A 72,089-nucleotide genomic window follows, 5' to 3' on the forward strand; every position below is an offset into this window, starting at 1 on the left:
TGGAGCTCACATACCAAACTTACTCCACTAGCAGCTCGACCCTGTTCTGTGTACCCCCATATATCTCCTGTGTACCCACACATATCTCCTGTGTATCCCCCACATATCTCCTGTGTATCCCCCACATATATCCTGTGTATCCCCCACATATATCCTGTGTATCCCCCACATATCTCCTGTGTATCCCCCACATATATCCTGTGTATCCCCACATATCTCCCGTGTATCCCCACATATCTCCTGTGTACCCCCACATATCTCCTGTGTATCCCCCCACATATCTCCTGTGTACCCCCACATATCTCCTGTGTATCCCCCACTTATCTCCTGTGTACCCCCATATATATCCTGTGTATCCCCCACATATCTCCTGTGTACCCCCATATATCTCCTGTGTATCCCCCACATATCTCCTGTGTACCCCACATATCTCCTGTGTATCCCCCACATATATCCTGTGTACCCCCACATATCTCCTGTGTATCCCCCACATATCTCCTGTATACCCCATATATCTCCTGTGTATCCTCCACATATCTCCTGTGTATCCCCCACATATCTCCTGTGTATCCCCCCCACGTATCTCCTGTGTACCCCCACATATCTCCTGTGTATCCTCCACATATCTCCTGTGTATCCCCCATATATCTCCTGTGTATCCTCCACATATCTCCTGTGTATCCCCCATATCTCCTGTGTATCCTCCACATATCTCCTGGGAATCCCCCACATATCTCCTCTGTATTCCCCCACGTATCTCCTGTGTATCCCCCACATATCTCCTGTGTATCCCCCATATATCCCCTGTGTATCTCCCACATATCTCCTGTGTATCCCCCACATATCTCCTGTGTATCCCCCATATATCTCCTGTGTATCCCCCACATATCTCCTGTGTATCCCCCATGTATCTCCTGTGAATCCCCCACATATCTCCTGTGTATCCCCCATATCTCCTGTGAATCCCCCACATATCTCCTGTGTATCCTCCATGTATCTCCTGTGTATCCCCCACATATCTCCTGTGTATCCTCCACATATCTCCTTTGTATCCCCCACATATCTCCTGTGTACCCCCACATATCTCCTGTGTATCCCCCATATCTCCTGTGTATCCCCCATATCTCCTGTGTATCCCCCATATATCTCCTGTGTATCCTCCACATATCTCCTGTGTATCCTCCACATATCTCCTGTCTATCCCCCACATATCTCCTGTGTATCCCCCATATATCTCCTGTGTATCCTCCACATATCTCCTGTGTATCCCCCATATCTCCTGTCTATCCCCCACATATCTCCTGTGTATCCCCCATATCTCCTGTGTATCCCCCATATATCTCCTGTGTACCCCCACATATCTCCTGTGTATCCCCCATATCTCCTGTGTATCCCCCATATCTCCTGTGTATCCCCCATATATCTCCTGTGTATCCTCCACATATCTCCTGTGTATCCTCCACATATCTCCTGTGTATCCCCCACATATCTCCTGTGTATCCCCCATATCTCCTGTGTATCCCCCATATATCTCCTGTGTACCCCCACATATCTCCTGTGTATCCCCCATATCTCCTGTGTATCCCCCATATCTCCTGTGTATCCCACATATCTCCTGTGTATCCCCCCACATATCTCCTGTGTATCCCCCACATATCTCCTGTGTATCCCCACATATCTCCTTTGTACCCCCACATATCTCCTGTGTATCCCCCACATATCTCCTGTGTACCCCTGAATTAGACATTGTACGTCTGCTGAATTTGATGTTATTTCTGTGACCAGCAGTTGTGTCTTTGGACGATCGTTCTGATTTCCTGATCTGGGGGGAAAGACGTGGAATTTCTGCACACCGGATGAGTGAAGTGATCACATCTTCACCTTATTTACTAATCTCTGTACGGGGAACGTTCCACTCCTTTATAAATCCGGAGAGAGGTGGAGAATTGGAAGATACGAGGAATCACAACATAGACACGGATTGTATAGAAGAAGCGGCAGATCGCGATCGCTCTGCGGATAACGTCTCTGCGTTGCAGACTTTGTATCTATATACGATTATTCTATCTACACCGTTATATTTATTTTAATCAGTTTCAGATTTGCAGCTTCCAAAGACTCAGAAATCGATCTCCTGACAATGACGGAGCTTCACGCGCAGGATGTGGAATTCTTCGCTCCGACGCGTGGCGGCCGTCCCTCCTGAAGATTCTGCTGCGTCAGAAACAACAAAATCCTAAAATAATAAACAGAAATCAGAGAAACGATCTCGTGACCTGCCCAATCGGATTCCTCCAGAGACGATCGCTGAGCTCGATGGATTTCTCCCAGTGACGATGTAATGAAGAATTGTCGCCCTGCGGAGGAACTTTTCAGTGATGGGAAGTCGGCGATCGTCGGCTGGAAGTCTCTTGTTCTCTCTCTCCACCCGGAACGGCTCCCATTTGCCTATGAATGGCGTCCCAGCTGTGAATCCATCGCGTCTCGCCGACCTTTCATCTCCCGGACGGATTGTGAGAATGAAAAGGATGTGATGAGGGATAATCCGTCTTTGTACTCAACTAATTGTCTTCTCTTTCAAATCCCCAACAAAACCCGCCGTATAACTCACACGCAGCGACAGCGCTTAGGACCGCAAAACCGCCGACGCCTCAAATCCGCAGGCGACAAGATCGAAAAACGCACAAAACATCCAAATCTTCATGGCAGATGAAGTGACTGCGTGCGATACCCACATAATGTGACCAGCCCGGGAGGGGAATGCTGGGACTTGTAGTCCCACAACATCTGTAATGGAGAGACAACAACTATAATGGGACGGCTTCATAGAGAACGACTTCGCGGGAAAAGTCTCAGGCGTGATCGATACACATTAATAGATAGAAATAAGATTTGTAATGTGGAATATACCAATCTTTAGATTGTAAGCTCCCAGGACCAGGGAACTCCTAAAGTCTTTTTAATTGATTACATTGCAAACTGTTGGTGCTAAAAATCCCAAATAATAAAATAATAATAATATGAATAACAACAAAGTATCAAAGTGTAACTTCATATACATCCTCCTCAGATAACGATACAATCTGATCACATATGATGGCGGAATCGATTTCCAATGAAACTTCTCGGATCCGGCGATGTGATTGGAGAACTCTGGAATGTGTTTTATAAGATCTTCATTATCAGGAGATATCAGAGGGAGATCAATAACATCCATATGGAGAAACATTAATACCGTTCATATTACATTGTCAGGATGAGACGAGACACAAGTCCATCCAAAAAAACACCACAAATAGGAAACCTTCATATACAGAATACAACCCACTGAGGATCCAGAGGAAGGCACCCCCCCCCCCCCCCTCCAAAATAATCATGGTCCATTTCATTGCAGTGGGGGAAAAAAATCCCAGGATGCAATTGGATTTTCCCGGATCAACTCCCCTGATATGATGGCCAGTCCATAATATGAGTACATTGTATATGCCAAACGGAATGTCTACAAATGACCCGTCACATAAAAACCAGACCTTCCACAGGGGGTGACGGGGGTCCTACAAGGGGTCCCACAGGGCATGGCAGGGGTCCCACAGGGGGTGATGGGGGTCCTATTAGGGGGCTCACAGGGGATGGCAGGGGTCCTGTGAGGGGTCCCACAGGGGGTGACAGGGGTCCTATGAGGGGTCCCACAGGGGTCCTATGAGGGGTCCAACAGGGCATGGCAGTGGTCCTATGAGAGGTCCCACAGGGGGTGATGGGGGTCCTACGAGGGGTCCCACAGGGGATGGCAGGGGTCCTATGAAGGGTCCCACATGGGGTGATGGGGGTCCTATGAGGGGTCCTACAGGGGGTGATGGAGGTCCTACGAGGGGTCCCATGGGGATGGTGGGGGTCCTATGAGGGGTCCCACAGGGGGTTACAGGGGTCCTACGAGGGGTCCCAAAGGGGATGGCAGGTGGTCCTATGAGGGGTCCCACAGGGGATGGCAGGGGGCCTTGAAGGGATCCACTAGGGGGTGATGGGGGTTCTACGAGGGGTCCCATGGGGATGACGGGGGTCCTATGAGGGGTCCCACAGGGGGTGACGGGGGTCCTAAGAGGGGTCCCACAGGGGGTGAGGGGGTTCCACAGGTTATGGTGGGCGTTCTACGAGGGGTCCCACAGGGGATGGCGAGGGTCCTATGAGGGGTTCCACAGGGGGTGACGGGTGTCCCACAAGGGATGGTGTGGGTTCTACAAGGGGTCCCACAGGGGATTATGGGGGTCCTATGAGGGGTCCCACAGGGGGTGACGGGGGTCCCTCGAGGGATGGTGGGGGTTCTATGAGGGGTCCCACAGGGAATGGTGGGGGTCCTATGAGGGGTCCCACAGGGAACGGTGGGGGTTCTACGAGTGGTCCCACAGGGGATGGCGGGGGTCCTATGAGAAAATCTAATCCAAGAATATAATAATAATATATGTGACTGATGTCGTCATACAGCTCACAACATCATATAATGTGAATATACACTAGAAAATGCATTTCGTGGAGCACCAAAACTGAATAGCACCAAAACTGCCTCATCATATTGCCCCCATCAAAACTGCCCCATCATATTGCCCCCATCAAAACTGCCCCATCATATTGCCACTATCAAAACTGCCCCATCATATAGCCCCATCAGAACTACCCCACTATATTGCCCCCATCAAAACTGCCCCATCATATTGCCCCCATCAAAACTGCCCCATCAAACTGCCCCATAAAAATTGCCCCCATCAAAACTGCCCATCATATTGCCACCATCAAAACTGCCCCATCATTTTGCCTCCATCAAAACTGACCCCATCAAAACTGCCCCATCATATTTGCACTATCAAAACCGCCTTCCCCCACTGCCCATCACTGTGTATAAGAATCTTTGGTAACCATGGCAACAAAATGAAATTTTCTGAAATGATCACTAAACTTAAACAGCTTTTTCACAAAAACTGTAAAAGATATCAAACTGAAAAGATAGAGCCAGATAGCCGAATATTTTGTGAACATTTTAAAGTGTGTTTGGTGTCTGTAGGTGAAAGTATGAAGGAGCTGAAACTTTTGGCAGCGGAAGAAGATTTTATGGATTTTAAGCATGCTCTCATTGACTTCAATGTTAAAAAAAAAGTGTTAAAAAGTATAATATTTTAAAAAGTATAAATAGTAGAAAAAAAAGTTGAAGTCCCATCATCACCCGAAAGAGCCGAGCATTTTAAAAGTTGAATGTCTTTAATAGCTGAAAGTACCCAGAGCCAAATAACGTACCGAATAATAATAAAAAGATGATTAATAAATAACGAACAATAGTGGGACTGCTGAAGCCTTCCTACTAATTACATAAAATATAAACATTGATACAAAAGTATCAACTTCTCAGTGTCCTTAATCTAAATAATAATCTTGATCGGTGAATAAAGCGATCGGCATTGGTGATTACACTCTGGTGCTCCCCACCCCCCCCAAGGTAATGGCCGCTCACCTCGGAGCGTGGCCCCTCACAATGAAGTGTGGTCAGTAAACACTTCTGTATCATCAGAACGGATTCCGGGTCGGGTTGTGAGGTCCGAACACGGCTCAGAGATCTCCCCTCCTCATATATAGATATCAGAGACTCCGTACAGAAGTGAGATACGGCTCTAAGGACTGGGCGGTGCGGGAGGGAGCTGGCCCGTCATATGGAGTAGGAGAACGCGATCTCATCCATGGCTTGGTGCTAGTAAGGCCTCCTATAGAGCGGGGTGCTAACACACCGGACCCCTGTGAGGACCCTACAATAGAGGTTTGTTTACAGTACATAAAATCTTTTAAAGCCGTATCTCCCTTCTCACTTCTGTACGGAGTCTCTTTGATTTATGAGGAGGGGAGATCTCTGAGCCGTGTTCGGACCTCACAACCCGACCCGGAATCCGTTCTGATGATATAGAAGTGTTTACTGACCACACTTCATTGTGAGGGGCCACGCTCCGAGGTGAGCGGCCATTACCTTGGGGGGGGGGGTGGGGAGCGCCAGAGTGTAATCACCGATGCCGATCGCTTTATTCCCAGATCAAGTCACGTTTATTATCTGAGTCTGTATTAAGGACAAGAAGTGACCTGGGAGGTCCCCGACCTGCACACACCGCACAACTTTATGGATCACATTTGTATCAATGTTTATATTTTATAAAATGTATATTTATATTATATGATGTTGTATGACGACTTCAGTCACTTATATGTTATTATTTCAGCCTTGGATTCGATTTTATAGGCACATCAACACTTTTATTAACAATTTTGTATTTTAGGTTACCAACATTATTTAGCAATCAATCATTATCTATCTATAAATGATTATATATAATTATAATCTATACGTAATATATTATATATAAATATATCATTATATGATCAAGATAATATAATTATGATTATATCATCTATTTATGCTGTATATATATATATATGTATACACACAGACACACACATATATATATAAAATATAATTTATTATTAAAAATGTGAAATGTTAAAGTTTTTCTTTTGAGTAACTTTTCTATTCCTTCAAAAAAAAAAAAGAATTCATAGACTCTCCAGGATATTTTTATTTTTTGATGTGAGGATGCAGCTAACAATGAAAGTGGCCACAACATTTGGTCAGTAGAACAATACAAAATTGTCAGCATGCAGTTTCTCTGGGATATTTTAAATATTAAAAAAGCAATTTCCCGGCAGATCTTCCCGGCAGATCTCGCCCAGAGAAATCATACCAGTATCCTACATATATAGGAACTGGGGTGGGGTGGGGGAGGGGGGGGTGTCAGCACATTGGAAGACCTCAAAAATTTTGGTATTTGTTAGACACTCTCTAAGTTTATAGGACTCTGTGCCCTAAATTAAATGCCCAACTCCCCAACTTTACTTCCCTACTGTGGTCCTGCCCTATGATTGGGTATTTCTGGACCTCCAGGTAGGGTCACCAATGTCTCCCACCATTCCAAGCTCATGTCACTGACCCCAACCCCCAACTCCAACCAACCTAAAATCACATCCACTTAAAATAATTTGTTTAGAAAAACTAAAAAAGTCACATGACTTCTATGAGAACATTTGCTGGGACTTGTGTACCCCAATGTTCTCCTATGTGCCCCAATGTTCTCCTATGTGCCCCAATGTTCTCCTATGTGCCCCAATGTTCTCATAGGTGTCCCAATGTTCTCTTATGCCGCGTACACACGACAGGACTTTTCAACATCAAAAGTCAGACGGAATGATTCCGGCAGACTATTCGAACGTGTGTGGGCTACAGAGGACTTTTGATTTGCAAAAGTCTGACAGACTTTAGAAATGGAACATGTTTCAAATTTTTCCGCCAGAACTCCGCCGGACCCAGTTCCTACCGTGAAATCCACTCGTGTGTATGCTGGTCCGATGGACAAAAGCCGACACGAGGACAGCTATTGGCTACTGGCTATGAACTTCCTTATTCTAGTCCAGTCGTACGTCATCACGTTCGAATCCGTCGGACTTTGGTGTGATTGTGTGTGGCCAAGTCCGTTCATTCGGAAAGTCCGTCAGAACTCCGCTGAAACTCCATCGAAAGTCTGTCGGACCTAGTCCCTCGAAAAGTCTGGTCGTGTGTACGTGGCATTAGGTGTCCCAATGTTCTCTTAGGTGTCCCAATGTTCTCTGAAGCCGCGTACACACGGGCGGACTGTATGGCCAACTTAGTCCGTCAGACAATCCGACGGACAGTCCGTCCTACTTTCGAGTGAACGGACTTGACCACACACGGATGCAAAACAGTCCGTCGAAAGTTTGCGCGATGACGTGTACAGCACGTACGACGGGACTAGAAATACTTAGTCCGTCGAACTAGCCTACTCACGAGTGGATTGTCCGCTGAAACCAAAGTACGACGGACAATATTCCGGAAATTCTGAAATACTTAGTCCGCCAGACTGCACGCTGAAAAAGTCCGCTGAAGCCCACACACGAGCGGATTGTCCGCTGAAATGTGTTTCGACGGACTAAGTTGGCCAGACAGTCCGCCCGTGTGTACGCGGCTTTAGGTGTCCATGCATGTTAGGACATTTAGAGGCAGAAAAAAAACCCTTCTGGTTCACGTTTCTGAGGCAAAAAAAACATAAAACTCTCCTAAACTCATCTAAACTTTGTACAAAAAATGCTCTATAGCGTTTTTTACTCTCGATAGAACAGATGTTTTTTAAAGCCCAATGTGCATGGAGCCTCAATGTTATTCCACAGACATACCTCGTAATCCTTCTTATCTGATATGTAGGATTGTACGGCGTGATGTCCTGTCTGTGATCCGGGAACGTTGGCTGCTGGTTGGTGTATTCCTGAGCAAAACCTTCCCCCGAATTCTCCAATGTTCGTGTTTGATGTCCCCCCTACGCTCCACGATCCGATATGTGACCCTCTGTACCTAGATCTACTTTTATCTGCAGACATCAAACTTCTCTATGACTGACATCCCCCGTTCTTCACAAAATGATACATTGTTTTCTCTGGAAGCAAACAATCTTAGAATATCCCATTCCTCTTGTATCAAATTGTATTGTAACTGTAATAACTGCCTTCATTTTGTAGAGTGCTGTGCAAACGGTTGGTGCTCTATAAATCCTGTATAATAATAATAATAATAATAATAATAATAATAATAATAATATATAAATCCTGTATAATAATAATAATAATAATATATAAATCCTGTATAATAATAATAATAATAATAATATATAAATCCTGTATTATAATAATAATAATATATAAATCCTATATAATAATATTCAGACTCTTTATACTGTATTGTATCATCCCCACACCCTGCAAGAATCTGTGTCATTGGATTATTAGTTTATTATATAAATTATATTAGATAAATGATAAAATATATACTGTATGTCAGAAAAAATAAAATCATTTTATAAAAGAAAAATAATGAAAAAAAATCCTGGATTGTGTGTTGTCTGTGATTTTTTCAGTGTTTTTTTTCTTTCCAATGTCACATTTTTGTGATCATAATGATCTTATCTGGGCCCTGCGTAGCCTTGCTATTTACCTTTGGTTACATTACTTGTTACTTCATACTTCATACTCTTGTACCCCGGATATTGTTTATTTTCCTACTGCTATATGTAACTTTTTTTAACGAACCACTTAAAAAAAACAAAAAAACCCCCAGATTTGAATGTTACATTAATAGGAGATATTTCCTTTTCTGTTCTGATCTCTCTGGCTGGAGCCTAAAATAATTTTAGCTTGTTCAATAAATATATATAATCCGTGTTTATTTGTCAGGTTGATAAAAGTACAACGTGCGATCATTTTATAAATATGTATTTCAACATTGCACAGTATATATTACTATTATATTACTATATTACACTATTACCAATATAATACAGATATACTGTATATATTACCTATGTAATACAGATATAGAGTATATACTGTATATATTACCTATATAATACAGATATATAGTAAATACTGTATATATTACCTATATAATACAGATATATAGTATATACTGTATATATTACCTATATAATACAGATATATAGTAAATACTGTATATATTACCTATATAATACAGATATATAGTAAATACTGTATATATTACCTATATAATGCAGATATATAATATATACTGTATATGTTGAAGAAAACGAACAGCAGGGCGCTGAGGTCTGTATAAAATGAAAGTCACTTTTATTTGATACTTATTTTACATTGAAGTGATCCAACCCCGATCTTCTGTGGGAGCTGCAGAGGTTGCAGTCTTGGTCCCTTCTCCTGCTCATCCATCCATCCATCTACTGATTACCCTTTCATCCATCCAGTTGTCTCATCTCTTCCTCTACCCTGTTGATGGTCTACAGATACAGATGAAAGTTCCAATGGAAGTTCCTCGGCACTTCTCCTCGGAGCGTCGCATGTGACTTGTACACTCTTTGGATTTGCTATACTATATATGGTACCTATATAATACATAATATATACAGTATATACCTATGCCTGCATGCAGTTAAGTGAAATACACATTGAGGTATATATAGAGTGTATGTTTTCCAAGAACTTCATGCTGTACACAAACCAAACAATAAACACAATAGAAAAATAAAATAATAAAATAAAATAAAACAAATTAACATTTTTAAATTGTATTTCCTTCCCGGTTGAACTCGATGGACTATGTAACTATATATATATCATTTGTTTTTTGGGCAATTCATTCTTTCAAAAAACAAATTTATCAGTTTCTGCTACTCAGGTCACATACAGAAGAGTTCCCAACCATGGGAAGATAAAATAATACATACATTATATGTACATACAAAAATAATCGATATATACTTACATAGTTGGTAACGCTGAATAAAGACACAATCCATCCGGTTCAGTCCGTGTTTTTGTGTGTTTATGTCAATAAATAAATTATGTAAATAAATAAAATAAAATAAAAGTGAAATCTTCCTTTCTGGTTGATCTCGATGGACTAGAACTATATATGTATATATTTTTGGGACGATTAATGCCGGCCATACACGGTTCGAATTTTGAAAGAATTTTCTTTCGAAAATCCTATCTAAGAATTTTCGTATGAATTTCGCAATATTAGTGGGGCGGCAGCAACAGCCGATTTTCATGCGGAAATAAAATTTGAGGAATCGGACATGTTGGAAATTTTTTGAAAAACGAATGATTTTCTAATCAATGAAGGGAGAATCGTGCGAGAAATGTAATAAGAAAAGAAAATTTACGGAGAGAAAAGAAGATTCCCAGCCACGAAAATTCTTTTCTGTAACAACATGAGGTGAAATTGAAGGCTTGGTCGGCCGAATTTCGAAAATCAATGGTGGCGCCATCCGATCACAAAAAAAAATTATTTTCTGATTTTTAAAAGAAAATTTGTTCGAAATTCGACCGTGTATGGCCTGCATAAGTCTCCAAAAAACAAATGTATCTGTTTCTATTTCTCAGGTCACACAAAGGCTCTTTTTGCCTAAATGAACGAGCGATCCCAACACTAAACTCCGAGTTCCCAATCATGGGAAATTAATAATAGAAATATTATATAGACTTATGCCGGCCATACACGTTTCGAATTTCGAAAGAATTTTCTTTCGAAAATCGTATCTAAGAATTTTCGTATGAATTTCGCACCATTAGTGGAGCTGCAACAACAGCCGATTTTCGCGCGGAAATCTAATTTGAGGAATCGGATATGTTGGAAATTTTTGGAAAAACAAATGATTTTCTAATCAATGAAGGGAGAATTGTGCGAGAAATGTAATAAGAAAATAAAATTTACGGAGAGAAAAGAAGATTCCCGGACACGAAAATTATTTTCTGTAACAACATGAGGTGAAATTGAAGGCTTGGTCGGCCAAATTTCGAAAATCAATGGTGGCGCCATCCAATCACAAAAAAAAAAAACTTTCTGATTTTGAAAAGAAAATTTGTTCGAAATTCGACCGTGTATGGCCTGCATTAGTCGTGAAGGTTGTATACAGACACCGGTCCATCGGGTTCAGTCTGAGTTTTTTGTGTTTATGTCAAGAAATAAATATCAATTTATATAAAGTCTTTTTTTCTGATGAAAGCCTTTCCTCTGTGGACAATCCCGAGAACCCGCACGTCGGAGGTCCCCCACAGCCCCTGGGCCGGATGAGACGGGACATCAGAGCAATCTGTGGACCGGCGCGGTTCTGTCCGCCGCGTTGCGTCACGCTCCGTGTTCTCTGCTGAAGGAAGTGGATTTCTGACCCCGAAGGGTTAATCCTCCTCGCTCAGCGATGAGACACAATAAGTTAGTTTTCTGTCTTTATTAGACAGGTGGGGATGATATTTCGGGATGGAAATCCCCCACCTTCTCCCAATAATTCGATATTCTGACAGCGATCCGCCGCTAATTATGGCCTTCAGAGGAATTGTGCTTACACTCAGATTCTGCCAGACGACAAGTTTATTTTGTGGACGGCGGAGAGGGCCGGGAAATTTCTGTATACCAGACGTGAGCGCGCCATACAAACACCAGATGTCACCGACAGGGAACCGCCCATAGAACATTCCGGGGGAAGCCGGACCAGGGGGACCCCATCCAGACACAAGAGTGAAAGTGTTCTGGATTATCTGCTGACAATCACCGGAATCAGTGACCCCAATCCCCAGAATCAGTGACCCCAATCACCGGAATCAGTGACCCCAATCACCGGATCAGTGACCCCAATCCTCAGAATCAGTGTATCCAATCAACGGAATCAGTGATCCCAATCACTGAAATCAGTGACCCCAATCACCGGATCAGTGACCCAAATCTCCGGATCAGTGACCCCAATCACCGGAATCAGTGACCCCAATCCCCAGAATCAGTGACCCCAATCACCAGAATCAGTGACCCCAATCACCAGAATCAGTGACCCCAATCACCGGATCAGTGACCCCAATCACCGAAATCAGTGACCCCAATCCTCAGAATCAGTGATCCCAATCAACGGAATCAGTGATCCCAATCACTGAAATCAGTGACCCCAATCCCCAGAATCAGTGATCCCAATCATCGGAATCAGTGACCCCAATCACCGGAATCAGTGAACCCAATCACCAGAATCAGTAATCCCAATCACCGGAATCAGTGAACCCAATCACTGAAATCAGTGACCCCAATCCCCAGAATCAGTGATCCCAATCACCGGAATCAGTGAACCCAATCACCAGAATCAGTGATCCCAATCACCGGAATCAGTGACTCCAATCACCAGAATCAGTGACCCCAATCCCTAGAATCAGTGACCCCAATCACCGGATCAGTGACCCCAATCACCAGAATCAGTGACCCCAATCACCAGAATCAGTGACCCCAATCACTGAAATCAGTGACCCCAGAATCAGTGACCCCAATCACCGGATCAGTGACCCCAATCAGCAGAATCAGTGACCCCAATCACCGGAATCAGTGACCCTAATCACCGGATCAGTGATCCCAATCACCGAAATCAGTGACCCCAATCCTCAGAATCAGTGATCCCAATCAACGGAATCAGTGATCCCAATCACTGAAATCAGTGACCCCAATCCCCAGAATCAGTGATCCCAATCATCGGAATCAGTGACCCCAATCACCGGAATCAGTGACCCCAATCACCGAAATCAGTGACCCCAATCCTCAGAATCAGTGATCCCAATCAACGGAATCAGTGATCCCAATCACTGAAATCAGTGACCCCAATCCCCAGAATCAGTGATCCCAATCATCGGAATCAGTGACCCCAATCACCGAAATCAGTGACCCCAATCCTCAGAATCAGTGATCCCAATCAACGGAATCAGTGAACCCAATCACTGAAATCAGTGACCCCAATCCCCAGAATCAGTGATCCCAATCATCGGAATCAGTGACCCCAATCACCAGAATCAGTGATCCCAATCAACGGAATCAGTGATCCCAATCACTGAAATCAGTGACCCCAATCCCCAGAATCAGTGATCCCAATCACCGGAATCAGTGACTCCAATCACCAGAATCAGTGACCCCAATCCCTAGAATCAGTGACCCCAATCACCGGATCAGTGACCCCAATCACCAGAATCAGTGACCCCAATCCCTGGAATCAGTGACCCCAATCACCGAAATCAGTGACCCCAGAATCAGTGACCCCAATCACCGGATCAGTGACCCCAATCAGCAGAATCAGTGACCCCAATCACCGGAATCAGTGACCCTAACCACCGGATCAGTGATCCCAATCACTGAAATCAGTGGCCCCAATCACCGGAATCAGTGACCCCAATCACCAGAATCAGTGACCCCAATCACCGGAATCAGTGACCCCAATCCCCAGATTCAGTGACCCGAATCACTGGAATCAGTGACCCCAATCACCAGAATCAGTGACCACAATCACTGAAATTAGTGACCCCAATCACCGGAATCAGGGACCACAAACCCCGGAATCAGGGACCCCAATCACCAGAATCAGTAACCCTAATCACCAGACTTAGTGACTACAATCACCGGAATCAGTGACCCCAATCACCGGAATTAGTGACTCCAATCACCAGAATCAGTGACCCCAATCACTAGAATCAGTGACCCCAATAACCAGACTCAGTAACCCCAATCCACGGAATCAGTGACCCCAATCACCAGACTCAGTGACCCCAATCACCAGAATCAGTGACCCCAAACCCCAGAATCAGTGACCCCAATTACCAGACTCAGTGACCCCAATCACCAGAATCAGTGACCCCAAACCCCAGAATCAGTGACCCCAATTACCAGACTCATTGACCCCAATCACCGGAATCAGTGAACCCAATCACCAAAATCAGTGACCCCAATCACCAAAATCAGTGACCCCAATCACCACTATCAGTGACCCCAATCACCGGAATCAGTGAACCCAATCACCTGAATCAGTGACCCCAATCCCCAGAATTAGTGACCCCAATCACCAGAATCAGTGACCTCAATCACCGGAATCAGAGACCCCAATCACCAGAATAAGTGACCTCAATCAACAGAATCACTGACCCCAATCACCGGAATCAGTGACCCCAATCACCGGAATCAGTGACACCAATCACCAGAATCAGTGACTCCAATCACCGAAATCAGTGACCCCAATCATTGGAATCAGTGACCCCAATCATTGGAATCAGTGACCACAAACCCCAGAATCAGTGACCCCAATCAGTCACCACAATCACCAGAATCAGTGACATCAGATGACATCACTTCCAGACATCTGATGACGTATGACATCACATCCTGACATCGGATGACATCACATCCAGACATCTGATAACATATGACATCACATCCTGACATCTGATAACATATGACATCACATCCTGTCTCAGAGGTCCAAGAAGAAGCTCTGTCTAGAAGTCCATGAGAAGATTGGCTCTGAGGGTGGCCATACACGGGTCAAATTCCGAACTAATTCCCACAATTGATCATTTTTGTTTGGGTTTCGGATTAGTGGGCGCAGCAACGGGCGATTTTCCTGCCGCCATCGAATCTGAGCGATCAGCGTGTTGGATTTTTTTTTTTTAAAACAAATTTCTAATCAATGATGAGAGGAATATAATGGAAAAAGAGGCGACATTGAAGGCTTGGTCGGTCGCATTTACAAATCAATGGTAGAGCCGTCCAATCACTAAACTTCCAGATTTTTAAAGAGAATTTGTTGGGAATTTGACCCCTTTATGGGCGGAATTCTGTCCATGAAGAAGATGATGGAGATTGATGGAAGCTGATAATCAATACAAGTCATGTACAGAACCCACTGCTTCAGGGATCCCCTCACTTTGGGGGATTTCCTCTCACTTCCTGTTGTGTCTCTGAGACAGGAAGTGAAGAGAAATCTCCCCAACGGGACACTGACAGGGGTTATAACCCCCCTGGACTCCATCCAAAAGGAGAATAAATTCTCCTTCACCAGGAAGCTCCATATTATATTTATTCTGTAGATTACACAACAATATTCTGGGCGGAGTTATCAGTGGTTGTAAATGTTCCAGAAATATCCGATGGCAATAAACGTCTCCAAATATTGTCCTTACTAGGAAGGAAGTCACTTCCCTGACCGCGCCCATTATTTCTGAAACCGCAACGCTACCGATCCCAAACCAACAACATCCAAAAAGTATCCAATATTATTCCTAGAATAATCTGATATTATTCCACTATTATTTTTATATTATTCCAATATTGTTCCTATATTAATCCAATATAATTCCTATAATAGCCGATATTATTCTAATTATAATCTGATATTATTACAATATTATTACAATATTATTCCTATAATAATCTAACATTAATACAACATTATTCCAATATTATTCTTATAATAATCTGATATTATTCTAATTAAATTCTGATATTAATCCAATATTATTTTTATATTAGTGCAATATTAATCCAATATTATTCCAATATTAATCCGATATTAATCCAATAAAAATTGTATATTATTCCAATATTAATCCGATATTATTCCAATATTATTCTTAATTTTTTTTTTATATTATTCCAATATTAATCCGATATTAATCCAATAAAAATTTTATATTATTACAATATTAATCTGATATTATTCAAATATGATTCCAATGATAATCTAATATGATTCCAACATTAATTCAATTTTGTTCCAATATTAATCTGATATTATTCCAATATTGATCTGATATTATTCCTAAATTAATCTGATATTTCTCCCATTCTATTCCAACATTAATTCAATATTGTTCAAAAATTAATCTGATATTATTCCAATATTAATCAGATATTATTCCAATATTGATCAGATATTATTCAAATATTGATTGGATATTATTTCAATATTAATCAGATACTATTCCAATATTGATCAGATATTATTTCAATATTAATCTGATATTATTCCAATATTGATTAGATATTATTCCAATATTAATCTGATATTATTCAAATATTGATTGGATATTATTCCAATATTAATCCGATATTATTCCAATATTAATCCATTAGAAAGAAGCATCCCATTGCGATTTGACGCATGTTAGGTAGCGTTGGGGGCTCCTGCTATGTGAATAACGTTGTGTGTTCACCCGCCACAAAGATATCAACTCAGTTCTCTTTTTTATTTATTATTTTGTCTTTATACCCCCCAGGTGATCCTGCCATGGAGGGCCTTGTTCAGGAACTTCCTGTTTTAGGGTGACAACTCTCTGTTCCCGTCTCCCAACTGCTCTCCTGTGTTGTCACCCACTCGTACACATGACACAGACATGGCCCTCTTGTGTCACCATCAGGAGTCCCCTCTGACGAATTCCATCAGGGAGCCGGTGTGTGGAGACAGGAAGTGGCTGCAAATAGGCATCAGGAGAGCCGCAGCACTGAGATGTAACAAAGGATGGCGTTTTATTTGTTGTTTATGAAATACGAAGCAAACAAAGCCTCCTCCAGTTTGGGATTATGTCGGCTCTCCCCGGCCTCCATTTCTCTGGACTGCAGAGTTCCCATTAATTTATAGAGATTGGGAGTGGCGTTTGATCCCGGATTCTCGGTAAGGATTTGCAGACCCCTGCGGACGGGCCGGAGGGGGGAGGAGATGTTTGGCATCATCTGGATGGCAGAAGTTTGGAAAACATTTCATCTCTCGCTGTGCAAAGTGTTTGAAGAAAGACGCAGAACTGTGGGCTCCGCCCCCTGAAAATGTCACCGGCCATCTGAGACCCCAGCTACTGGCGTCTGAAGGACAAAGGGGGAGGGGACTGTGGCCCTCGAGGCCCCAGACAGTGGAACATGCTGATCCCATGTTTTATGATGTTTCCATTGAATACAAAATTTCCTGGTAATCCGATACCCCATCACTGACTACCGGCACAGAGGTTATCCGATATCCCATCACTGACTACCGGCACAGAGGTTATCCGATATCCCATCACTGACTACCGGCACAGAGGTTATCCGATATATCCCGTCAATGACTCCCAGCACAGAGGTAATCTGATATCCTGTCAATGACTCCCAGCACAGAGGTAATTTGATATTCTGTCAATGACTCCCAGAACAGAGATAATCAGTTATCCTTTCACTGATTCCCAGCACAGAGATAATCCGATATCCAGTCACTGACTCCCAGCATAAAGGTAATCTAATATCCTGTCACTGACTCCCAACACAGAGGTAATCTGATATCCCGTCAAAGAGGTAATCCAATATCCCATCACTGACTCTCGGTACAGAGGTAATCTAATATCCCATCACCGACTGTCAGCACAGAAGTAATTTGATATCCTGGCCCTGACTCCCAGCACAGAGGTAATCCAATATCATGTCACTGACTTCCGGCACCGAGGTAATCTGATACCCTATCACTGACTCCTGGCACCGTGGTAATCTGATATTCCATCACTGACTTCTGGCAGAGAGGTAACCCTATATACTGTAACTGACTCCCTGCACAGTGGTAATCCGATATCCTGCCACAGACTCCTGACACAGAAGTAATCTGATATCCTGTCACTGACTCCCGGAACAGAGGTAATCTGAGATACTGTTACTGACTCCCGGCACAGGTAATCTGATATCCTGTCATTGAATTATGGCACAAAGGTAATCTGATATCCCATCGCTGACTTCTGGAACAGAGGTAATTTGATATGGTGTCACTGACTCCTGGCACAGAGGTAATAAGATATCCTTCCACTGACTCCTGGCACAGTGATAATCCGATATCCCATCACTGACTCCCGGCACAGAGGTAATCTGATATTCTGTCACTAACTCCCATCACAGAGGTAGTCCAATATACCGTCACTGAATTCTGGCACAGTGGTAGCCCGATATCCTTCCACTGACTCCCGGCACCAGAGGTAATCCGATATCCGGTCACTGACTCCTGGGACAGAGGTAATCCGAAAAGCCATCACTGACTCCCAGAACCGAGGTAATCTGATATCCTGCCACTGATTCCTGGCACAGAGGTAATCCGATATCCCGTCACTAACTCCCTGCACAGGGGTAATATGATATACTGTCACTAACTCCCAGACACAGAGGTAATCTGATATCCCGTCACTGACTCCCAGCACAGAGGTAATCTGATATCCTGTCACTGATTCCCGGCACAGAGGAAATCCAATATCCCATCACTGACTCCCACCACAGAGGTAATCCGATATACCGTCACTGACTCCCGGCACGAGGTAATCTGATATCCTGTCACTGACTCCTGGCACAGAGGTAATCCGATATCACGTCACTAACTCCCTGCACAGGGGTAATATGATATACTGTCACTAACTCCCAGACACAGAGGTAATCTGATATCCCGTCACTGACTCCCAGAACCGAGGTAATCTGATATCCTGCCACTGATTCCTGGCACAGAGGTAATCCGATATCCCGTCACTAACTCCCTGCACAGGGGTAATATGATATACTGTCACTAACTCCCAGACACAGAGGTAATCTGATATCCCGTCACTGACTCCCAGCACAGAGGTAATCTGATATCCTGTCACTGATTCCCGGCACAGAGGAAATCCAATATCCCATCACTGACTCCCACCACAGAGGTAATCCGATATACCGTCACTGACTCCCGGCACGAGGTAATCTGATATCCTGTCACTGACTCCTGGCACAGAGGTAATCCGATATCACGTCACTAACTCCCTGCACAGGGGTAATATGATATACTGTCACTAACTCCCAGACACAGAGGTAATCCGATATACTGTCACTAACTCCATGCACAGAGGTAATCTGATATCCTGTCACTGACTCCCGGCACCATGGTAATCTGATATCCCATCACTGACTCCCATCACAGAGGTAATCCAAAAACCCATCACTGACTCCTGGCACAGAGGTAATCTGATATCCTGTCACTGACTCCCAGCACAGAAGTAATTTGATATCCCGGCCCTGACTCCCGGCACAGAGGTAATCCTATATACTGTCCCTGACTCCTGGGACCGTGGTAATCTGATATCCCTTCACTGACTCCCGGCACAGAGGTAATCTAATATACTGTCACTGACTCCCATCAAAGAGGTAATCCATTATCCCATTACTGACTCCCGGCACAGAAGTAATGTGATAACCCATCACTGACTCCAGGTACAGAGGTAATCCGATATACTGACACTGACTCCTGGTACAGAGTTAATCCGATATCTTGTCAATGACTCTCTGCACAAAGGATATCTGATACCCTGTCACTGATTCCCGTCACATAGTAATCTGATATCCTGAGACTGAATCCCGGAACAGAGGTAATTCGATATCCTGTCACTGACTCTGGGTACAGAGTTAATCGGATATCCCGTCACTGACTCCCAGCACAGAGGTAATCCAATATCCTGTCACTAACCCCTGGCATAGATGTTATCCGATATTCCGTCACTGATCCCGGCACAGAGGTAATCCGATATCCTGTCACTGATTCCGGCACAGATGTAATCGGATATCCTGTCACTGATCCCAGCACAGAGGTAATCCGATATCCTGTCACTGACTCCCGGCACAGAGGTAAACGGATATCCCGTCACTGATCCCAGCACAGAGGTAATCCGATATCCTGTCACTGATTCCGGCACAGATGTAATCCGATATCCTGTCACTGACTCCCGGCACAGAGGTAATCCGATATCCTATCACTGACTCCTGGCACAGAGGTAATCTGATATACCGTCACTGACTCCCGGCACAGAGGTAATCCAATATCCTGTCACTAACCCCTGGCACAGATGTTATCCGATATTCCGTCACTGATCCTGGCACAGATGTAATCCAATATCCTGTCACTAACCCCTGGCATAGATGTAATCCGATATCCTGTCACTGATCCCGGCACAGAGGTAAACGGATATCCCGTCACTGATCCCAGCACAGAGGTAATCCGATATCCTGTCACTGATTCCGGCACAGATGTAATCCGATATCCTGTCACTGACTCCCGGCACAGAGGTAATCCGATATCCTATCACTGACTCCTGGCACAGAGGTAATCTGATATACCGTCACTGACTCCCGGCACAGAGGTAATCCAATATCCTGTCACTAACCCCTGGCACAGATGTTATCCGATATTCCGTCACTGATCCTGGCACAGATGTAATCCAATATCCTGTCACTAACCCCTGGCACAGATGTAATCCGATATCCTGTCACTGATCCCGGCACAGAGGTAAACGGATATCCCGTCACTGATCCCAGCACAGAGGTAATCCGATATCCTGTCACTGATTCCGGCACAGATGTAATCCGATATCCTGTCACTGACTCCTGGCACAGAGGTAATCTGATATACCGTCACTGACTCCCGGCACAGAGGTAATCCAATATCCTGTCACTAACCCCTGGCACAGATGTAATCCGATATCCTGTCACTGATTGTGGCACAGAGGTAATCCGATATCCTGTCACTGATCCCGGCACAGAGGTAATCTGGTATCTCGTCATTGAAAAGACATGAAGAAGGCAGGAAACAGTCATTTGTGGAAAGGCTCCGGCGGCTGACTGTCATTTCTCTTCTCTTCAGATATTTAATGACACGATGTAACAGTCGGGATTCTCCTTGCAGCCACTCAGAATGGAGAGGCGTGGCTTCTCCTCAGTGACTTTTTTCTTCCTTTGGCCTTCCATTATACAGTACTGGGAGCCCTGGAATGTTTTGTGGGATCGTTTTTGAATAATTTCAGGAGGGAAGAAGCTCCGGATCCAACCCATCACAACCAATCAAAAGCCTTCTTCACAGTGCTGACATAAGGTTGCTGAAAGGTGATTGGCTGGATCCCCCTCCCTCCTCAACTGTACAGAGTGTGTGGTGCAGGCACTAATGAGCTGACTGGGGGAATGTTGGGGCCCTGGTGGGGGGATGTTGGGGCCCCGGTGGGGAGATGTTGGGGCCCTGGTGGGGTGATATTGGGGCCCCAGTGAGAGGATGTTGGGGCCCCATGGGGAGATGTTTGGGCCCTGGTGAGGGGATGTTGGGTTCCAGTGTGGGGAATGTTGGTTCCCGGTGGGGAGATGTTGGGGACCTGGTAGGGGGATGTTGGGGCCCCGGGGGAAATTTTGGGGCTCTGGTGCGGGGATGTTGGGATCACGGTGGGGAGATGTTGGGGCCCTGGTAGGGGGATGTTGGGGCACTGGTGGGGGGATGTTGGAGTCCTGGTGAGGAGATGTTGGGCCATTGGTGGGGGGATGTTGGGGCCCTGGTGGGGGATGTTGGAGTCCTGGTGAGGAGATGTTGGGCCATTGGTGGGGGGATGTTGGGGCCCTGGTGGGGGATGTTGGAGTCCTGGTGAGGAGATGTTGGGCCATTGGTGGGGGGATGTTGGGGCCCTGGTGGGGGATGTTGGAGTCCTGGTGAGGAGATGTTGGGCCATTGGTGGGGGGATGTTGGGGCACTGGTGGGGGATGTTGGAGTCCTGGTGAGGAGATGTTGGGCCATTGGTGGGGGGATGTTGGGGCCCTGGTGGGGGATGTTGGGGCACTGGTGGGTGATGTTGGGGCCCTGGTGGGTGATGTTGGGGCCCTGGTGGGGAGATGTTGGGGCCCTGGTGGGGAGATGTTGGGGGCACTGGTGGGGGATGCTGGGGCCCTGGTGGGGGATGTTGGGGCACTGGTGGGGGATGTTGGGGCCCTGGTGGGGGATGTTGGGGCACTGGTGGGGGATGTTGGGGCACTGGTGGGGAATGTTGGGGCACTGGTTGGGAATGTTGGGGCACTGGTGGGGGATGCTGGGACCCTGGTGGGGGATGTTGGGGCCCTGGTGGGGGATGTTGGGACCCTGGTGGGGGATGTTGGGGCACTGGTGGGGGATGCTGGGGCCCTGGTGGGGGATGTTGGGGCCCTGGTGGGGGATGTTGGGACCCTGGTTGGGAATGTTGGGGCACTGGTTGGGAATGTTGGGGCCCTGGTTGGGAATGTTGGGGCACTGGTGGGGAATGCTGGGGCCCTGGTGGGGGATGTTGGGGCACTGGTGGGGGATGTTGGAGTCCTGGTGGGGGATGTTGGGGCACTGGTGGGGGATGTTGGGGCCCTGGTGGGGAGATGTTGGGGCCCTGGTTGGGAATGTTGGGGCCCTGGTGGGGGATGCTGGGGCCCTGGTGGGGGATGTTGGGGCCTTGGTGGGGGATGTTGGGGCACTGGTTGGGGATGCTGGGGCCCTGGTGGGGGATGTTGGGGCCCTGGTGGGGGATATTGGGGCACTGGTGGGGGATGTTGGGGCCCTGGTTGGGAATGTTGGGGCCCTGGTGGGGGATGTTGGGGCACTGGTGGGGAATGTTGGGGCCCTGGTGGGGGATGTTGGGGCACTGGTGGGGAATATTGGGGCATTGGTGGGGGATGTTGGGGCCCTGGTGGAGGATGTTGGGGCACTGGTGGGGAATGTTGGGGCACTGGTGGGGGATGTTGGAGTCCTGGTGAGGAGATGTTGGGCCATTGGTGGGGGGATGTTGGGATCCCGGTGGAGAGATGTTGGGGCCCTGGTGGGGGATGTTGGGGCACTGGTGGGGGATGTTGGAGTCCTGGTGAGGAGATGTTGGGCCATTGGTGGGGGGATGTTGGGGCCCTGGTGGGGGATGTTGGAGTCCTGGTGAGGAGATGTTGGGCCATTGGTGGGGGGATGTTGGGGCCCTGGTGGGGGATGTTGGAGTCCTGGTGAGGAGATGTTGGGCCATTGGTGGGGGGATGTTGGGGCACTGGTGGGGGATGTTGGAGTCCTGGTGAGGAGATGTTGGGCCATTGGTGGGGGGATGTTGGGGCCCTGGTGGGGGATGTTGGGGCACTGGTGGGTGATGTTGGGGCCCTGGTGGGTGATGTTGGGGCCCTGGTGGGGAGATGTTGGGGCCCTGGTGGGGAGATGTTGGGGGCACTGGTGGGGGATGCTGGGGCCCTGGTGGGGGATGTTGGGGCACTGGTGGGGGATGTTGGGGCCCTGGTGGGGGATGTTGGGGCACTGGTGGGGGATGTTGGGGCACTGGTGGGGAATGTTGGGGCACTGGTTGGGAATGTTGGGGCACTGGTGGGGGATGCTGGGACCCTGGTGGGGGATGTTGGGGCCCTGGTGGGGGATGTTGGGACCCTGGTGGGGGATGTTGGGGCACTGGTGGGGGATGCTGGGGCCCTGGTGGGGGATGTTGGGGCCCTGGTGGGGGATGTTGGGACCCTGGTTGGGAATGTTGGGGCACTGGTTGGGAATGTTGGGGCCCTGGTTGGGAATGTTGGGGCACTGGTGGGGAATGCTGGGGCCCTGGTGGGGGATGTTGGGGCACTGGTGGGGGATGTTGGAGTCCTGGTGGGGGATGTTGGGGCACTGGTGGGGGATGTTGGGGCCCTGGTGGGGAGATGTTGGGGCCCTGGTTGGGAATGTTGGGGCCCTGGTGGGGGATGCTGGGGCCCTGGTGGGGGATGTTGGGGCCTTGGTGGGGGATGTTGGGGCACTGGTTGGGGATGCTGGGGCCCTGGTGGGGGATGTTGGGGCCCTGGTGGGGGATATTGGGGCACTGGTGGGGGATGTTGGGGCCCTGGTTGGGAATGTTGGGGCCCTGGTGGGGGATGTTGGGGCACTGGTGGGGAATGTTGGGGCCCTGGTGGGGGATGTTGGGGCACTGGTGGGGAATATTGGGGCATTGGTGGGGGATGTTGGGGCCCTGGTGGAGGATGTTGGGGCACTGGTGGGGAATGTTGGGGCACTGGTGGGGGATGTTGGGGCACTGGTGGGGAATATTGGGGCATTGGTGGGGGATGTTGGGGCCCTGGTGGAGGATGTTGGGGCACTGGTGGGGAATGTTGGGGCACTGGTGGGGGATGTTGGGACCCTGGTGGGGGATGTTGGGGCCCTGGTTGGGAATGTTGGGGCCCTGGTGGGGGATGTTGGGGCCCTGGTTGGGAATGTTGGGGCCCTGGTGGGGGATGTTGGGGCCCTGGTTGGGAATGTTGGGGCCCTGGTTGGGAATGTTGGGGCACTGGTGGGGGATGTTGGGGCACTGGTGGGGGATGTTGGGGCCCTGGTTGGGAATGTTGGGGCACTGGTGGGGGATGTTGGGGCCCTGGTTGGGAATGTTGGGGCCCTGGTGAGGGATGTTGGGGCCCTGGTGGGGGATGTTGGGGCCCTGGTTGGGAATGTTGGGGCCCTGGTGGGGGATGTTGGGGCACTGGTGGGGAATATTGGGGCATTGGTGGGGGATGTTGGGGCCCTGGTGGAGGATGTTGGGGCACTGGTGGGGAATGTTGGGGCACTGGTGGGGGATGTTGGGACCCTGGTGGGGGATGTTGGGGCCCTGGTTGGGAATGTTGGGGCCCTGGTGGGGGATGTTGGGGCCCTGGTTGGGAATGTTGGGGCCCTGGTGGGGGATGTTGGGGCCCTGGTTGGGAATGTTGGGGCCCTGGTTGGGAATGTTGGGGCACTGGTGGGGGATGTTGGGGCACTGGTGGGGGATGTTGGGGCCCTGGTTGGGAATGTTGGGGCACTGGTGGGGGATGTTGGGGCCCTGGTTGGGAATGTTGGGGCCCTGGTGGGGGATGTTGGGGCCCTGGTGGGGGATGTTGGGGCCCTGGTTGGGAATGTTGGGGCCCTGGTGGGGGATGTTGGGGCCCTGGTGAGGGATGTTGGGGCCCTGGTTGGGAATGTTGGGGTCCTGGTGGGGGATGTTGGGGCCCTGGTGAGGGATGTTGGGGCCCTGGTTGGGAATGTTGGGGTCCTGGTGGGGGATGTTGGGGCCCTGGTGGGGGATGTTGGGGCCCTGGTTGGGAATGTTGGGGCCCTGGTTGGGAATGTTGGGGCCCTGGTGGGGGATGTTGGGGCCCTGGTTGGGAATGTTGGGGCCCTGGTTGGGAATGTTGGGGTCCTGGTGGGGGATGTTGGGGCCCTGGTGGGGGATGTTGGGGCCCTGGTTGGGAATGTTGGGGCCCTGGTGGGGGATGTTGGGGCCCTGGTTGGGAATGTTGGGGTCCTGGTGGGGGATGTTGGGGCCCTGGTGGGGGATGTTGGGGCCCTGGTTGGGAATGTTGGGGCCCTGGTTGGGAATGTTGGGGCCCTGGTGGGGGATGTTGGGGCCCTGGTGGGGGATGTTGGGGCCCTGGTTGGGAATGTTGGGGCCCTGGTTGGGAATGTTGGGGTCCTGGTTGGGAATGTTGGGGCCCTGGTTGGGAATGTTGGGGTCCTGGTGGGGGATGTTGGGGCCCTGGTGGGGGATGTTGGGGCCCTGGTTGGGAATGTTGGGGCCCTGGTGGGGGATGTTGGGGCCCTGGTGGGTGGATATTGTCACCCAGATGTCACTTTTCTAGGGTCAGACAATGAAAGAATATAACGGATCTGAGCGATTGTGGGAGGGGCTGCGCTGTCAGATGACCAGAAATATCTCAATAAAACCGAATTGAAGGAAAACTTTGTGTTCTAATAAAACCGCAACATTCTGGGCAGATTATTCCTGCAGACGGGACGTTCCCGGGAGATCGCAGCCATAAATTTTAGATCAGATCTGCCATGTATGCCATAAACATGTGTGCTCCGCACCCATTATAGAGCAATCTGCCGCAACCCCCTCCCCCAGCAAGACAGAACCATCCGTATAGAACCAAAGCTGTGTGGGGGCAGAACCTGCAGTCCCTCTATGAAGACAATCACCCCCAATCCTCTCCTCCAGTCCTTGTTCTATCGGTGTCACTCACCCGGCTCTTCCCCATTCTACAGTGCCTTGAAAAAGTATTCATACCCCTCGAAAATCCCCACATTTTGTTACAACCAGAACCATAAATGTATTTTATTGGGATTTTATGTGATGGACCAACACAAAGTGTCACATAATTGTGAAGTGGAAGGAAAATGATAAAAGATACAAATATGTGAAAAGTGTGGGGGAGGGGCATTTGTATGGCGCCCCCCGGAGTCAATACTTTGTAGAACCCCCTTTCTCTACAAGTCTTTTTGGGGGTGTCTCTACCAGCTTTTCCCATCTAGAGAGGACATTTCTGCCCATTCTTCTTCTTTGTAGAATATCTCAAGCTCTGTCAGATTGGATGGAGAGCGTCTGTGATCAGCAATTTTCAGGTCTGGCCACAGATTCTCAATGGGATTTAGGTCTGGACTGTGACTGGGCCATTCTAACACATGAATATGCTTTGATGTAAACCATTCCATTGTAGCTCTGGCTGGATGTTTCGGGTCGTTGTCCTGCTGGAAGGGGAACCTCCGCCCCGGTCTCAAGTCTTCTGCCGACTCTAACAGGTTTTCTTCTAAGATTGTCCTGTATTTGTCTCCATCCATCTTCCCATCAACTCTGACCAGCTTCCCTGTCCCTGCTGAAGAAAACCATCCCCACCACATGATGCTGCCACCACCATGTCTCACGGTGTGTTCAGGGTGAGTGTTAGTTTCCCCCACACATAGCGTTTTCCTTTTAGACCAAAAAGTTTAATGTTGGTCTCCTCTGACCAGATCACCTTCTTCCACATGTTTGCTGCCCCCTCCCCCACATGGCTTCTTCCAAACTACAAACAGGACTTCTTACATAACTATCACAGACTCCTCCCATGTACATAAGTATCACAGGCTCCTCCCATGTACATAAGTATCACAGGCTCCTCCCATGTACATAAGTCTCACAGGCTCCTCCCATGTACATAAGTATCACAGGCTCCTCCCATGTACATAAGTCTCACAGGCTCCTCCCATGTACATAAGTCTCACAGGCTCCTCCCATGTACATAAGTATCACAGGCTCCTCCCATGTACATAAGTATCACAGGCTCCTCCCATTTACATAAGTATCACAGGCTCCTCCCATGTACATAAGTCTCACAGACTCCTCCCACGTACAGAAGTATCACAGGCTCCTCCCATGTACATAAGTATTACAGACTCCTCCCATGTACATAATATCACAGGCTCCTCCCATGTACATAAGTATCACAGGCTCCTCCCATGTACATAACTATCAAAGGCTCCTCCCATGTACATAACTATCAAAGGCTCCTCCCATGTACATAACTATCAAAGGCTCCTCCCATGTACAGAAGTATCACAGACTTCTCCCATGTACATAAGTATCACAGGCTCCTCCCATATACATGAATATCACAGGCTCCTCCCATATACATGAATATTACAGGCTCCTCCCATGTACATAAGTATCACGGCCTTTGCTCAGTACTTTGGTAAAGCTCCTTTGGCCTCAAGTCTTGTTGAGTATGATGTATGATGAGTATGATGTATGATGAGTATGATGTATGATGAGTATGATGTATGATGAGTATGATGTATGATGAGTATGATGTATGATGAGTATGATGTATGATGAGTATGATGTATGATGAGTATGATGCTACAAGCTCGGCACTCCTATTTTTTTGGGCAGTTTCTCCCATTCTTTGTAGGACCTCTCAGGCTCCATCAGGTTGGATGGGGGAGGGTCGGTGCACAGCCATTATCAGATCTCTCCAGAGATGTCCAATGGGGTTCAGGTCCGGGCTCTGGCTGGGCCACTTAAGGACATTCAAAGTTGTCCTGTAGCCACTCCTTTGTTATCTTGGCTGTGTGCTTAGGGTCATTGTCCTGTTGGAAGATGAACCTTCACCCCAATCTGCGGTCCAGAGCGCAAGTTTTCATCAAGAATGTCTCTGTACATTGCTGTATTCATCGTTCCCTCGATCCTGACAAGTCTCCTAGTTCCTGCCGCTGAAAAACATCCCCACAGAATGATGCTGCCACCACCATACTTCACAGTAGGGATGGTACTGGCCAGGTGATGAGTGGTGCCTGGTTTCCTCCAGACCTGAGGCTTGCCATTCAGGCCAAATGATTCAAGCTTTGTTTCATCAGAACAGAGAATTTTATTTCTTATGGTCTGAGAGTCCTTCAGGTACCTTTTGGTAAACTCCAGGCGGCTGTCATGTGCCTTTTACTGAGGAGTGGCTTCCGTCTGTCCACTCTACATACAGGCCTGATTGGTGGAGAGCTGCAGAGATGGTCGTTCTTCTGGAAGGTTCTCCTCTCTCCACAGAGAAATGCTGGAGCTCTGTCAGAGTCACCATCGGGTTCTTGGTCACCTCCCTGACTAAGACCCTCCTCCCCCGATCCCTCAGTTTGGCCGGGCGGCCGCTCTAGGAAGAGTCCTGATGGTTCAAACTTCTTCCATCTACAGATGATGGAGACCACTGTGCTCATTGGACCTTCAATGCTGCAGAAATGTTTCTGTACCCTTCCCCCGATCTGTGCCTCCATACAATCCTGTCTCCGAGGTCTACAGACAATTCCTTGGTCTTCATGGCTTGGATTGTGCTCTGACATGCACTGTTACCTGTGGGACCTTCTATAGACAGGTGTGTGCCTTTCCACATCATGTCCAATCTGTGATACTTATGTACATGGGAGGGGTCTGTGATGGGAGGAGCCTGTGATACTTATGTTCATGGGAGGAGTCTGTGATGGGAGGAGCCTGTGATACTTATGTTCATGGGAGGAGTCTGTGATGGGAGGAGCCTGTGATACTTATGTACATGGGAGGGGTCTGTGATGGGAGGAGCCTGTGATAATTATGTACATGGGAGGGGTCTGTGATGGGAGGAGCCTGTGATACTTATGTACATGGGAGGGGTCTGTGATGGGAGGAGCCTGTGATACTTATGTACATGGGAGGAGTCTGTGATGGGAGGAGCCTGTGATACTTATGTTCATGGGAGGAGTCTGTGATGGGAGGAGCCTGTGATACTTATGTACATGGGAGGGGTCTGTGATGGGAGGAGCCTGTGATACTTATGTACATGGGAGGGGTCTGTGATGGGAGGAGCCTGTGATACTTATGTACATGTGTCAGAAACCATGAAATCAGGCCGAGGCAGAAGTACAGTTAAATCACACATGTTTAATAATAAAAGTAAAAAGAACAAACGTAGTCAAAACATAGCTAGATTTCAGGAACCGGAACGGATAGTCAGCCAAGCCAGAAGTCAGGGATCAATGTAGTGGAACAGCAAGCAGGATCCGGAGCCAGAAGGGATGTCAGCAAAGCCAGTCTTGAACAGGATTGCAGGAGATAGTTTCTTGTGACGTTGACCAAGGCGAAGGCAGAGCTCCTCTGGACTGGATGGCTTAAGTAGGCAGGACTGATGAGCAGGATATCATCAACAGATGAGTAACTGTGGAGAGATAGGAGCTGGTAATTAGCTGACAGCTGAGTGGCCAGTTTAGAAGAAGGGCTGAACCGGTTTAGCCCTGACAACATGGGAGGAGTCTGTGATAGGAGGAGCCTGTGAAAATTCTGTACGTGATACTTATGTACATGGGAGGAGTCTGTGATAGTTATGTACATGGGAGGAGCCTGTGATACTTAAAGAGGAAGTAAACCCTGATGGGTTTACTTCCTCTTTCATTCCCTGCAAAGGCAAAGCATAATGGACTACTATACATCGCATCGCATCGCATCGCATAGTAGCCCATTATGTGTCACTTACCTGACACAGGAGCCAGCGAAGTCGCCGCTGTCCCCTGTAGTCCGCCGCATCCATCTTGTCGGTGGGGTCTCGCAGCTCCGCCGCTGTCATTCGGCGAAGCCACGATGACGTCACTCCCGCGCATGTGCACGGGAGTCGACACGCGCGGCAGCTCCATTCTTGGAAATGCCGTGCTCAGTGCGCCTGCGCGCCGCTGTCTACGGCGCATGCGCCGTAGACAGCGGTGCCCGTTTTCGGGCAAATATCTCCTAAACCATATAGGTTTAGAGATATTTCTTGGACCTACAGGTAAGTCTTAATCTAGGGTTACCTGTAGGTCAAAGTGGTTTGTAAGGGTTTACAACTACTTTAAATACGTGGAAGGAGCCTGTGATACTTATGTACATGGGAGGAGCCTGTGATACTTGTGTACATGGGAGGAGCCTGTGATATTTATGTACATGGGAGGAGTCTGTGATACTTATGTACATGGGAGGAGTCTATGATACTTATGTACATGGGAGGGGCCTGTGATACTTATGTACATGGGAGGAGTCTGTGATACTTATGTACATGGGAGGAGTCTGTGATACTTATGTACATGGGAGGAGCCTGTGATACTTATGTACATGGGAGAGGCCTGTGTGATAATTATGTACATGGGAGGAGTCTGTGATACTTATGTACATGGGAGGAGTCTGTGATACTTATGCACATGGGAGGAGCCTGTGATACTTATGTACATGGGAGGAGCCTGTGATACTTATGTACATGGGAGGAGTCTGTGATACTTATGTACATGGGAGGAGTCTGTGATACTTATGTACATGGGAGGAGTCTGTGATACTTATGTACATGGGAGGAGTCTGTGATACTTATGTACATGGGAGGAGTCTGTGATACTTATGTACATGGGAGTAGTCTGTGATACTTATTTACATGGGAGGAGCCTGTGATACTTATGTACATGGGAGGAGTCTGTGATACTTATGTACATGGGAGGAGTCTGTGATACTTATGTACATGGGAGTAGTCTGTGATACTTATTTACATGGGAGGAGCCTGTGATACTTATGTACATGGGAGGAGTCTGTGATACTTATGTACATGGGAGGAGCCTGTGATACTTATGTACATGGGATTTTTTCCTTTTATATTTTTAATACATTTGCAAAAATGTTAAACAAACTTCTCTCAGGTTGTCATTATGGGGATATTTGTAGAATTTGGAGGAATATAATGAATTGAATCCATTTTGGAATAAGGCCGTAACGTAACAAAATGTGGAAAATGTCAAAGGGTATGAATACTTTTTTAAGGCACTGTATATTATCCAGTCGTTGTTCTATGGGTGTCACCCCCCCCCCCCCCCCCCGCTCTTCTCCTTCTCTCTCTACGGGGGAATGTTCATTGGTGATGGTTGCAGTGGGCGGGGTCTAGCTTCGGATTGGCTGATGTTTGTAAACAATCTGTCACTTGGTGGTCGGACTCCAGCCATTGGATGACAGACTCCAGACTGACTTCTGTTTGTAATCCCGCCGGGGTGATGTCATTCACCATATAAGGTCATCTTCATTGGTCAATGACATCACTCAGCTGGTTATAAACATCGGCCGGCTGGGATCGGTCATTTTGTGGGGGAAGTGCATCAGGTGAAGATCATCAGGCGGGGGAGGGGTCATTGTGAGTGACGATGGATTTACATTGGAAGATATTATTTACATTTTTTTAAATGCTATTTTTATTCATATAATGTTTTCATAGTTTGTGTTTATTTATGGTTCTATTTTTTTGTTGGGGGGTGACTAGTAATAAGGGGTGCTAATGTACACTGCACTCATTTCACTGGGGGGGGGGTGGAAATCTGGGGGAACTCTTGTACTAAAGTGGGGGCTTTCACATTCAGAGAAGTCCTACCCCCTCAAATCTACACAGTCCTTTTGGGGGGCAGGATGTGGGAGGGGCCTTGTCCCTTCCCATAGACATATGGCCTGGTATGATACAAGAATGGGGGAGGGGCAGGCTGCATGTCTGTAGAGGGATCAGGTATGAGTTTTGGGGGAGCCCCACCCAACGTTGTTATTTATACACATTACTGGAACCTCTTCCTGCTGCATTACATTTTTTTGTAAATGTATAAATATCCGCCATGGCTGTGCCCAGCCCCCCCCATGCACTTTTTTGTCCAAAGCTTCTTAAAAAACGTCAGAAAGAAATCACCCCGCGTCCCGCAGCCTTCAGAAGGGTTCTCTGCTATGTTGGGGGTTTGCAGACCTCCCGCCGGGATCCCTCCTGTGAACTCATCCTACCAAGATGCCAGCGGGAGGAACTCTGCCCTTTGATGAACTCACACTCCACTATGACGTCACTGACGTCCTGCATGGGGGACTTTGTTAGGGGTCGGGGGAAATAATGGAAATCTGGCTGCAGCCTATCAGAGGTGGACCTGTCACTGAGGAACTACAAGTCTCAGCATGCCCTGCCCCCAGCTGCTCAGAGCTCAGCCATTCTCCTGTGAAATGACACCGGTGCCGATATCCGCCTATAATGACACGGAGGACACCGCGGGGTGATTATTATATTTCCTCCTGAGCTTTATACACGTCCCGACATCGTCCAATCATCACACAGACGGCTCTCTGACGGCTCCGGAAGGCTGTGCGGGGGATGGGCGACATACCTTTGCAGGCGAGTAAAAAAAAAAATAACTTCAGCGGGTTTACAACCGCTTTAAGAATAGCCACCCCCCCCCTTTTTCAAGGGACCTGAAGGGACCTGAAGTAATTGGACAATTGAATGAAAAGCTTTCATGGCCAGGTGTGGACTACTCCTTTGTTATTTATTCATCAATTAAGCAGGTAAAAGGTCTGGAGATGATTCTAAGTGCGGTATTTGCATTTGGAATCTATTGCTGTGAACCGACATCATGTGTTCGAAGGAGCTGTTCATGCAAGCGAAACAGGCCATTGTAAGGCTTCAAAAATGAAACAAATCCATCAGAGAGATAGCAGCAACATTAGGAGTGGCCAAATCAACAGTTTGGTACATTTTGAGGAAAAAAGAACGCACTGGTGAGCTTAGCAACACAAAAAGGCCTGGACCTCCATGGAAGACAACAGTGGTGGATGATCACAGGATCCTCTCTCCAGGAGGTGGTGTATCATTGTCAAAGTCTACAATCAAGAGAAGACTTCACAAGAGCAAATACAGAGGGTTCACCACAAGGTGCAAACCATTCATAAGCCTGAAGAATAGAAAAGCCAGATTAGACTTTTCAAAAAAATCTAAAAAAGGCAGAGACGTTCTGGAAAAGCATTCTTTGGACGGAGGAACCTAAGATTAATCGGTACCAGAATGACGGTGAGAAAAAAGTGTGGAGAATCCAAAGCAGTGGTCTCCAGACTGCGGCCCAGGGGCTGAATGTGCCTCTTTGCTTGCCTTTATCTGGCCCATGGAACACTCTACAAGACACTATTCTGCCATCTGACACCAAAAATGGGGCACCATTCCTCCCTATGACACCAGTGATGGGGCACTATTCCTCCCTATGACACCAATGATGGGGCACTATTCCTCCCTATGACACCAATAATGGGCCACTATTCCTCCCTATGACACCAGTGATGGGGCACTATTCCTCCCTATGATGGAGCACTATTTCTCCCCCATCTCCAATCATAAATGTGGCGATGTTTGCTTCCACTGTTCCCAGTAACATTTTCACTCCCGCTGGCCACAATCTGCCCCTCCTTAAGTGTGAAGGACATTAAACTGGCCCTTTGTTTAAAAACTTTGGATACCCCCGATCCAAATCTCACAACGTCATCTGTGGTCACATGGTGGAACTTGCACTGTGATGGCATAGACATGCATGGCTTCCAGTGGCACTGGGTCATTGGTGGTTATTGATGATGTGACAGAAGCAGCCGGATGAGTTCTGCGGCGTTTAGGGATATACTGTCAGCCCAGATTCAGCCAATGATTGGACGGCGCTTCACAGTACAGATGGACAATGATTCAAAACACACTGCAAAAGCAACCCAGGAGCTTCTGAAGGAAAAGAAGTGGAATATTCTGCAATGGCCAAGTCAATCACCAGATCTCATCTCAATTTCACTTGCTGAAGGCAAATCTAAAGGCAGAAAGAGCCACAAACAAAGAACAATTGAAGACCGCTGAAGGTAAAGCCTGGCAAAGCATCAGAATGGAGGAAAGCCAGTCTTTGGTGATGTCCATGGGCTCCAGACTTCAGGCATTGCCAGTAAAGGATTCCCAACAAAATATTACAAATTAACATTTTATTTATTAATATAATCATTTGTCCAATTATATTTGAGCTCCTGAAAATGAGGGGAGGGGCTGTGTATAAAACTGAGCTGCAGCACGGTGGCCAAGACCATACAGCGGTATAACAGGACAGGTTCCCCTCAGAACAGGCCTCGCCATGGTCCACCAAAGAAGTTGAGGTCACGTGCTCAGCGTCATATCCAGAGGTTGTCTTTGGGAAATAGACGTATGAGTGCTGCCAGCATTGCTGCAGAGGTTGTAGGGGTGGGGGGGTCGGCCTGTCAGTGCTCAGACCATACGCCGCACACTGCATCAAATTGGTCTGCATGGCTGTCATCCCAGAAGGAAGCCTCTTCTAAAGATGATGCACAAGAAAGACCACAAACAGTTTGCTGAAGACAAGCAGACTAAGGAGATGGATTACTGGAACCATGTCCTGTGGTCTGATGAGACCAAGATAAAGGTATTTGGTGTCAGATGGTGTCAGGCGTGTGTGGGGGCAACCAGGTGAGGAGGACAAAGACAAGTGTGTCTTGTCTACAGTCAGGCATGGTGGTGGGGGTGTCATGGTCTGGGGCTGCATGAGTGCTGCCGGCACTGGGGGGCTACAGATCATTGAGGGGACCATGAATGCCAACATGTACTGTGACATACTGAAGCAGAGCATGATCCCCTCCCTTCAGAGACTGGACCGCAGGGCAGTATTCCAACATGATAACCACCCCAAACACACCCCCAACACCACCACTGCCTTGCTAAAGAAGCTGAGGGTAAAGGTGATGGACTGACCAAGCATGTCTCCAGACCTAAACCCTATTGGTCATCTGTGGGGGATCCTCAAACGGAAGGTGGAGGAGGGGAAGGTCTCCAACATCCACCAGCTCTGTGATGTCATCATGGGGGAGGGGAAGAGGACTCCAGTGGCCACCTGTGAAGCTCTGCTGACCTCCATGCCCAAGAGGGTGAAGGCAGTGCTGGAAAATAATGGCGGCCACACAAAATATTGACACTTTGGGCCCAATTTGGAGATTTTCACTTAGGGGTGTACTGACTTTTGTTGTCAGCGGTTTAGACATTAATGGCTGTGTGTTGAGTTATTTTGAGGGGACAGGAAATTTACACTGTTATACAAGCTGTACACTCACTACTTTACATTGTAGACAAGTGTCATTTCTTCAGTGTTGTCACATGAAAAGAGAGAAGAAATGTCACTGAGGGTGTACTTACTTTTGTCACATACTCTATATATAAACCTATCTGTATATTGATACCCAGATAAATATTAACAATCCCAATAGTATAGTATATTTCGGATCCTTCATATAGTTGGGATATCTTTTCTCTTGTATTATGTTATAGAGAGTCCCTTATAGAGCGATGATTCTGTTCCTCTGCACAGCTCGGAGATTATATAGAATACGGATCTCATTTCCCGGTGTGGTCAGTCTGTAGGACGGGGAGTACAGATCTATAACACGCCATGTTCTGCAATACTTCTCACCGAATCTCCAGCCTAGAACATTCTATAGGGATGAATTGTATGACGTATGCAGAGCGTGTCTGATCCGCACCTCATGGAGCACGCAGGGAAAGGGTCCGTGTTGTAGAGTATATAGATTATTATACTTGTATTCCATAGGGGATAGAGATTATATACTGACTATAGACTGTACAGAATAATTTATTATAGATTCATCAGATCATTATTATTATTATCCATAAACTACAGTTATGATTTGATCATACAGATAATATCGTCCTTATATTATATTATATTATAGTTATTAGATTTAACATATGATCAGACTGTGTAGATTTATTGTATAGTTTATATACTCTTTGTAGTTATTATCTGAGGTTTATATTTAAGTAACATAGTTTGTATGATATAATTTCTATAGATTTCCCATATTGTTAATATAATATAATGAGTATAGATTGTAGATAATATTATATGTATCATATTTAAATATCATATTCCATATAGATATTATACATTTATCATATACATAATATAATCTATAGTGTGGAATTATTATAGATTGATCAAATAGATAATATGATATATAATGAATAATTATCATAGATTGTGTAGATATTATAATATCTATCATATCATAATCCATATAGTACCGTTTTATAAATAAACCATTAATATATAATCTGTAGTATAATTATATATGTATATAATAATCTGTGTAGTATAGTTATTATAAATTGATCATCTATATATCATTGTACATGTATTACATATGTGAATTGTGTAATTATTATAGATTGATCATATAGATAATATATATTTCATAGTCTAGGTATTATAGACTTATCATAAAGTGTATATTATATGTATAATATAATTATTATATTTTTCTTGTATAGATGTCATAATCCATATAGTATAGTTTATTATAGATTTTTATATTATAGATAATGCAATCTGTATTGTATAATTATTATAGAATAATCTATACATAATATAGATCTTATAGCATAGGTGTCATATAGATTATATAATCCGTACAATATATTATATATGTAGAATACCCAAAAGATTGATATTTTAGTTATGTTATAGATCTTATAGTATAATTATTATAGATCAGTCATATAGATAATAAAGATTTTACAGTATAGGTGTTACTTGTCTATCATATAGATATGTAATCTGTATAGTATAATTATAGATTGATCATATAGACAATACAGAATTTATAGAATAAATATTATACCCTTCTCATATAGATATTATAAATCTATCCTATATATAGTATAGAATTTATCATTTAAAAATTATAGATTGATCAAATAGATAGTACAACGTTTATGGTAAAATTATTATAGATTGATTATATAGATTTACAGAATTTGTAGTATAATGATTATAAATTGATCCTATAGATAGTATAGAATGTATAGTATTATTATTCTTATAGATTGATTATATAAATAGTATGACATGTATCATTATAGACTGACCATTCACACCGGATAGAATTTATATTAATATTATTATAGATTTATTATAGTGATAATATACAATTGACTGTACTGATATTTAGTGATGGCCGAACGGTTCGCCCGGCGGTCGTTTCGCGGCGAATTTCCGACATTCGCGGTCCGCACGTTCGAACGCCTTTTTCCGTCGTTCGCCGCGGCGGACTTACGTGTTTAATGTATACAAGAACTTTAACCTTTGGTGACACGTTTATCATGTGATACAGGACAGCCAATTGAGACATGACAGCACATGGACACTTGTACATTCCCCCTAACCTATAAATACACCCGATCCGGTGGCCATTTTACATTCTTTCTTCTGTTAAGATAGGGACAGGTTCCTGTGTGGAGTAGGGAGAGATAAACCACTAGCTATTTGGTACACAAAAGTTCTTTTCAGGACTGGTATAGGTGTTAGGTGTTGATAGGTTTGCTGTGCTGCTGATTCTTGCAGCAGCCTGAGTGTCTTTTGTTAGTTTAGAGAAAGGGAAAGGACGGTGTATGCTACAGGGACAGCCAGATTAGTCTTTCATCATCATCATCATCATCATCATCATTAGCTGTTACTATCAAGGTCCACAAAAGAGCTGTTCCAGTAACCACTAATCGTTCTCTTTTTTTGCCAATTTGTATAGGGACAGGAAGGAAGCAGTGTTGTCAGGCAGTGAGGGTAATTTTAAAGACTTGCTGTTATTATTAGTTCCACAAAGGTTCTTTTCAGGACTGGTATCAGTGGTACAGTAATAGGCTTGTACATGTATAATATTCTTTCTTCCAAATATAGAAAGGATATTATACTTGACTGCTGCCCTTCTGCTGCAGTCTGCTAAACATTCACAACTCACTTGTTCCACAAAAGTTCTTATAAGGACTGGTAACTTGGTATAGGGTGCTACGGTACATAGGCTTGAGTGCGGTACAGTCTGCTGTTCTGTAAGGACCGCTATCGGTCCACAATAGATAGGGTTGACGTGCACCACTGCTGACCGCTGCCCTATACTGCAGCAGTCCTTCAGCGGTATAGGGACTGACGTACAGTCTGCTAATCACTAACACACAACCTGCTTGTTCCACAAAAGTTCTTATAAGGACTGGTAACTTGGTATAGGGTGCTACGGTACATAGGCTTGAGTGCGGTACAGTCTGCTGTTCTGTAAGGACCGCTATCGGTCCACAATAGATAGGGTTGACGTGCACCACTGCTGACCGCTGCCCTATACTGCAGCAGTCCTTCAGCGGTATAGGGACTGACGTACAGTCTGCTAAACACTAATACACAACCTGCTTGGTCCACAAAAGTTCTTATAAGGACTGGTAACTTGGTATAGGGTGCTACGGTACATAGGCTTGAGTGCGGTACAGTCTGCTGTTCTGTAAGGACCGCTATCGGTCCACAATAGATAGGGTTGACGTGCACCACTGCTGACCGCTGCCCTATACTGCAGCAGTCCTTCAGCGGTATAGGGACTGACGTACAGTCTGCTAAACACTAACACACAACCTGCTTGGTCCACAAAAGTTCTTATAAGGACTGGTAACTTGGTATAGGGTGCTACGGTACATAGGCTTGAGTGCGGTACAGTCTGCTGTTCTGTAAGGACCGCTATCGGTCCACAATAGATAGGGTTGACGTGCACCACTGCTGACCGCTCACCTATACTGCAGCAGTCCTTCAGCGGTATAGGGACTGACGTACAGTCTGCTAATCACTAACACACAACCTGCTTGTTCCACAAAAGTTCTTATAAGGACTGGTAACTTGGTATAGGGTGCTACGGTACATAGGCTTGAGTGCGGTACAGTCTGCTGTTCTGTAAGGACCGCTATCGGTCCACAATAGATAGGGTTGACGTGCACCACTGCTGACCGCTGCCCTATACTGCAGCAGTCCTTCAGCGGTATAGGGACTGACGTACAGTCTGCTAAACACTAACACACAACCTGCTTGGTCCACAAAAGTTCTTATAAGGACTGGTAACTTGGTATAGGGTGCTACGGTACATAGGCTTGAGTGCGGTACAGTCTGCTGTTCTGTAAGGACCGCTATCGGTCCACAATAGATAGGGTTGACGTGCACCACTGCTGACCGCTGCCCTATACTGCAGCAGTCCTTCAGCGGTATAGGGACTGACGTACAGTCTGCTAAACACTAATACACAACCTGCTTGGTCCACAAAAGTTCTTATAAGGACTGGTAACTTGGTATAGGGTGCTACGGTACATAGGCTTGAGTGCGGTACAGTCTGCTGTTCTGTAAGGACCGCTATCGGTCCACAATAGATAGGGTTGACGTGCACCACTGCTGACCGCTCACCTATACTGCAGCAGTCCTTCAGCGGTATAGGGACTGACGTACAGTCTGCTAATCACTAACACACAACCTGCTTGTTCCACAAAAGTTCTTATAAGGACTGGTAACTTGGTATAGGGTGCTACGGTACATAGGCTTGAGTGCGGTACAGTCTGCTGTTCTGTAAGGACCGCTATCGGTCCACAATAGATAGGGTTGACGTGCACCACTGCTGACCGCTGCCCTATACTGCAGCAGTCCTTCAGCGGTATAGGGACTGACGTACAGTCTGCTAAACACTAATACACAACCTGCTTGGTCCACAAAAGTTCTTATAAGGACTGGTAACTTGGTATAGGGTGCTACGGTACATAGGCTTGAGTGCGGTACAGTCTGCTGTTCTGTAAGGACCGCTATCGGTCCACAATAGATAGGGTTGACGTGCACCACTGCTGACCGCTGCCCTATACTGCAGCAGTCCTTCAGCGGTATAGGGACTGACGTACAGTCTGCTAAACACTAACACACAACCTGCTTGGTCCACAAAAGTTCTTATAAGGACTGGTAACTTGGTATAGGGTGCTACGGTACATAGGCTTGAGTGCGGTACAGTCTGCTGTTCTGTAAGGACCGCTATCGGTCCACAATAGATAGGGTTGACGTGCACCACTGCTGACCGCTGCCCTATACTGCAGCAGTCCTTCAGCGGTATAGGGACTGACGTACAGTCTGCTAAACACTAATACACAACCTGCTTGGTCCACAAAAGTTCTTATAAGGACTGGTAACTTGGTATAGGGTGCTACGGTACATAGGCTTGAGTGCGGTACAGTCTGCTGTTCTGTAAGGACCGCTATCGGTCCACAATAGATAGGGTTGACGTGCACCACTGCTGACCGCTCACCTATACTGCAGCAGTCCTTCAGCGGTATAGGGACTGACGTACAGTCTGCTAATCACTAACACACAACCTGCTTGTTCCACAAAAGTTCTTATAAGGACTGGTAACTTGGTATAGGGTGCTACGGTACATAGGCTTGAGTGCGGTACAGTCTGCTGTTCTGTAAGGACCGCTATCGGTCCACAATAGATAGGGTTGACGTGCACCACTGCTGACCGCTGCCCTATACTGCAGCAGTCCTTCAGCGGTATAGGGACTGACGTACAGTCTGCTAAACACTAATACACAACCTGCTTGGTCCACAAAAGTTCTTATAAGGACTGGTAACTTGGTATAGGGTGCTACGGTACATAGGCTTGAGTGCGGTACAGTCTGCTGTTCTGTAAGGACCGCTATCGGTCCACAATAGATAGGGTTGACGTGCACCACTGCTGACCGCTGCCCTATACTGCAGCAGTCCTTCAGCGGTATAGGGACTGACGTACAGTCTGCTAAACACTAATACACAACCTGCTTGGTCCACAAAAGTTCTTATAAGGACTGGTAACTTGGTATAGGGTGCTACGGTACATAGGCTTGAGTGCGGTACAGTCTGCTGTTCTGTAAGGACCGCTATAGGTCCACAATAGATAGGGTTGACGTGCACCACTGCTGACCGCTCACCTATACTGCAGCAGTCCTTCAGCGGTATAGGGACTAAGAGTTTTGTCACAGGGTCATTTAAAAAATGACATGCAGAGGAAGAGGCAGGCCCTTCCGCAGGGGTGGTAGGGGTAGGGCAGGAGCAACAGGCTTGAGCCAAAGTGGGAAGTTGCAGAAGGTGCGTTCAATTACTTTAAAGGATGCACCAGACTTGGTTGAGTGGCTCGCTCAGCCTTACTCTTCTGCACCCTCCTCATCCTCTCGATCTGCACCCTCTTCTTCACTCTCTGCTATGTGCACCCCCAAAGACACTACCACCAACAACACGACCACCACCACCACCACCACATACCTTCCGCTTGAGTCACTGGAATTATTTTCCGATCCATATCAAGAGGACATTTCTGATGCGCAGCCACTCTTGGTATTGGATCAGGAAGAGGAGGTAGCAACAAGCGCTACTCAGCAGTCTGACGCCAGTACCCAGATCAGCCCAAGGAGGAGGTTGGTCCCCGGTGTTGCTGCCTACTCTACTTATAGCGGTGGGGAAGGTGACGTTGATGATGACGTGTCTAGTGATGTCACGTGGGTGCCCACAAGAGAGGAAGAGGAGGGGAGTTCAGAGGGAGATATGGACCAGCAGATAGGGAGGAGAAGCAGCAATGACTTACATTGCACAGCAGGGACAAAGCAGACTGCAAATGTATCAGGAGCGAGTCATCGACCATGTACGGTCACATCTGGCGCTCCCAGGACACCGGCACATGGCTCCGCAGTGTGGGCTTTTTTTAACGTGTCCGCTGCTGACAATAGCGTTGCCATCTGCAATCTTTGCAGTCAACGCGTTAGTCGCGGTAAGCCCAATACTCACCTAGGGACGACCGCCTTAAGAAGGCACATGAGCAGCCATCACCGAGCCCAGTGGGAGCAACGGAACACACAAAGCCACACTGCAGGCTCTCACCGTCCAGCCTCGTCTTCTACTTCTCCTTCTCCTCTCTCCTCACAATTGTCCTCCACTCCACCTTCCATCACGCCAAGCTCACATTTTTCTGCAAAAAGGCAGGCTTCCGTGGGCCTAATGTTTGAGCGTAAAAAAATGATGACGCCGGATAACCCTCTTGCCCAACGGTTGGCGGCTGGCTTGTCAGAACTCATAGCCCGCCAACTACTGCCATATAAACTGGTGGACTCGGAGGCCTTTCGCAAATTTGTGGCCATTGGAACACCACAATGGAAGGTCCCAGGAAGGAAGTATTTCTCAGAGAAGGGCATCCCAGAGCTATATGGCCATGTTCAGCGGCAAGTGAATGTATCTCTGGCACACAGTGTCGGTGCCAAGATACATCTGACCACAGACACGTGGTCTAGCAAACACGGGCAGGGAAGGTATATCAGTTTTACTGCCCACTGGGTGAACCTTCTGACGGCCGTCAAGCATGTAACCCGTGGCACCCGTGTAGATTTGGTTTTACCGCCACGGATTGCATGCAGGCCTGACTCTTCTTCTCCTCCTCCTACTCCATCCTCCTCCCTCTCCTCCTCAGCTGCCTCCTCCTTTTCCGCTGCTAGCGTCTCTTCCACTGCACCGCCCAAGCTCCCCAGAACCTATTCCACATGCCAGGTGAGACGTTGCCATGCCGTGCTGCGTCTGTTGTGCCTGGAAGCAAAGAGCCACACTGGCCCGGCACTCCTTTCAGCTTTGCGTTCACAGGCAGATGAGTGGCTAACACCGCTCAATTTGACAGTTGGTAAAGTGGTGTGTGACAACGGTGCCAATCTGCTTAGCGCATTGAAACAGGGCAAAATCACGCACGTGCCGTGCATGGCACACGTCTTAAACTTGGTCGTGCAGCGATTCCTTGTCAAATACCCTGGGGTCCAGGACATCTTGCGGCAGGCAAGGAAAATCTCGGCCCATTTCAGAAGATCTTACACGGCCATGGCTCGCCTTGCTGACATTCAGCGGCGACACCATCTGCCGGTCAGACGTCTTATTTGCGATTGCCCGACGCGATGGAACTCAACCTTCTATATGCTTGATAGGCTGCTCCAGCAGAAACGTGCAGTTAACGTCTACCTGTATGAACTCTGCGAAAGAAACGGTTCTGGGGAGCTGGGTTTTTTTTCACCGCGCCAGTGGCTGCTCATGCGCGACACATGCAGACTTCTGCGGCCATTTGAGGAGATCACCAAACTGGTCAGTCGCAGCCATGGCGCCATCAGTGACATGGTACCTTATGCCTTCTTTCTGGAGCGTGCATTGCGTCGTGTCATTGATCAGGCTGTGGAGGAGCAGGAGCGGGAAGATGAGGAAGTCGCAATGCTGGATGAATTCCCAGGGGGGGCTACTCTATCTGAGACAAGTCAACAACAGGAGTCTGATGAGGAGTCAGAGGAGGATGGTGCCGGGGCGGATGAGCAGGAGCAAGAAGAGCATGCTTTAAACCTTTCTGGGATCCCTGTTGTGCGAGGATGGGGAGAGGAGAATGAAGAGGACGACATTATCCTGGATGATGAGCAGGAGCCAGGCCACCACACCGCTTCCACTTTAGTGCAAATGGGGGCCTTCATGCTCCAGTGTTTTAATAGGGACCCCCGTATAAAAAGCATGAGGGTCAAGGACCAGTACTGGGTGGCAACGTACTTAGACCCCCGGTACAAACACAAAATGGCGGAAATGTTACCGCCGTCGCAGAGGGCTGTCAGAATGCAGCACTTCCAGGCCTTGCTTCGAGAAATGCTGCATTCTGCTTTTGCGTGCGCTGGCAGAGGAGCAATTCCCACTCCCAGAGAAGGATTTGCGGGTACCAATCCAACAGCGCCTGCAAGAAGAGGCCGGTTTGAAGATGTGTTGGTGACTTCGGATATGAGGTCATTCTTTCAGCCGACCCATCGACAGGTGTCATCCGGATCCAGCATCAGGGAACGCCTAGACCGTCAGGTGTCCGACTACATTGGGTTAACGGCCGATGTGGACGCTCTGAGGAGTGATGAACCCCTAGACTACTGGGTGGGCAGGCTTGACCTCTGGCCAGAGCTTGCCCAATTTGCAATCGAACTGTTGGCTTGCCCCTCATCCAGTGTCCTGTCCGAAAGGACGTTCAGCGCAGCAGGGGGGATTGTGACCGATAAGCGTACTCGCCTAGCTCACCACAGTGTTAACTACCTCACATTTCTAAAAATGAATGAGGCATGGATCTCGGAGGAATTCAACACATGTGATCAGTAGACCATGTATATGTCTATAAACAATTTTTGGAATCAAGCACACAGACCTTCTTAATTCATTTGGCTCACTTCCCTGACCCAAAAAAGCACACCGTACTATATGCCCCTACCCTCCTCTTTGAAGAGGTTGAGCGGTGTCATATTTCTACTGGGGCTGCTTATTATGAGGGGTTCCCACCATCCCTGTGCTGTGCTGACTTCCTCCTGGGTGTTCTTATTATGAGGGGCTCCCACCATCCCTGTGCTGTGCTGACTTCCTCCTGGGGGTTCTTATTATGAGGGGATCACACCATCCCTGTGCTGTGCTGACTTCCTCCTGGGGCTGCTTACGGTGCTGCTGTCAGCGCTGTATGTCACGGAGCTGCTGTCAGCGCTGTATGTCACGGAGCTGCTGTCAGCGCTGTATGTCACGGAGCTGCTGTCAGCGCTGTATGTCACGGAGCTGCTGTCAGCGCTGTATGTCACGGAGCTGCTGTCAGCGCTGTATGTCACGGAGCTGCTGTCAGCGCTGTATGTCACGGAGCTGCTGTCAGCGCTGTATGTCACGGAGCTGCTGTCAGCGCTGTATGTCACGGAGCTGCTGTCAGCGCTGTATGTCACGGTGCTGCTGTCAGCGCTGTATGTCACGGAGCTGCTGTCAGCGCTGTATGTCACGGAGCTGCTGTCAGTGCTGTATGTCACGGAGCTGCTGTCAGCGCTGTATGTCACGGAGCTGCTGTCAGCGCTGTATGTCACGGAGCTGCTGTCAGCGCTGTATGTCACGGTGCTGCTGTCAGCGCTGTATGTCACGGAGCTGCTGTCAGCGCTGTATGTCACGGAGCTGCTGTCAGCGCTGTATGTCACGGAGCTGCTGTCAGCGCTGTATGTCACGGAGCTGCTGTCAGCGCTGTATGTCACGGAGCTGCTGTCAGCGCTGTATGTCACGGTGCTGATGTCAGTGCTCTGTATTACGGTGCTGCTGTCAGTGCTCTGTATCTCCTGCACCCTCTTGTTTGCCTACCCTGGTCCCTGACCTTCCCTCTCCTCCATTGCCTTCATTAGCTCCATAGTCCTGAATTGTCAGAACAATTTCCCAAATAAAAAAAAAATGCTTGTAGTTATCGATCCCAAATTCACCTCATACATGTATTATGCTATTGTCCAGGTGGTGGGACTACGTGCTACCCCCTAATAATTACCCCGTGGCCGCAAATTCGACCTAAAGGTTTGCGAAATTCGCCTCCCATTGAAGTCAATGGAGCCCGCGGCGAACGGTCGTTTTCGCGAACGTTTGTGTCCGTTCGCGTTTCGCGTTCGCGAAACGTCCCGTCGGAAGTTCGTCCATCACTACTGATATTATAGATTGATCCTATAGATAGTACAGAATTTATAATATTATTATTATTATAGATTGATTATATAGATAGTATAAAAAATCATAGTATAATCATTATAGACTGATCATATACACAGGATAGAATTATAGTAATATTATTATAGTGATAGTATAGAATTGACTGCACTGATATTATAGATTGATCCTATATATAGATAGTACAGAATTTATAGTATTATTATTATAGATATTGCACATCACTTTAGTAAACTCTCCTGGGAAGTCTCGAGTCTCTTTGAAGTTGGGAGGTTGATGAATATCTTGAGTTTGTGATATTTTCTCATCAGAACTGGAAGGACCGGAATCGGCGTTCCCACAGCCGGCGCGGCGTCACCGTCCATCAATCAGGGACGTCAGCCGGTGACATGAGAAGATTTCCTCTCTCAGGTGACACTTTTTTTGGACTTTTTCTCACCCCCAGAATAGAATATAAATCATCAGATTCTTCTGAAACAGACAAATTTCCGTCATCCTCACCCCTCTGCTGTCGCCCATCCCCCGCACAGACCACGCCGGCCTTCCGGAGCCGTCAGAGAGCCGTCTGTGTGATGATTGGACGATGTCGGGATGTGTATAAAGCTCAGGAGGAAATATAATAATCACCCCGCAGTGTCCTCCGTGTCATTATAGGCGGATATCGGCACCGGTGTCATTTCACAGGAGAATGGCTGAGCTCTGAGGCATAATGAGCTAGTATGAACCGCATACTAGCTCATTATGAAATACTTACCTTAGAACAAGGCCCCAACATCTGGCCCGATCCACGGCGAGGGAGCTGACATGTTCCCTCTGCGTTTCTTGTCCATGGCTCTAGCGCTGTGAGTGGCGGAGCCGTTATTTCGTCACTCCTGCGCATGCGCGCGGGAGATTTCTTCCCGGCCGGGTCTGACGTCTGCTGGACTTTCAGCCGAGAATCCCCTGTGCGCATGCGCCGCTGCAGTCAGCGGCGCATCGTGAGGGGAATATCTCCTAAACCGTACAGGTTTAGGAGGTATTTTTTTTTTACCTACAGGTAAGACTTATTATAGGCCGTATTATAGGCTCACCTGTAGGTAAAAGTCCCAAAATTGACTATAAAACCACTTTAAGAGATGTAATTCCTAAACCCTTCCCCCGATTTGGATGTACATACCCTCAAATTAAATCTGAGAGTGTGACCTTTCATTCCATATCCATTATATAACTGTAGCTTGAATATGTTTTGGGAAATACCTGAAAAAAACTAAAATTGTGCCAAATATATATGGACCTACAGTGCCTTGAAAAAGTATTCATACCCCTTAAAGTTCCCCACATTTTGTTACAACCAAAACCATAAATGTATTTTATTGGGATTTTATGTGATGGACCAACACAAAGTGTCACATAATTGTGAAGTGGAAGGAAAATGATAAATGATACAAAATAAATATGTGAAAAGTGTGGGGGAGGGGGGCATTTGTATGGCGCCCCCCGGAGTCAATACTTTGTAGAACCCCCTTTCTCTACAAGTCTTTTTGGGGGTGTCTCTACCAGCTTTGCCCATCTAGAGAGGACATTTCTGCCCATTCTTCTTCTTTGTAAAATATCTCAAGCTCTGTCAGATTGGATGGAGAGCGTCTGTGATCAGCAATTTTCAAGTCTTGCCACAGATTCTCAATGGGATTTAGGTCTGGACTGTGACTGGGCCATTCTAACACATGAATATGCTTTGATGTAAACCATTCCATTGTAGCTCTGGCTGGATGTTTCGGGTCGTTGTCCTGCTGGAAGGGGAACCTCCGCCCCGGTCTTTTGCAGACTCTAATAGGTTTTCTTCTAAGATTGTCCTGTATTTGTCTCCATCCATCTTCCCATCAACTCTGACCAGCTTCCCTGTCCCTGCTGAAGAAAACCATCCCCACCACATGATGCTGCCACCACCATGTCTCACGGTGGGGATGGTGTGTTCGGGGGATGGGCGGTGTTAGTTTTCCCCACACATAGTGTTTTACTTTTAGGCCATAAAGTAGAATTTTGGTCTCCTGTGACCAGATCACCTTCTTCCACATGTTTGCTGCCCCCTCCCCCACATGGCTTCTCACAAACTACAAACAGGACTTCTTATGACTTTCTTCCTCCAATGTCTTTCTTCTTGTCACTCTTCCATAAAGGGCAGATTTGTGGAGAGACGACTAATAGTTGTCCTGTGGACAGATTCTCCCCCCTGAGCTGTGGATCTCTGCAGCTCCTCCAGAGTTACCATGGACCTCTTGGCTCTTCTCTGATGAATGCTCTCCTTGCCCGGCCCGGTCAGTTTAGGTGGACGGCCATGTCTTGGTAGGTTTGCAGTTGTGCCCATACTCTTTCCATTTTCCCATGATGGATTGAACAGAGCTCTGTGAGATGGTCAAAGCTTGGGAGATTTTATTATAACCCAACCCTGCTTTATACTTCTCCACAACTTTATCCCTGACCTGCCTGGTGTGTTCCTTGGCCTTCATGATGCTGTTTGTTCACTAAGGTTCTCTAACAAACCTCTGAGGGCTTCACAGAACAGCTGTATTTATACTGAGATCAAATGACACACAGGTGGACTCTATTTACTAATTAGGTGACTTCTGAAAGCAATTGGTTCCACTAGATTTTAGTTAGGGGTATCAGAGTAAAGGGGGCGCCATACAAATGCCCCTCCCCCCCACTGTTCACATATTTATTTGTATCATTTATCATTTTCCTTCCACTTCACAATTATGTGACACTTTGTGTTGGTCCATCACATAAAATCCCAATAAAATACATTTATGTTTTTGGTTGTAACATGACAAGATGTATCATTGAATTCAATGGGGTATGAATACATTTTCCAGGCACTGTATATAATTTTTGGGAGTATCAATATACATTTATTTGGAGTATAAATAACCATAATTGGGGATATCAATAAATATTAAATTGGAATATATATATATATTTGTAATATTATTATTGATGATCAGGGATAGAAATATATATTTATTGGGGGTATCACTATACAGGCAGTGGGGGAGGGGTAGATGTAGATCCAGAAGAAGTTTTATGTGTAGTCATCGCACAGTATATGTGAGTGACCCCCGGGGGTGGGGTGGGGGAGGGGAGGAGGGGGTGATGGGGGTGATGAATTGCGCGGCGAGGTCGGGATGAATCCGGTGAGATCTGCAGTTCGGATGATATAAATTTATTGTGATATAAGGTGATAATCAATAGAGATAATAACCCCCCTCCCCCGTCCGCGGACAGCTCTGCTGACAAGATGAATTATCCGCCACATCTGGCGCACAGATTCGCAGCGTCGGCCCCGACTTTCCTCTGCTGAGCTACAAGCGCCATCTTTAAGGAGAACTCCGCTGACCTCATCGTCAGTCCAGAACTTCCTGTGGGCGGGGTCTCCTGGGTCTCACCGCCGTAGACGTGTCTGAGAATTCAAAGACTTGGGAGCTGTCCCCTCCCCCAGCCGGTCTGGATCAGGAGGAAGCCCTCCAATAATTCCGACATGAAGATCTTCCAGCGTGCTGGACTGCAAATCTCCCTCCTCCTGTGACACATCTGTGGCCAAACTTACAGACACCTACCTGAGCCCACCTACCTAATCCCGCCTACCGGATCCCACCTACCGGATCCCACCTACCTGAGCCCACCTACCTAATCCTGCCTACCGGATCCCACCTACCTAATCCCACCTACCAGATCCCACCTACCTGAGCCCACCTACCTAATCCCACCTACCGGATCCCACCTACCTGAGCCCACCTACCGGATCCCACATACCTGATCCCACCTATCTGATCCCACATACCTGATATCGCCTACTGGATCCCACCTACCTGAGCCCATCTACTTAATCCCGCCTACCGGATTCCACCTACCTGGGCCGGCCTACTGGAACCCACCTACCTGGGCCCGCCTACCGGATTCCACCTACCTGGGCCCGCCTACCGGATTCCACCTACCTGGGCCCGCCTACTGGAACCCACCTACCTGAGCCTGCCTACCAGAACCCACCTCCCTGAGTCTGCCTACCAGATCCCACCTATCTGATATCGCCTACCTGAGCCCACCTACCTAAGCCCACCCCACCTACCTGATATCGCCCACCAGATCCCACCTACCTGAGCCCGCCTACCTGATCCCGCATACTTGATCCCACCTACCTGATCCCACCAACCTGACCCCACCAACGTGATCCTGCCTACCTGAGCCAACCTACCTGAGCCTGCTTACCTGATCCCACCTATCTGAGCCGGCTGCCATGCTCTGACTGTCCTATGAGCTGGCGGTCATGTGATCTGGAGGACTACAAGTCCCAGAACCTCTGTGGAGGGTGACGAGGAATTTGGGGTTCTGGGTCTTCAGTCTTGTGAAGGATTTCTATTCTCCCTTCACAGAGCCGACATTACAGTCGGAGTTCCCCTGAAGTCCTATTGGTTGCAGACCTGCCAGGCTGCCCACTCAGCAGAAGGTCGGGTGACACCTGATCCTCCCCCTCTATCTGTCGTGACAGCTTCCATTTCAGGGGGTCACCTGTAGAGTCGCAATGCACTCTGGGAATCTGAGATTTAGAGAAAGAGAACCTGTCATTGGTGTCAGCGGGACACGGCGGCTCCATGTCAGGAAATGAAGAGCTGATATCATGTGATAATCGATTATTATTATTAAGGATCATTACAAATTTGCTACGTTCTGTGCCATGAGGTAAAAAACTTTCTGCATGCACTTCCCCCGCAACCCCCAAATACATACCTGAGCCAAACTCCATCCAATCATATGCAAGAGAGCTGAGCCTATTTCTATTTCCTATTTCTGAGTTCTCGGGTCTCGGGCCTATTTCACCTATCTTGCTTCTCATTGGCTCAGATACAGCTGTAATCGGGGAGGGTCTGTACACCCGCTGTGCCCATTATGAGGGGTTCCCACCATCCCTGTGCTGAGTTCCCGGGTCTGTACACCCGCTGTGCCCATTATGAGGGGTTCCCACCATCCCTGTGCTGAGTTCCCGGGTCTGTACACCCGCTGTGCCCATTATGAGGGGTTCCCACCATCCCTGTGCTGAGTTCCCGGGTCTGTACACCCGCTGTGCCCATTATGAGGGGTTCCCACCATCCCTGTGCTGAGTTCCCGGGTCTGTACACCCGCTGTGCCCATTATGAGGGGTTCCCACCATCCCTGTGCTGAGTTCCTGGGTCTGTACACCCGCTGTGCCCATTATGAGGGGTTCCCACCATCCCTGTGCTGAGTTCCCGGGTCTGTACACCCGCTGTGCCCATTATGAGGGGTTCCCACCATCCCTGTGCTGAGTTCCCGGGTCTGTACACCCGCTGTGCCCATTATGAGGGGTTCCCACCATCCCTGTGCTGAGTTCCCGGGTCTGTACACCCGCTGTGCCCATTATGAGGGGTTCTCACCATCCCTGTGCTGAGTTCCCAGGTCTGTACACCCGCTGTGCCCATTATGAAGGGTTCCACCATGCCTGTGCTGAGTTCCCGGGTCTGTGCATCCGCTGTGCCCATTATGAGGGGTTCTCACCATCCCTGTGCTGAGTTCCTGGGTCTGTACACCCGCTGTGCCCATTATGAGGGGTTCCCACCATCCCTGTGCTGAGTTCCCGGGTCTGTACACCCGCTGTGCCCATTATGAGGGGTTCCCATCACCCCTGTGCTGAGTTCCCGGGTCTGTACACCCGCTGTGCCCATTATGAGGGGTTCCCACCATCCCTGTGCTGAGTTCCCGGGTCTGTACACCCGCTGTGCCCATTATGAGGGGTTCCCATCACCCCTGTGCTGAGTTCCCGGGTCTGTACACCCGCTGTGCCCATTATGAGGGGTTCTCAGTCATCCATGTGCTGAGTTCTCGGGTCTGTACACCCGCTGTGCCCATTATGAGGGGTTCCCACCATCCCTGTGCTGAGTTCCCGGGTCTGTACACCCGCTGTGCCCATTATGAGGGGTTCCCATCACCCCTGTGCTGAGTTCCTGGGTCTGTACACCCGCTGTGCCCATTATGAGGGGTTCTCACCATCCCTGTGCTGAGTTCCCAGGTCTGTTCACCCGCTGTGCCCATTATGAGGGGTTCTCACCATCCCTGGGTCTGTACACCCGCTGTGCCCATTATGAGGGGTTCCCATCACCCCTGTGCTGAGTTCCTGGGTCTGTACACCCGCTGTGCCCATTATGAGGGGTTCTCACCATCCCTGTGCTGAGTTCCCGGGTCTGTACACCCGCTGTGCCCATTATGAGGGGTTCTCACCATCCCTGTGCTGAGTTCCCGGGTCTGTACACCCGCTGTGCCCATTATGAGGGGTTCCCACCATCCCTGTGCTGAGTTCCCGGGTCTGTACACCCGCTGTGCCCATTATGAGGGGTTCCCACCATCCCTGTGCTGAGTTCCCGGGTCTGTACACCCGCTGTGCCCATTATGAGGGGTTCCCACCATCCCTGTGCTGAGTTCCCGGGTCTGTACACCCGCTGTGCCCATTATGAGGGGTTCCCACCATCACTGTGCTGAGTTCCCGGGTCTGTACACCCGCTGTGCCCATTATGAGGGGTTCCCACCATCCCTGTGCTGAGTTCCCGGGTCTGTACACCCGCTGTGCCCATTATGAGGGGTTCCCATCACCCCTGTGCTGAGTTCCTGGGTCTGTACACCCGCTGTGCCCATTATGAGGGGTTCCCACCATCCCTGTGCCGAGTTCCCGGATATGTATACCAGCTTTGCCCATTATGATTAGTGGACATATCCAGGGATCAGTAAGTCTGTCTGGGGGTTGGTGAGCCTGTCTGAGGGTCATTGGGCCTATCTAGGGGTCAGTGGACTTGTCTGGGGTTTAGTGGGCCTGTTCAGAGGTCAGTCTGCCCGTCTGTTGATCGATGGGCTCCTCAGAAGTCAAGTCAGTGGGCCTGTCTGGGGGTCTATTGGGCCTGTCTGGGGAACTGTGGGCCTGTTGGAAGGTCAGTGGGCCTATCTGGGGGTCGGAGGGCATGTCTTGGCATTTGGTGAAGGTCAGTGGGCCTGTCTGGGGCTCAGTAATGCCGCGTACACACGGGCGGACTGTATGGCCTACTTAGTCCGTCATACAATCCGACGGACAGTCCGTCGTACTTTCCACTGAACGGACTTGACCACACACGGATGCACAAACAGTCCGTCGAAAGCTTGCGCGATGACGTGTACGGCACGTACGACGGGACTAGAAATAGGAAGTCCAATACACAGCAAAGCACCCTTCCGCCGTATAAATCCTTTCTGGGCATGCGCCATTCTTAGTCCGTCGGACTAGCATACTGACGACCGTACTGTCCGCTGAAACCAAAGTACGACGGACAGAATTTCGAAAAAACCGAAATACTTAGTACGCCGGACTGCACGCTGAAAAAGTCCGCTGAAGCCCACACACGAGCGGACTGTCCGCTGAAATGTGTTTAGACGGACTAAGTACGCCATACAGTCCGCCCGTGTGTACGCGGCATAAGGCATATTTAGGGGTTAGTGAGACTGTCTTGGGCTCTGTGGGCCTTTCTACTGGTAGGTGAGCCTGTCTGGGGTTCTGTGGGACTATCTAGGGTCTGCGAGCCTGTCTGGGGGTCAATGGGCCTCTCTGGGAGTAGGTGGCCTTGTCTTGGGGTCAGTGAGCCTGTCAAGGGGGGTGGGGGCTAATCTGGGGAACAATGGGCCTATCTGGGGGTCATTGAGCCTGTCTGGGAGTCAGTGGCCTATCTAGGGGTTGGTGAGCCTGTCTGGGTGTTGGTGGGCTTCTCTGTGAGTCGGTGGGCCTGTCTGGGGGTCAGTGGCCTCTCTGAGGGTCTGTGGACCTGTCTGGGGGTCAGTGGGCCTCTCTGAGGGTCTGTGGACCTGTCTGGGGGTGTATCTAGGGGTTTGTGAGCCTGTCTGGAGGACAGTGGGCCTATCTAGGGGTTGGTGAGCCTGCCTGGGGGTTGGTGGGCCCCGCTGGAGGTCATTGGGCCCCTCTGATGGTCATTGGGCCTCTCTGAAAGTCCGTGGACCTGTCTGGGGTGTCGGTGATGAAACAATTTCGTCTGCGTCCGCGATGTCTCTTTCCCTCCATGTCAGGAATCATCTCCGTCTCTCTCATCGTCCTGCAGCAACATCGGACAGCAATTTCACAGCTGGCTGCCCGCACCTCTCTCATTATCGGCGATCGTGTCCGCAGTCACATGACCCCCAACACAGACGTAAAGACGGGTGTCACAGGCCGACCGCCGCTCCACGCCATTAGAGGGTGAAATCTTAATTCGGCTTTATAAACGATTACTGGTAAACAAAGCAGAAAATCCCAAATTACGTTGCCTGCTGTTAAACGCTGCATGCTCGCTGCTGATTGGTCCGGCAGCTGCTCCCAGTAATTAGATTACAGACTCATAATAATTATTCCATATATGAAGGAATAATTAAAGCTGAAATCCAAACCAACAAATAGAGCAGCGCCCCCCGCAGGATGATACTCGCCCCTCATAACAATGGTCACACCTTGGAGAACAATTGGGAACCAACCAAACATCACAAACAACACTGAATGTCTGGAAATCAGTGTCTGTGTACAGAGAGGAGGAGAGCCGAAGACAAATACCATAAAATATCATCAAATGATCAATACCCGAGAACAACAAACCCGAGAGAGAGAAAATTTATATTCCAGAGAGAAGCAGAAACACAATGACTAGAAAACCCGACCCAGGAGAAGATGACTGCGGAGGAGAGACTAATGATGAGTGACGTCACCTGACAATGGAGGGTCATGTGATGTTATATGACAATGGGAGATCATGTGATGTCATCAGACAATGGAGGGTCATGTGACATCATCTGACAATGAGGGATCATGTGACGTCATCTGACAATGAGGGATCATGTGACGTCATGGGGATCATGTGAGATCATCTGACAATGGGGGATCATGTGACATTATCTGACAATGATGGATCATGTGACGTCATCTGACAATGGGGGATCATGTGACGTCATGGGGATCATGTGAGATCATCTGACAATGGGGGATCATGTGACATCATCTGACAATGAGGGATCATGTGACATCATCTGACAATGAGGGATCATGTGACGTCATCTGACAATGGGGGATCATGTGATGTCATGGGGATCATGTGAGATCATCTGACAATGGGGGATCATGTGACATCATCTGACAATGGGGGATCGTGTGACGTCATCTGACAATGGGGGATCATGTGACGTCATCTGACAATGGGGGATCATGTGACGTCATCTGACAACACGGGATCATGTGACGTCATCTGACAACACGGGATCATGTGAGATCATCTGACAACACGGGATCATGTGACGTCACCTGACAATGGGGGATCATGTGACATCATCTGACAATGAGGGGTCATGTGATGTCATCTGACAATGGGGGATCATCTGACGTCATCTGACAATGGGGGATCATGTGACGTCACCTGACAATGGGGGATCATGTGACGTCACCTGACAATGGGGGATCATCTGACGTCATCTGACAATGAGGGATCATGTGACGTCATCTGACAATGAGGGATCATGTGACGTCATCTGACAATGGGGGATCATGTGACGTCATGGGGATCATGTGAGATCATCTGACAATGGGGGATCATGTGACATCATCTGACAATGAGGGATCATGTGACGTCATCTGACAATGAGGGATCATGTGACGTCATCTGACAATGGGGGATCATGTGACGTCATGGGGATCATGTGAGATCATCTGACAATGGGGGATCATGTGACGTCATCTGACAATGGGGGATCGTGTGACGTCATGGGGATCATGTGAGATCATCTGACAATGGGGGATCGTGTGACGTCATCTGACAATGGGGGATCGTGTGACGTCATCTGACAATGGGGGATCATGTGACGTCATCTGACAACACGGGATCATGTGAGATCATCTGACAACACGGGATCATGTGACGTCACCTGACAATGGGGGATCATGTGACGTCATCTGACAATGAGGGGTCATGAGATGTCATCTGACAATGGGGGATCATTTGACGTCACCTGACAATGGGGGATCATGTGACGTCACCTGACAATGGGGGATCATGTGACGTCACCTGACAATGGGGGATCATGTGACGTCATCTGACAATGAGGGGTCATGTGATGTCATCTGACAATGGGGGATCATCTGACAATGGAGGATCATGTGAGATCATCTGACAATGGGGGATCATGTGACGTCATCTGACAATGAGGGATCATGTGACGTCATCTGACAATGAGGGATCATCTGACATCACCTGACAATGGGGGATCATGTGACGTCATGGGGATCATGTGAGATCATCTGACAGTGGGGGATCATGTGATGTCACCTGACAATGGGGGATCATGTGAGATCATCTGACAGTGGGGGATCATGTGACGTCACCTGACAATGGGGGATCATCTGACAATGGGGGATCATGTGACATCATCTGACAATGGGGGATCATGTGACATCATCTGACAACGGGGGATCATGTGACGTCATCTGACAATGGGGGATCATGTGATATCATCTGACAATGGAGGGTCATGTGACATCATCTGACAATGGGGGATCATGTGATGTCATCTGATAATGAGGGATCATGGGACATCTGACAATGAGGGATCATGTGACTCCAACTGACAATGGGGGATCATGTGATGTCATCTGACAATGGGGGATAAGGTTACATCATCTGACAATGGGGGATCATGTGATGTCATCTGACAATGGGGATCATGTGACGTCATCTGACAATGTGGGATCATGTGACGTTATTTGACAATGAGGGATCATGGGACATCTGACAATGAGGGATCATGTGACTCCAACTGACAATGGGGGATCATGTGATGTCATCTGACAATGGGGGATAAGGTTACATCATCTGACAATGGGGGATCATGTGATGTCATCTGACAATGGGGATCATGTGATGTCACCTGACAACATGGGATCATGTGACGTCATCTGACAATGAGGGATCATGTGACGTCATCTGACAATGGAGGACAATGTGATGTCATCTGAGAATGGGGGACCATGTGACATCATTTGACAATGGGGGATAATCTGATGTTATCTGACAATGGGGGACCATGTGGCATCATCTGACAATGGGGGGGCATGTGACATCATTTGACAATGTGGGATCATGTGACATCACCTGACAATGGGGGATCATGTGACGTCATTTGTCAATGGGGGATCATGTGACATCATCTAACAATGGGGGATCATGTGATATCATCTGACAACGGGGATCATGTGATGTCATCTGACAATGGGGGATCATGTGATATCATCTGACAATGGGGGATCATGTGACATCATCTGACAATGTGGGATCATGTGACATCTGACAATGAGGGATCATGTGACATCTGACAATGGGGGATCATGTGACTCCAACTGACAATGGGGGATCATGTGATGTCATCTGACAATGGGGGATCATGTGATGTCATCTGACAATTAGGAACATGTGATGTCACCTGACAACACGGGATCATGTGACGTTATCTTACAATGGGGGATCATGTGGTGTCATCTGACAATGAGGGATCATGTTACGTCATCTGACAATGAGGGATCATGTGACGTCATCTGACAATGGAGGACAATGTGATGTCACCTGACAATGGGGGACCATGTGATGTTATCTGACAATGGGGGATCATGTGACATCATCTGACAATGGGGGATCATGTCACATCATTTGACAATGAGGGATCATGTGACGTTATCTGACAATGGGGGATCATGTGACATCATGGAGGATCATGTGAGATCAACTGACAATGGGGGATCATGTGACGTCACCTGACAATGGGGGGGTCATGTGATGTCACCTGGCAATGGGAGATCATGTGATGTCACCTGACAATGGGGTATCATGTGACGTCACCTGACAATGGGGGATCATGTGACATCACCTGACAATGGGGATCATGTGACGTCATCTGACAATGCGGGATTATGTGACGTCATCTGACAATGAGGGATCATGTGATGTTATCTGACAATGCGGAATTATGTGACGTCATCTGACAATGGGGGATCATGTGACATCATCTGACAATGGGGATCATGTGACGTCATCTGACAATGCGGGATTATGTGACGTCATCTGACAATGAGGGATCATGTGATGTTATCTGACAATGTGGAATTATGTGACGTCATCTGACAATGGGGGATCATGTGACATCATCTGACAATGGGGATCATGTGACGTCATCTGACAATGCGGAATTATGTGACGTCATCTGACAATGGGAGGTCATGTGACATCATCTGACAATGGGGGTCATGTGACGTCATCTGACAATGGGGGGTCATGTGAGATCATCTGACAATAGGGGATCATGTGATGTTATCTGACAATGCGGGATTATGTGACGTCACCTGTTTCAAAAATCCAATAGATTTCGTTCCACTTCACAATTGTGTCCCACTTGTTGGTGATTCTTCACAAAAAAATCAAATTTGATTTCTTTATGTTTGAAGCCTGAAATGTGGCAAAAGGTTGAAAAGTTCAAGTGGGCCGAATACTTTCGCAAGGCACTGTATGCAACTATGTGATGTTATCTGACAATGCAGGATTATGTGACGTCACCTGACAATGGGGGATCATGTGACGTCATGATAATGGGGATCATGTGACGTCACCCGACAATGGGGGATCATGTGACGTCCTCTGACAATGGGGGATCATGTGATGTCACCTGACAATGGGGATCATGTGATGTCACCTGACAATGGGGATCATGTGATGTCACCTGACAATGGGGGATCATGTGACGTCATCTGACAATGCTGAGGCTCCTCCTAGTGGTCCGTCTATTATTAGACACATTACAATCTTCCAGGTCCGGCTTCTATTATTATTCGTTGGATGTTGGCGTGGAGTTGCGCTGATAATGATGTATTTACCGCGGGGCCCCGACACCGCCATCTACGGGGGCTGCTGGTCTGACCTTACCGATCGGAAAGGTGTTCAATTCATGGTGGACCAGATTGAATTTCTTGATTTGAAGAAAGAAATTCTGGGAATATTTAATTCTCTCCAGATCGTTCTGTTATACTCACCGTTTGCACGGACGCGGTCCTATAAACCTGCCTACGAGGAGCGAATGGCGAGGACTGCGGTGGTGTGTGGGGGCGGGGTCTCATTGTTTATCCCATAATATCTCCCTGTATTATTTTCATATAACTTAAGAAAAAACGATGGGATAGAATATTTGGCTTCGGGATCTGGCGGCCGCGATCGATTTCCGTATACATTCCGATAACGGGGCGTTTCTGCGCCGGCGGCGCCGGGAGGGTTAACTTCACGCCGGGCGCTGTCAGCCTAATAAATACGGAGTGTCAGCAGCGTGTTTGCATTTCATAGATACTTAGGATGGTTATCCGCTGCAGATGGCTTCAAAGGGCCGCAGCGTGCCGACGCAGAGGACAAACATGGCGGGAGCAAGACGGATCTTCCTTCACACCGGCAGATAAAGTGCAGATGTTTGTTGAAAGGAGACGCTGACACAGACAACTTAAGAAGCGGCTCGGGCCCCTCTGCTTTGTATTGGAGGAGCCGAAGGTGTCACCCGGTGATTAATGACATCTCCGGGCCACATTTCACCTTCCCCCGATTAGCAGATTAAAGAATCTCCGCCAAGACACAACCGCGCCGTAATTGATAAAAATGCAATTCTTCCCCGGCCATGGATCATGTCGAGGGAAATTAATCCCCTTCCATTCACCGCCGGGACATATTCTATAGGAGCGATCCGATCGTACCGCCATTAATAGTATGCGCCGCGCATCACACCGCCACTCATTACCGGGATAGATTGCACCTGATATCCCGGGATCCCGCCATCCGGAACCGCCGCTCATTACCGGGATAGATTAACCCGATATCCCGGGATCCCGCCATCAGGAACCGCAGCTCATTACCGGGATAGATTACACCTGATATCCCGGGATCCCGCCATCCGGAACCGCCGCTCATTACCGGGATAGATCACACCCGATATCCCAGGATCCCGCCATCCGGAACCGCCGCCCATTACCGGGATAGATTACACCCGATATCCCAGGATCCCGCCATCCAGAACCGCCGCCCATTACCGGGATAGATTACACCCGATATCCCGCCATCCGGAACCGCCGCTCATTACCGGGATAGATTACACCCGATATCCCAGGATCCCGCCATCCGGAACCGCCGCTCATTACCGGGATAGATTACACCCGATATCCCGGGATCCCGCCACTTGGAACCGCAGCTCATTACCGGGATAGATCACACCCGATATCCCAGGATCCCGCCATCCGGAACCGCCGCGCATTACCAGGATAGATTACACCCGATATCCCAGGATCCCGCCATCGGGAACCGGCGCCCATTACCAGGATAGATTACACCCAATATCCCAGGATCCCGCCATCCGGAACCGCAGCTCATTACCGGGATAGATCACACCCGATATCCCGGGATCCCGCCATCCGGAACCACCGCTCATTACCAGGATAGATTACACCCGATATCCCAGGATCCCGCCATCCGGAACCGCCGCTCATTACCGGGATAGATTACACCCGATATCCCGGGATCCCGCCACTTGGAACCGCCGCTCATTACCGGGATGGATTACACCCGATATCCCGGGATCCCGCCACTTGGAACCGCCGCTCATTACCGGGATAGATTACACCCGATATCCCGGGATCCTGCCACTTGGAACCGCAGCTCATTACCGGGATAGATTACACCCGATATCCCGGGATTCCGCCACCTGGAACCACCGCTCATTACCGGGATAGATTACACCCGATATCCCAGGATCCCACCATCCAGAACTGCCGCTCATTACCGGGATAGATTACACCCAAGATCCCAGGATCCCGCCATCCGGAACCACCGCTCATTACCAGGATAGATTACACCCGATATCCCAGGATCCCGCCATCCGGAACCGCCGCTCATTACCGGGATAGATTACACCCGATATCCCGGGATCCCACCATCCAGAACTGCCGCTCATTACCAGGATAGATTACACCCGATATCCCAGGATCCAGCCATCCGGTACCACCGCTCATTACCGGGATAGATTACACCCCGATATCCCGGGATATCGCCATCTGGAACCGCCGCTCATTACCGGGATAGATTACACCCCGATATCCCGGGCGCCGCTCATTACCGGGATAGATTACACCCCGATATCCCGGGATCCCACCATCTGGAACCGCCGCTCATTACCGGGATAGATTACACCCGATATCCCGGGATCTCGCCATCTGGAACCGCCGCTCATTACCGGGATAGATTACACCCGATATCCTGGAATCCCGCCATCCAGAACTGCCGCTCATTACCGGGATAGATTACACTCGATATCCCAGGATCCTGCCATCCGGAACCGCCGCTCATTACCGAGATAGATTACACCCAATATCCCAGGATCCTGCCATCCGGAAGCACCGCTCATTGCCGGGATAGATTACACCCGATATCCTGCCATCCAGAACCGCCGCTCATTACCGGGATAGATTACACCCGATATCCCGGGATCCCACCATCTAGAACCGCCACTCATTACCAGGATAGATCACACCCGATATCCCAGGATCCAGCCATCCGGTACCACCGCTCATTACCGGGATAGATTACACCTGATATCCCGGGATCCCGCCATCCGGAACCACCGCTCATTACCGGGATAGATTACAGCCGATATCCCGGGATCCCACCATCAGGAACCGCCGCTCATTACCAGGATAGATTACACCCGATATCCTGGGATCCTGCCATCCGGAACCGCCACTCATTACCGAGATAGATTACACCCAATATCCCAGGATCCCGCCATCCGGAAGCGCCGCTCATTGCCGGGATAGATTACACCCGATATCCCGGGATCCCGCCATCAGGAACCGCCGCTCATTACCAGGATAGATTACACCCGATATCCTGGGATCCTGCCATCAGGAACCGCCGCTCATTACCAGGATAGATTACACCCGATATCCTGGGATCCTGCCATCCGGAACCGCCACTCATTACCGAGATAGATTACACCCAATATCCCAGGATCCCGCCATCCGGAAGCGCCGCTCATTGCCGGGATAGATTACACCCGATATCCTGCCATCCAGAACCGCCGCTCATTACCAGGATAGATTACACCCGATATCCCAGGATCCAGCCATCCGGTACCACCGCTCATTACCGGGATAGATTACACCCCGATATCCCGGGATCTCGCCACCTGGAACCGCCGCTCATTACCGGGATAGATTACACCCCGATATCCCGGGATCCCACCATCTGGAACCGCCGCTCATTACCGGGATAGATTACACCCGATATCCCGGGATCTCGCTATCTGGAACCGCCGCTCATTACCGGGATAGATTACACCCGATATCCTGGAATCCCGCCATCCAGAACTGCCGCTCATTACCGGGATAGATTACACTCGATATCCCAGGATCCCGCCATCCGGAACCGCCGCTCATTACCGAGATAGATTACACCCAATATCCCAGGATCCTGCCATCCGGAAGCACCGCTCATTGCCGGGATAGATTACACCCGATATCCTGCCATCCAGAACCGCCGCTCATTACCGGGATAGATTACACCCGATATCCCGGGATCCCACCATCCAGAACCGCCACTCATTACCAGGATAGATCACACCCGATATCCCAGGATCCAGCCATCCGGTACCACCGCTCATTACCGGGATAGATTACACCCCGATATCCCGGGCGCCGCTCATTACCGGGATAGATTACACCTGATATCCCGGGATCCCGCCATCCGGAACCACCGCTCATTACCGGGATAGATTACAGCCGATATCCCGGGATCCCACCATCAGGAACCGCCGCTCATTACCAGGATAGATTACACCCGATATCCTGGGATCCTGCCATCCGGAACCGCCACTCATTACCGAGATAGATTACACCCAATATCCCAGGATCCCGCCATCCGGAAGCGCCGCTCATTGCCGGGATAGATTACACCCGATATCCCGGGATCCCGCCATCAGGAACCGCCGCTCATTACCAGGATAGATTACACCCGATATCCTGGGATCCTGCCATCAGGAACCGCCGCTCATTACCAGGATAGATTACACCCGATATCCTGGGATCCTGCCATCCGGAACCGCCACTCATTACCGAGATAGATTACACCCAATATCCCAGGATCCCGCCATCCGGAAGCGCCGCTCATTGCCGGGATAGATTACACCCGATATCCTGCCATCCAGAACCGCCGCTCATTACCGGGATAGATTACACCCGATATCCCGGGATCTCAGCATCCGGAACCGCCGCTCATTACCAGGATAGATTACACCCGATATCCCAGGATCCAGCCATCCGGTACCACCGCTCATTACCGGGATAGATTACACCCCGATATCCCGGGCGCTGCTCATTACCAGGATAGATTACACCTGATATCCCGGGATCCCACCATCTGGAACCGCCGCTCATTACCAAGATAGATTACACCCGATATCCCAGGATCCCGCCATCTGGAAGCGCCGCTCATTGCCGGGATAGATTAAACCCGATGTCCCGGGATCCCGCCATCAGGAACCGCCACTCATTACCAGGATAGATTACACCCGATATCCCGCCATCCGGAACCGCCACTCATTACCGGGATAGATTACACCCGATATCCCAGGATCCCGCCATCCGGAACCGCCGCTCATTATCGGGATAGATTACACCCAATATCCCAGGATCCCACCATCCGGAACCGCCGCTCATTACTGGGATAGATTACACCCGATATCCCAGGATCTCACCATCCAGAACTGCCACTCATTACTGGAATAGATCACACAAGATATCCCTGGATCCCACCATCTGGAACCGCCACTCATTACTGGGATAGATTACACCCGATATCCCAGGATCCCGCCATCCACAACCGCCGCTCATTACCGGAAGAGATCCCACCCGATATCCCAGGATCCCACCATCCAGAACCGCCGCTCATTAATGGGATAGATTACACCCAATATCCCAGGATCCCACCATCCAGAAACCGCTGCTTATTACCGGTACAGATCCCACCCGATATCCCAGGATCCCGCCATCCAGAATTGCCGCTCGTTACTGGGATAGATTATACCCAATAACCCAGGATCCCGCCATCCGGAAACCGCCGCTCATTACCGGGATAGATTACAACCGATATCCCGGGATCCTGCCATCCGGAACTGCCACTCATTACTGGAATAGATCACACCCGATATCCCAGGATCCCGCCATCTGGAACCGCCGCCCATTACCGGGATAGATTACACCCAATATCCTGGGATCCCAGCATACGGAACCGCCGCTCATTACCGGGATAAATTATATCCGATATCCCAGGATCCCGCCATCCGGAACCGCAGCTCATTACCGGGATAGATCACACCCGATATCCCAGGATCCCGCCATCCAGAACCGCCATTCATTACCAGGATAAATTACACCCGATATCCCAGGATCCCGCCATCCGAAACCGCAGCTCATTACCGGGATAGATCACACCCGATATCCCAGGATCCCGCCATCCAGAACCGCAGCTCATTACCGGGATAGATCACACCCGATATCCCAGGATCCCGCCATCCAGAACCGCCATTCATTACCAGGATAAATTACACCCGATATCCCAGGATCCCGCCATCCAGAACCGCCGCTCATTACTGGAAGAGATCCCACCCGATATCCCAGGATCCCGCCATCCAGAACCGCCGCTCATTACTGGGATAGATTACACCCGATATCCCAGGATCCCACCATCCAGAAACCGCTGCTCATTACCGGTACAGATCACACCCGATATCCCAGGATCCCGCCATCCAGAACCGCCGCTCATTACCGGTACAGATCACACCCGATATCCCAGGATCCCGCCATCCAGAAACTGCCGCTCATTACCGAGATAGATTACAACCGATATCCCGGGATCCTGCCATCTGGAACCGCCACTTATTACCGGAATAGATTACACCCGATATCCCAGGATCCTGCCATCCGGAACCACCGCTCATTACCGGGATAGATCCCACCTGATATCCCAGGATCCCGCCATCCAGAACAGCCGCTCATTACCAGGATAGATTACACCCGATATCGTGGAATCCCGCCATACGGAACCCCCGCTCATTACCGGGATAGATTACACCCGATATCCCAGGATCCCGTCATCCAGAACAGCCCCTCATTATCGGAATAGATTACACCTGATATCATGGCATCCCGCCATCTGGAACCGTTGCTCATTACTGGGATAGATTACACCCGATATCCCAGGATCCCGCCATCCGGAACCACCACCCATTACCGGGATAGATCACACCTGATATCCCAGGATCCCGCCATCCAGAACAGCCGCTCATTACCAGGATAGATTACACCCGATATCGTGGAATCCCGCCATATGGAACCCCCGCTCATTACCGGGATAGATTACACCCGATATCCTGGAATCCCGCCATATGGAACCCCCGCTCATTACCGGGATAGATTACACCCGATATCCTGGGATCCTGCCATACGGAACCGCTGCTCATTACCAGGATAGATAACACCCGATATCCCAGGATCCCTCCATCCGGAATCGCCACTCATTACTGGCATAGATTACACCCAAATATCATCCCTCCTGATATGCCGTCATCCAAAACATTCTGGAAACAAAATAAAATGCAGCGACACGATCGCGAATCCTCCTATAATCACCATGAGCAACGCCACTACTTCCGGGCAATATGGCGGATGCAATCCATAGACAGGAGATACCGATTGTCCAATCCTGCAGCTTGATGGCGGATCAGATCCTGGTTGGATGTCCATGGAAATAGATCTGCGATGGATTTTGTTGGCAGACGGTTCAGTGATGACGCTGGCGGTGAACGTCTGATTAGGGGAGGGGCTCACACTCACTTATTTCTCAATCGTGATTTGAATTGACCAACAGATCTGCCAATCACCATTGTCCATCGATGATTAACGTTCGCCCAGCCGCCGGCAAATCAATCACTCGGGCGAACGTCTTTACATGAGCCAATCAGAATTTCCTGCCTGATAAAATGAGAATAAAATAAAGATAAATAATAATAATATTGATATTAATAATATTAAATCTTGTTTACAAATATTTCCCTACAATGAAACAATACAACAAACATTTCCTGCCTGATAGAATGATAAAAAAAGATTAGTAATAATATTAATAATAATAATAATAATAATAATACTAACTCTTGTTTATATATCTTTTTCATTATAGCTGCAGGCAAATCGATCGCTCAGTTCTCTCAGGTGCCATTACATGAGTTGATTAGAATTTCCTGCCTGATAAAATAAAGATTATTAATAATAATATAATAATAATAATAATAATAATAATATAATATAATATAATCATAATAATAATAATAATATAATATAATCATAATAATAATAATAATAATAATAATAATAAAATAAAATTGTTATTCTTTATGAAACAATCGATTTGCATTGAGGATCGCCGTCCCGTGTCTGCACTGGCCCGGTGCCGCGGACGGCGCATTCATGTTATCCCTCACTATTATGAACGCTAGGATGGATGATTATGATGCAGAAAGTGGAGGGACCACAAGTCCCAGCACACCCACAGGTGTTCCCGGCGGCCTCTGTAGATCAATGGACGGGGGAGGGGAGTCGCATCGATCTATAAACGATTCCCTCATCGATACATTTTGATACACAGATGAAGGTTTCACAGACAGAATTATACGATTGTTGAGGAGATTCCAATCGGGGACTTTGTAACATTTATCGCCAGGAATACGCCGGGCTGCGAATAGCGGCGGGGGAGGGGGGGGTTCTCTAATACGTCCCCCACCTTCAGTCCTGACAGCCAAGGGGAAAAATCGATTGTTTATGATAAATGTTGCCAGGTCAGGAAATGACCCTGAGGAAGGCACCTGTTTAACCCCTAAAGATCCTGTGGGGGGGAGGGGCCCCTTTACAGACAGACACGGGGCCACATAAATCTATGGCCGGGAATGATATGAAGCAGAAATCTGACGCTCTGCTCAGCGCCGAGGAATTCGCCGTTATTTGAAGTGAAGAGTGGCAGCGCTGAGCGGCGAGTAATAAGTCACTTTCAATTAATGGTGTCGGCGAGCGGCGGAAAGCTGCGGAATAAATCAGGGAAAGTACATAATGGAGGCTATTAGCTACGTCAATAGAGTCCCCGCGCGTCCGATCGCTCCTCCACCTACTGCGCGCCTCCCTGACATCCAATGTCCTATTACCGCTCTGATCTTATCTCCGCCCATTATTATAGAGCAGTAAAGAGCCGCGTTCCAGCGCTCTAATGTGATTTTTGATTAATAGCGGGATTTTTACGTGACAAGAATATTTTCTCCTAGGCAAACGTTCGCTCGTGTATCTCTGCTTGAACTAACTTGTTCCTGGCAGGCGTATCGCTCTCTGCAACTTGTACAACAACCGTCTGTCTGTCTGCCGACGATCGTCTGCTGACTCATCGCATCCCGACGCCAATCACCTCCGGGAGGTCAAATCACTGACCAGCAGGGGAACCCGGAAGATGTACCCCGGGGGGCCACCCTGGGCAAATGTCACCTGATCATATGGAACCAACAGATATCGATCGCCCAGGACATGCTGACCACTGACTGTATACAATGTATATACCCCCTCCCCCTCTATATATACAGATCGGCCAGAACATGCTGACTACTGACTGTATACAATGTATATACCCCCTCCGCCTCTATATATACCCCTTCGCCCTCTATATATACCCCTTCCCCCTCTATATATACCCCCTATATATATATTGATCGGCCAGAACATTCCGACCACTGACTGTATACAATGTATATACACCCCTTCGCCTCTATATATACCCCTTCCCCCTCTATATATACCCCCTATATATATATTGATCGGCCAGAACATTCCGACCACTGACTGTATACAATGTATATACACCCCTCCGCCTCTATATATACCCCTTCCCCCTCTATATATACCCCCCTATATATATATATATATTGATCGGCCAGAACATTCCGACCACTGACTGTATACAATGTATATACCCCCTCCCCCTCTATATACACCCCCTCCCCCTCTATATATACACCCCTCCCCCTCTATATATATCGATCAGCCAGAACATTCCGACCACTGACTGTATACAATGTATATACCCCCTCCCCCTCTATATATACCCCTTCCCCCTCTATATATATCAATCAGCCAGAACATTCTGACCACTGACTGTATACAATGCATATACACCCCTCCCCCTCTATATATACCCCTTCCCCCTCTATATATACCGATCGCCCAGGACATTCCGACCACTGACTGTATACAATGCATATACACCCCTCCCCCTCTATATATACACCTCCCTATATATATATCGATCACCCGGGACATGCTGACCACTGACTGTATACAATGTATTTACACCCCTCCCCCTCTATATACACCCCCCTATATATATCGATCAGCCAGAACATGCTGACCAGCGACTGTATACAATGTATATATATATATATATATACACCCCTTCCCCCTCTATATATACAAATCTGTCAGAACATGCTGATCACTGACTGTATACAATGTATATACACCCCTCCCCCTATATATACACCCTTCCCTCCTCTATATACAACATCTCCCTCTATATACCCCCTCCCCTATATATACGCCCCTCCCCCTATGTACACACCCCTCCCCTATATATACACCCCCCTATGTATACACCCCTCCCCTATATATACACTCCTCCACTATATATGCACCCACCCCCTATATATACACCTCCACCTCTATATATACACCCCTCCCCTATATATACATCCCTCCCTCCTCTATATGCAACCTCTTACTCTATATACCCCTCCATATACACCCCTTCCCCCTCTATATATACCGATCTGCCAGAACATTCTGACCACTGATTGTATACAATGTATATACACCCCTCCCCCAATATATACACCCTTCCTTCCTCTATATACAACCTCTCCCTCTATATTATTATTATTATTATACAGGATTTATATACACCTACACATATATATCAATATACACCCCTCCCCCTATATATACACCCATCCCCCTATATATACACCCCTCCACCTCTAAATATACACCCTTCCCCCTATATATACCGGTCAGCCAGAACATTCCGACCACTGACTGTATACAATGTATACACACCCCTCTCCCCTATATATATATGGTATACTGATCAGCCATAACATGCTGCCCGGTGATGGGGGCGGGGATAACATGGATTATCTGGTTACAATGACATCTGGAAGTGGATGGGATATATTAGGCAGGAAGTGAACATGTTGTCCCTGAAGTTGATGATCTTGTTGTGTATGGGGCGGTGTAGACGCAGACCAGTCGGGGCTTTGGGCAACGTTCTGCTGGGAAGTTTGGCTTGGCTCTGCCATTCATGTGGATGTGACACGTACCACCTACCTAAACATTGTTAAGGGGCCAAGTACACCCCTTCATAGAAACGGTATTCCCTGATAGGCAGTGGCCATTTTCAGCAGGATAATGTGCCCTGCCACACTGCAAAAATGGGCCAAGAATGGCTTGATGAACACAAGTTGGAGGTGTTGACTTTGCCTCCAAATTCCCCAGATCTCAATCCAATAGAGCATCTGTGGGATGTGCTGGATAAAAAAACTAACAGGTCTTAGAGGATCTTCTACTGACAGCTTGGTGCCAGATACCACAGCCTACCTTCAGAGGTCTCTGAGAGTCCATGGAAAGGGGACCTCCTCAGTATTAGGTGGGGGGGAGGGGGTCATAATAATATGGCTAATCGGTGTGCGCCACAGTAATGTACAGGCCCAGATCACACGGGTTCTATCAATGACATTCACACGTCCTCACAAATAGATGAGAGCATCATGAGATCAGCCGGATAAAGCCGACGCGTTTTGGGGATCACACCTTCCTCTTCATCAGGGCTTGAAACGTCTGTAGGAATAAAAGGAAAGAAATGGATTCTTTATAAGTCAAAGCAAATATATTTCAGTTGTTTGGGGGTTAAAAAAGGGAAGTAGAATGTGCACCGCTCCAAGGCTGCTGTGGCAACAAGACTGGGTGCCCGCCGAGGTCCACAGCCCGGGAAATACCCCCAAACAGGAGAAAAAGCGTCACATCCAGAGGGGAAGACATTTGTAGAATCAAAGGTTAGAAAACATGACACACGAGGGATCGACGCGTTTCAGCAGACGCGTTTCACACAAAGTGCCTAATCACAGATTAGGCAGCCTGGTCTGGTGACCCAAAACAACTGAAATTTTCAGCCCTGATGAAGGGGACGGTGAGCCCTGAAACGCGTTGTCGCTCTGAACTCATACTAGTCTCTTGGTTCGCTTATCTACACTTTTCTGGAGATGCCGGTCTATAGAGAGCCGCCCTCTGACTGGTCATTTTAATCCCTCTCCGTATTCCAGCCTCTGGTCTGGCACTCCACCAATGGAAACCCCCCGAGCAATAATCCGTGTACTGGTCTGAGCATGTGCACCGTTCTCCTGAGAAGCCCCACCCCCTCGCTGGCCCTGAGTGAGCACGTGACCTCTCTACACTGACAGCTCAGCTGAGTGGTCACATGACGGCGGCGCACCAATCGGATGACGTATCATCAGACTGCATTACTTTCTGGGCTCTCTATGTGATGACAACACCCCGGGGGGGGCCGTGTTTTTCGGGGTTCAGCCTCTGGGGGTGGCGCAGGACAGTCGGAAGGGTTCCTGTCTCCGGTGCACAGAACCTCGAGTGCCGGAATTTGGGGAATCCTCGGCTCGGCACGCCCGTGGTTGCTGTCATTTCTCGGTAGATTGATTGCCACTCCGGGGAAGTGATTGTTTGCAAAACTTTCCTAATATCCAATCACATCGCATCATTCTTCTGGAAATTGGGGTCATAAATTACGGCAATCCGCTCTCAAGTCACTGCCTGCCAAAACATTTAATAAGTTAATAGGGAGCCATTCCTCATCATGTCACCGGCATGTAATTCCCGAGAATCCTCCGGCTGCAGACAAATCTCCCGATCCCTCTCAGACGGGAACCCGTAACCAGCCAATGGCGTGCCAAGTCCTCGGCCCCCGAGGGCCAGTCCTGGACTGCCAATCTATGCGAACCCATAGCCATGAATTCCGCCCATCGCCCCCCCCCCCCCCGCTCTGTTATTTTCCACTTGAAAAGTGATTCTGCGTGCGAGTCGCCATTATCTTACAAACATTCGCCATTTGCAGGAAGCGGTGAACTCGCTTTCCCCCGGCGCGGCTCCTCCCAACGTGACTCAGACGCAGTTTGGACGCCGGCCAGGGATCGGAGTATTATGCCGTTTATTAGGACTATTAACCTCGGGGTTGGACAATTAGACCGTGTAGAGACACGGCGCGCTCCGCCACTAATTGGAGGGAAGTCTTCATTCCACAAACCTCCGAAGGGAGAAAATCCCAAATTTATTGTCACTTCAATCCGGAGATCCGGAATCTGCCGAAACCCGCAAGCCCCGCCCACCTACTCCCCAAATTTCAAATCGACAACACCGAGTCGCCGCGCCATGCGTTCACTTCTGACATCACATTTCCCCGCAGAGTCGCCACGCCATGCGTTCACTTCTGACATCACATTTCCCATCGAATCACCGCGCCGTGCGTTCACTTCTGACATCACATTTCCCCGCAGAGTCACCGTGCCGTGCGTTCACTTCTGACATCACATTTCCCCGCAGAGTCACCGCGCCGCACGTTCACTTCTGACATCACATTTCCCATCGAATCACCGTGCCGTGCGTTCACTTCTGACATCACATTTCCCCGCAGAGTCACCACGCCGTGCGTTCACTTCTGACATCACGTTTCCCCGCAGAGTCACCGCGCCATGCGTTCACTTCTGACATCATGTTTCCCTGCCGAGTCACCGCGCCGTGCGTTCACTTCTGACATCATGTTTCCCCGCAGAGTCACCGCGCCGTGCGTTCACTTCTGACATCATGTTTCCCCGCAGAGTCACCGCGCCGTGCGTTCACTTCTGACATCATGTTTCCCTGCCGAGTCACCGCGCCGTGCGTTCACTTCTGACATCATGTTTCCCCGCAGAGTCACCGCGCCGTGCGTTCACTTCTGACATCATGTTTCCCTGCCGAGTCACCGTGCCATGCGTTCACTTCTGACATCACATTTCCCCGCAGAGTCACCGCGCCGTGCGTTCACTTCTGACATCACATTTTCCATCGAGTCACCGCGCCGTGCATTCACTTCTGACATCACATTTCCCCGCAGAGTCACCGCACCGTGCGTTC

Source organism: Lithobates pipiens, unplaced genomic scaffold, assembly GCF_037356315.1.
Source record: "Lithobates pipiens isolate NorthernLeopardFrog02 unplaced genomic scaffold, aLitPip1_a1.2 Scaffold_22, whole genome shotgun sequence".
NCBI classification, from domain to species: Eukaryota; Metazoa; Chordata; class Amphibia; order Anura; family Ranidae; genus Lithobates; species Lithobates pipiens.